The sequence below is a fragment of the Nestor notabilis genome, unplaced genomic scaffold, assembly GCF_000696875.1.
Source record: "Nestor notabilis isolate BGI_N333 unplaced genomic scaffold, ASM69687v1 scaffold20982, whole genome shotgun sequence".
In the NCBI taxonomy this organism is placed as follows: Eukaryota; Metazoa; Chordata; class Aves; order Psittaciformes; family Psittacidae; genus Nestor; species Nestor notabilis.
Window position 1 is genome coordinate 347 of NW_009917303.1, and position 54,460 is coordinate 54,806.

A 54,460-nucleotide genomic window follows, 5' to 3' on the forward strand; every position below is an offset into this window, starting at 1 on the left:
CCTGAGAGACTGTGACAAGAGATGGAGCCTGACATCATGGACTGGATGAATTCAGCAGCTTTATAGGGATTAGTCCATGGATTAAGGAATGATATCTCTCTTTGGGTGTGGGTGTGGGGGCAGATGTATATATATTTATATGCATATATGAGACAAAAGCGATAGTATATTGAAAAATGTGGGATCTGAGCATGACGTGCTGTGGTATGGAATACCTCTTTGGCCAGTTTGGGTCAGGTGTCCTGTCTCTGCTTCCTCCCAGCTTCCCCTCCTCCCTGGCAGAGCATGAGACTGAGAAAGTCCTTGGTCAGAGTAAACATTACTTAGCAACAACTAAAAACATCGGTGTTATCAGCGTTGTTCCCAGGCTGAAAGTCAAAAGCACAGCACTGCACCAGCTACTAAGAAGGAGAAAAAATGACTGCTGTAGCTGAACCCAGGACATCCATCTAGGCCATCAACTTCAAATATTTGAGGTTCATTTGTCAAATCTGTTATATCAAAAACCTTTCATATGGCTGCTCCCGAATGTCATTAAGCTCAACCACTGCTGTGTCATGTGTGTTCTTGAGTGACTCAATAAACAACCTGTGACTCTCCTAAGAATACCCACCATTTCCCTCTCCTGTTTTAAGGCAGAGGTGGACCCAGTCTTATAACAGCTGCCCAAACCCTTTCCTAAGAACAAGCCTCCCTCATACCTCCCCTTTTCCATTCCAGGGCTGCTTAGTGAAAGCCTGGGACTTTTCCAGTCCTGGACCTCTTCTAAGTATAGAGACTATAGATAAAACCCTCTAATGGTGAATGCTTTTTATTACATCTGTTATGCTAGATTTGGACCAGGATAATGGAAAAGTCTTACACTAACTTACTATATTCCATAATCCTTAAGGATCTCTTTTAATAAGAGGATTAACTAAGAGCTGGTAAGTTGATGTGTGGCTCATACCACATTATATTTTTCACTGTAACTAAAAGCTTAAATCTATCAAATGTCTCTGCAATTCTAGTAAAGCAGGAGCTTGCTCTTCCAAAAGGAAAGAAAACCAAAGGAAGATTAAATATCCTTGACCACTGACATTTTGGTTAGTATATACTGGGATTGTTATTATGGTGTTGGAAGATTTTGGTGTGAAAAAGTGAACTGTTATATTCTGAGCATGTGGCCAGAGCAGGTTTACATATGCCTATGTTATATAAATTTTTCAGGTATCTGATTTTCTAATCAAGAAGCTAAAATTTGGAGGGAAGAAAAAAAATAAAAATGAGAAAAAGAGGTCATTCATTATCTTGCCCCTTGAGGACCAACACAAATGAGCTCCTCTGTGTATGTATGTTAATCATTGTCAGTAATTCTGTAACCATCAGAGTTCTGTTCTGTTAATAAGTCTAAAATGCAATGGAGGAGACTTCATCACCCACCTCTGCATTTGGATGTCAGCAAGCACCACAGCCCTCATCAGAAATTTTGGATTAACAGTTAATTAGAAATGTATGTTAAATCAATAACTGATGTTCAGTTTTGCCTAGTAACTTCTTATAACATAAACAGATTATAACACCAATAATTGAAAATACAAATACACTTTTCTTTTATAACCATCATAAAAAAGGGAAAAAAAATCAGTCCAGTTACTTGCCTTTGTAGGTTACCTTTAACATGCTTAAGAAAGCAACCTACCATAGGTCAAGATAACCCCATTGACAAACTGAGTAGACAAGAAAATATTCTTATCTTCAATTACATTTCTCTCTAGCTTCTGGAAGTACTTCTCTCATCCTGAAGAGTCCAGCTGTTTTCTGTTCCATGCTCCCACCAAACCTGTAGAAAAACTCTGCTGATTGCATGCCTTTAGGAAAATTTAAAAATGTTCATGTCAAACATAAACAGCAAGAGAAAGAAAAAAATGAAAAAAGAGAGAGAAATAAAAAATACAGAGACTGCTTTACAAAATAATTATCTAAATATGGCCCATTGTCTACTTTGGGAATTTCTGAAGTCAATTACAGTAAGGTTTTTTTTGTGTGCCCAGATACATTTGTAAAGCTTTTGAAGGAAGAGTGTCATTTAGCATTGCACTTATATCTAAGAATACTCTTCACATAAGATGTTGTTTATCATCAATTTATGATACTTTCATATTAGAGAACAATTCAGGCTTCAGTAGCAGATGCAAAGTGTCTGAATGTCTTGCACAAAGTCAGGCTTGAATCTGGTTTTGTACAGGGTTTTGGAGCTGAACCACAGAACAGTTCATTTTCTGTCACAATACTGTGCTAAAATTACCTCTTGGCTTTTTACTGAGAAGTTTTATCAGCTTTATATACTTTAAAAATTTGTTAAGAGTTATGACAGTTTCTTCTTATACTGTTTAAAGCAGATTCAATATGTGCACATATTTTGTAAGTGATATAATCACAGTTTTATTTGCATTTGGGGGTGCATATTTGTTTTCTTCTGACATTAGCTCTGGATATACATTCGAAGGGGGGGGGGTCTTAGTTTTTGAACAGTGAGAACAAGAAAAGGATAAAACTTGAATTTTAAATTCTAAAGAGCACTTGGTTAATTACAAGTAGAGGTCTAAAGAACAGGTTCAGAAAAACATTTATTTCACAGCTTATTAAAATAAATAGAATATCAATAGGAGAGTGGAAATGCCTGTACATTATGAAACATTATTAAACATGATAGTTTAAAAAGTTAAAATAAGATTATGCTTTTGCATTCTTGTATTGCCAGGGCACATTGACTACTTTAAAAAGGACCTTGAAAAATATAATGCTTTCTAATGTCAAACACAACTATACAGTATGTGTCACTGCAACATAACTCAGAAAGAGAAAATGTGCCATAGGCAAAGAAAGAGTAAACTAAAATATTTGGATAAACTTACATGGAGTAAGAAAAAATAAATACATAATAAAACCACTATCAGTTTGTCTGGGAAAGATTGACACTTTAGTGTGCAGTAGTGCAATTCAGCATCTACAAAATTGTCTATCTCAGTAAGGCTGTATCATAAAGCTGAATACTTAGTCAATGCATTAAACACACTGTGCGTTATGATTTCGTGATCTAGTTCTATGATGTTAATTCAAATCTGGAAATATAAGTGAGGTCCAGTAGAAACAAAAGAAACAGAATATGAAATGTACCTGTTTTACCTTAGTAAGTCTGGTAGCAGCTGAACTAGTTAATTCTGTGACTGAACTGTTGATTTGCTTTGGCTGATATTAAAGCTGCTATAGAAATTGATTCAAAATGATGAAGTGGAAATTGATATAAAGACCATATGATAGTGATGTGAATTGATAGCAAGTTTCTGGAGTGTTTGCTTTGGAAGCTGAGTCAGCTTTTTTTTCCAGTTGTTATAATTGTCCATTAATGTATTAATATAGAAATCAATATTGTAATTTGGATACTCAACACCAGATTTTAGATTGCAGTTTATCCACAGTCTTAATTTTTCAAAGTAGTAAAAAGTTTCACAGTTTTAATTAGATAGCTTGCTTTGGATATATTTTTTTGCCACGTCAGGTACCTGACAGCCTTCAGAGATGACTGAAGACTTATCTGGAATCTGTTCAATCTATTACCTTTTCAATGCTTAGTAAGAAAGTCTGCATACCTACTGGTCCTCTATGGTTTGCGTCTCAACTACCAGCTGAAACCAAAATATTGGGTTAATTCTCCATCTTGCTTAATAAACAGGAGAAAGTTATCAAATGTTTACATCTTAGAAATAGGAATAATAACTATCTGGTAAAACATGATATTGAAGAATGTGAAACTTTATTTTGAACCTTAGTCAAACACTGTGTTGCCATATGGCTGCAAACCAGAATCCCAAAGAACAGCATTTCCTCACAGTTCTGTTGTCAGAGGCAGCCTGAAACCTTGCATAAATAAGATCTAAGACATTACAAACAGGAGCCACTGAAATTCACATTTTTTAATTAAGCTGCAAGCTCAACTCAAAATGATACAAACAAAATTGAAAATACATTCTCTCCCTAAGAGTTTCAAATTGTGTTCTTAGTTCCTCTAACATTAAAGCAGGACAGAGTGCAAAAAAGCTATTTCTTTTGATGAATAACATGATTAGGTTCCAATTTAACTTTTATTATATCCTGTAACATTTAATATGAGTGTCACTAGAAACATTAAAAATCCTATAAATCTTGCATATAAAAGCATGAATTCTCATTGCTGTGTTAAACATTCATGTGGTTTCTGACTATTCAGAAAGTTCTGCTTCATTTCTGTTTGTTAGTTGCATTTGAGAACTGTGCAACTGCTGCCAATTCTGTTTGCCTGAGCACAGAGCCTGATAGGCACTCACATCCTTGATTTAACTGACAGGGGTCTAGAAGTGGTGCTATCTAGCTATGATTTTGGAGCAATGATACGTTTCACTGACTGCATGCAGCAGGCAGTTGTGCTTTTGGACTCAAATTGAATTAAAAGCTTGGAAGTTTACCACAGAGTTCAGAAGGCCTGGGATGGACTGAAGGTTCCTAGCCTTTGTTTTTAAGGAAAACTTTTGTTTCTGACCAGGAAAGAAACATCACTTGTCTGTCTGGATGTGCTGCACACACAGATGCCACAACTGTCTTGAGGTCGAAAATAAAATCATGCTCCCTAGACTCAAGCCCAAACGTTTTATTTTTATTTAGAATGAATTAAACAAAAATCAGAAATTAAATTTAGAATCCAAATGGTATTTGAAGTGTGTACCTCACAATTGGGGTCTGAAAAAATCCTTCAACATTTAACTATTATGAGGTACACCCCCTGACTCCTGCTTGTAATCTAAGTCACATTTGGATCATTAATGGTCTAAATAGGACTTAAGTTAAACAAAGGAGGCTATATGCACTTCTCTGCTACCTTGAAATGTAAGCATACACCTATGCAGCTTGTAACACCTTTTCCTTCCATTTTTTTTAGTATGGGGGTAGAAGCATCAATGCTCTTTTCAAAAGTGGGCTAGCATTTCCCCATATGCATCTTTTGTACAAGAATAGAGATGAAGGCTCCTGAGACAATTTCCAAAATAACATATTTGTTCCTTTATTTGAGATCTTATCACATTAGAAACTGAGCATCTGATATGAAATCAATAAATGTGAGCATTTCAAAGAAGCAAATTGCCCTCTGAGGAGAAATTGATCTCTAAAGATCATATTTTAAAAAATGTTCCATCTTTATGAATAAGAGATGGGGGTCATGTCAGAGTAATAAAGAGACAGACTAGGAAATAGATATTCTATAATGAAATGCGTTCGTATGTGTCCCCCTTTCTATCTTAATTATACCAACAGAGAAACCCACAAGTGATTCACTGTTTACAGCTGAGATTTCCGTATCTCCCTGCATTGTTAAGATGGACAGTCTCATAGTAATTTTGGTGCATTTGTGTTTTTCCATTCTTATTTTACTTAAGCTTGCCTCAAAATCCTGCTATGTTTCCACAAAGTTCTAGATGCAGCAGATTTGTCTGAGACACACGGTGATAACACCCCAGCATCTGAGACAAAATCCTGCAGATTCAGAGCTAGAATTTAGATTTAACAGGAAGAGGAGACACCATTCTATAAATTTGCTGATTTTCAATGCAGCTTTCCTTATGTCACGTTTCTGCAGCAAATTAAATGAAGCAAATAACAATGCACAGTAGAAAAGCTTATAATTTAAGAATTACATGCTGGCACACATGAAAAAAACTATGCCCTCATTTATCATCAACCTTTCTTGTATATTGTCTGCAGTTTGAAATCCATCAAATACTTTTCACAGATAAGCTTCAGTTTTGGGAACAAAATGGGGACTGTATGAGAGACAGATCTCATTTAAAAGAAAGTGAATGTGCTGGGAGAAAGTTCTGGACATTGATCCTTCTGCACTGAAGAAGCTTTCCCCAACACAGGGAATCATCATAGCTATACAGACTAATGTACAACTTTAACTTACTCCTGATGCTAATGTATAAATCAAGGAAAACGTGATTTCGCTTCATGATGATAGGACAACGAAATGCTGCCTGGACCAAAACTGATCATATGCAACTCACATGCTGTACTTACTTTCACATACGTAAGATTTACATGTACCTTACACTACAAAGTTTTTATTTAGGTCTCTCTGACTGGGTGAATTTTTCCTGAAAGCCCACTTTTATAGCCATCATCAACACCTGCGAGCACAGGCAGTGGTAATACTCTTATTAGGAATTATACACCTTGTTTGCTTACTTGGGAACTTGTGTCTTCTTCCTTGGGGCTGCAAACTGAGTAGGGATTAATGAAACAACTCAGCAAAGTCAAGGACATTAGGAGTCCAGTGCTGGTGTGGGATATTCAACCACAACCTGTTCAAGAAATCAAGCCAGGATGACAAAAGCCCTTCTTCATTTATATCTTCCTGGAAAAATACGGATTTCTGGACCCGGAGTAGCAGAGGCAGTATGTACCACACAAGACTAAGAAATGCACAGCTGAAGTGTTGAGAAAGCTTTGGTAATTTGGGATGGTTAGCTACCTACCTTCATTTAGGACCTTCTGGAGACTCCCATTCAGCACTGATTGCCATCTGTTACTCATTCATCATGGAGAACTTAAAAGGTCCTAGGCTTGGGTAAAGAGGATCACTCAAGCCAGGCTGGTGGATTTAGACTGTTGTACTCCAAGGATCAGACGCAAAGCTTGGACAAAGCAGACTCATTTTTTAATTTCTTAGTGTTTTTTTATGCAGTGCAAAACCGCCCTGTCTTTGGGCACGTGTAGGACATACTTTATTCTGTCTTTCTCTCTTTTCAGTATATCCATTTTTATACAGTACTAGACATATGTAAATCCATATATATAAAGTGTCACAAAGTCGTGTCTGATTGTAAAATACAAAATACTGAAAAGAGACTAAAATAAAAAAGTTGAAGAAAATATTTTTATCGAAGAAGCAAAGCCACATATGTTAAAAAAAAATATTTGGAAGTGATCCAATGATACAATTAATTTAAAATGTAATTTTGTTATGGCTTCAGAGTAGTTCTTACTAATCATTACAGGGAAGAGTGTTTTTGTGTTCTTTCAGGCACGGTGGGATGGCCTGACAGGGCGCATAACCTTCAACAAAACGGATGGCTTGCGGAAGGATTTTGATTTGGACATTATTAGCCTCAAGGAGGAAGGAACAGAAAAGGTAACTAGATCTATTGTAAAACAATGACAAAAAGCTAATTTCACAGGGGCATAGGAAAATTCATTCTCCTCAGCTTAAGTCTCCTGTGCTTGGGGTAAACCCCACTTTTCTCAAGATTACTTAATTCAAAGTGAAAACAGAGCTACTAAGATTGTTTTATTATTTTACAATGTGTACCTTGCATTTTGAGATATGGTATAGGAATTTAGGACTGGCAATAATTATATGAATGAAAATAATTATTTTAAGTGCATATTACTTTCAGTCCTCACCACTGTAACTTGGTGTGGTAAACTCATATAGAGAGGTAAACCCTAGTCTTATCTATGATTCTATGATATTACATGTACTGCTTTCAATAAATGTGACATGAGGGAGAGAGGAAAGAAGGTGCTTGAATAATAACCTCAACAAGAGATGAGATGTTAAAAAATTCTTTATATTTTTTGAAATGAGATTAGATTTGTTCTTTTTCCCTTGCCCTGGCTCTCAGCCAGCAAACATGGGCTTCCCTATGGGCACCACTGGGCTATTTCCACTGCCATCTAGAAGGTGGCTGCTATGAGTGTCTAAAAATCCCTAACACAGGTATTGCCACCAGTTCATGTCAGCTGGAGACAGCATCGTCCCTTGCTCTGTGTACACTGTCTTGACTGAATGATTATTGCTGATGGGTTAATTGAGGCTTTAAATGTAATTGCTCCCACACAGCTCTCCAGACTGATTCTCTTTTCATTTGTAATGAAGCACTCTGTTTATTTTTCTCTGTACAAAGGCTGCTGGCGAGGTTTCTAATCATTTATATAAAGTGTGGAAGAAGGTTTGTACACAGACAGGTGATGCAAAAAACCTTTGGGCTGGGTCTTCAGACTCATCCTTTGGGTTTTGAAAGTGACTGATATTGCAGTTTAGAGACAACAGTGTACCCGAGAGTATGAATTTTTCTGGTAGAATAAGTTTCATCCCAACTTGAGACACTGTAATTCCAAATAGTAAAAAGACTTTGGCAGGATTCAGCTTTTTCACCAAAATATTTTTTTAATTATTATTTTATTTCTTGGGAGCTGTGATTTTCCTCTCTTTGACTAAAGGCTCCTAGATACAGCAAAAGCAGCTCTTTTCTCAGCTGTTACCCTTCCAAATTCACCTAAGATTTACCATGAATGGTTAATTTACATGATTTTGAACATGTATTAGCATCAGGAGCAAGGACTGTTTTAACATGCAGGATTGGGAAGTTTTTTGCCTCCCACAGAATATGCACTATGCAGTCAATGTTCAAACACTGTTGACTCAAAATTTTGACAAGTGTGCTATTAGCTCCTTACAGAAAATAATACAGATGATTAGGTGGGTGCTGTCATTCACTAACGTATGGAAATTGGAACTAAGCTTGTTTATAAAAGATCTTAATTACCCCAGGAATCTCATTCCTTTTTTAATGTGAGTTTCCTCTGCCTGGTGGAAAAGGCACCAAAGTGGGAGTCAGAGGCAAGCTCCATGTGCTGCTCCCCACTGGAGGTACAACCCACGGTTGCCGTGCTGTAAGAAGTTAACAACCACATTAACCATGCTTAAAGAGTTCTGCAGTCTCAAGATGAAAACTTCTTACAATGCTTAGAATTATATTTTGTACATATTTCACAGAGATCTCACTATTTCCCACCCCTCCTATATACACAGTTAAAAAAGATTTTGATTTGGTGTTGATTTGGGAGGGATTTTAATGCTACAGAGCAGACCAGAGTAAAACAACCTATTGCACTTTTTGTGTTCTTATAAAGCACATACTTAATAACCTTGTCTTAATCTTCAGTGAATCAGGCTAAGGCCCCTGTTTCCCTCATTACTGGTCAATATATCATCCTACCTGACATGCAGAACACTATTGAACCAATCTCACTTTTGACTCTAGGCGTTTTGGGTTACGCTGAATTGATTGAAACCAAATTACAACTGCTTCAGAGCACAGGCCTGCTGAGAAGGGCATATGACACCTCTCAAACTTGTCACTAAACTGCAATAACTCCCCTGAGTTCACCATAGTGATGTACTACCTTGACCTCATTCTTCCAGTGCCCCTCCAACCTCCTCCATTGCTCTAATCAAGGTTGACCTGCGGTGTTATTCTTTTATCCAGACCTCGAGTGGTATCCTCATGTATTTTGTATGCACTGTGACTGTATCACTCCATCTTCTTCATGGTTGTTCTCCTCTTCCCTACTGCCAGCTGATAAAAGCATATCAAGTCAATAACAATGAGTAGAACGGCTTTTGATTAACTCAGCCACCGTGGTGCAAATTCAAGGACACTGGTTATTTAGTATATTCTTGGCACTAACTATCATAATACCCAACATCCAGTGTACTTTCTAGGTCAGTTTCCCAACCTGATCTAGTTTTGGAAACAAAGGGAGTGACTGATAAATGCTTGAAAAAACAATTTTTAGAAATGGCATGACGAAAAAATTGTGCAAGACGAAAGCAATGGCACCCAGGGACACAAACCCAAGGTTTGTTTGAATTGATACAGTTATTACCCCACATCCACACTCAACATGCATGAACTAATCTGCTGGGTTTGGTAGAAAGGCAGTGCCATCTCTGCCTTAACTAACAACCAAAGAAAAAGAATCCAGCCTGGGCCTGAAATCACTGAGCATCTGACGTCAGATAGAGACCTCCGATACACAGCATAAGTCAATGGGTTTTGTCTCAGACTTACTTGGCAGCTTTGGTGGCAACCCCAGCAGGGAGGATCTGAAAGCAGATCCCTCCTGGGTAGAGCTGAAACATGCTGGCAGAGCTGCATGGTGATATGAAGTGCTTTGTGAATAGCCAGTGTCATCCCCCAAGCCATCCGTCTGGTGCTCTCCACAAATATCCAATACAAGCCAAATTCCCTTAGCCTGCTCCTTGCCTGGAGTTTTCTCACATCAACCCTCAGCCATGCTGTATATGGAAATCCAAATGCAAAAAGACCCTGAATATGCTTTCAGACTGTGCTTATGTTAAGTAAATATTTGCCTGAACAAATGAACATAGTTATAATTTCTGTCCTTACGAGGTGTAAATCCAAATCCGCTGAAATCACGAAGATCTTTCCCTTGAGGTTTTGAATTGCACTTTAAATAATGGAATTCTTCACTACCTCTGAGGCTAGAAAGGAATTTGCCTTTGGCCACTTACATTTACTGAACAAACATTGGTCAGTACGTGCAACAGTGCCACCTTTATAGCTCTGTCATATATAGTAGTCAAGAAATGACAGAATAATCTTTGCTAAACCTGCTGAAGGCACAGCGGAATCAAAAGGCCAGTGCCTTCATCAGTCTGCTATAACATACTTATTCAAGCTTTTAATCTGTTGTGTTGGAAGAGAGAGGTCTTGCCATATGTTTCGACTCTACCATTTACAAAATTTAAACAAAAAAAGTCATAGAAATAGACATTTGACATTTTTAGGAGGAAACAAAGCCAACATGTTCCACTTTTGTAGCAAACTGGCTGATATACCACTGTATTGGCATGCCTTATACTCTTACAGCTCATTCATTCCCACCTGCTTTTGAAAGGGTGGTATGTTCCCTGTGTTTTCTAGATCAGTCATTTGATGTTGCTTCCTTACTCAGACCTATAGCAGTTTCCCTTCTCTAGCATTTCGTGCTGCTGGTGTCTCTTTCTGTAGTGGCTAGAGCCAGTGCGTTCTTCCTAAGTCATGAGCATTTAGGGAAATATTTTGGCTCACTGTGGCTGGGCAGCTGCTTACCTGCTCTCTTGTGTGCAGATTGGGGTTTGGAACTCATACAGTGGCCTTAACATGACAGACAGCAACAAAGACCGATCAACCAACATCACGGATTCCTTGGCTAACCGGACACTTATCGTCACCACCATTTTGGTAAGTCTCAATGGGTAGAGGTGCCACCATCACCTACAGCTGTGCCATAGGATGCAGGTATTGCTGATGATTGCGGGGCTCTCTGCGGCTGCCTTTGCCACCTCCACCATGTACTCCATGGCTGTTTTCCTCCACACTAAACAATGTTTTGTTAAACTATCTATTTCAAGCAATTTTTTTGATTTAGACTCGCAATCGACATACACATTCATCGAACCACAAGATTGATTCAGAAACATCCCACTGCCAATGAAAGACTCGTGGGACTCTCTGCCTCCAAAATTGCTTAGCTTACTTCAATATTTCAGAGATGAACCCTCCATACTTTTCTTCCCAGAAGCATTAACATACAGCTTTGTATTCAGTGCTTATACATCCTTCCTTTTTACTGAAAATGAAATGATGAGGACTTGAAGAAAGTAGCAAACCCTTATGCTACAGACAGGTTATGTACTTACTACGATAAATGGAAAATATGCAATGGGGTATCCATGAGTTGTTCTGCCTCGTGCTTTCTGCCTGGCCAGTAATGTCATTTGTTTAAATTATTCTGCCTAATTCCTCAGGAGGAAGGAAAGAGCACAAAGGCTCCCATTACACTCCTTTTCTATTGCCAGAGGTGTTTTGTTACATTAAACTGCGGAAACCCGATTGCCCAGATCTTTTACCCAAAATGCTTTAAAAAGAAAAGCAACTAGGTACTTTGCAATCTACCTATGCTGTTCTCCATTCTGTCCTGTGAATACATGCTCAACACATTTTTTTCCAATAAAGATCTGTTTCTCACAGAATATAAAATTTTAAGTTCCTCTTATGGTTATTTTTCTGTTACTTAGGCTTCTCTCTCCTTCAATATCCCTTCCTGTCCCTTAGGGTGAGACAATGTACAGTTCTTGGGTCTGATTTTGGAGCTGCTAAGCACTACTTTAATTAAAACTCCTGGGAGCTATGAATGATCTGTTCTGCTGAAAATTAGGGTCCTTATGCTTATCATTAACTGATATAGTCAATTTGTTAACACACCTGAAACAGCTTTTAATGGACACGATAAATTAGTGGTTTACATCTAATTTTAATCCACTTGTAAAATATTACGATAATTTAGAGAAACTGGTATAATCTGAAACAAACCTAATTTCTATTGCTATGTGTCTACTCTCTTTTTCTATAGGAAGATCCCTATGTTATGTACAAGAAGTCTGACAAGCCCTTGTATGGAAATGACAGATTTGAGGGTTATTGCCTGGACTTACTAAAAGAGCTGTCAAATATTTTAGGCTTCATCTATGAGGTCAAACTAGTTTCTGATGGTAAATATGGAGCCCAGAATGACAAAGGAGAGTGGAATGGGATGGTCAAAGAACTCATAGATCATGTAAGATTGAATCCTTCTCTCTTTATTCTTCTTTTAAAATACCTGTTGTATTTTACATGAACCCAGCCCAAACAAAATGTTTTAGTTTTAGAGCCATTACTTTTTCTTTATTGCCACTTGTCAGAGTAGGAAGCCACATTAGTACATCTGAATCAACAGTCTGCAGGTGTGAGGGGGGAAACCTCCATCTCCAGTGGGGCAGTGCACACTAGCATGGGTCCTGCCACCCCTTCACTACGAATTCAAGCTGCAAAAGCTGAGCTTCCAGCTCACCTCTGCCCAGTGGCTGCCTTTGATCTATGGACGTAGTCCCTGCCCAGATGCTCTGGCAGTCCTTGCTCTGCTGCACAGGACCAAGCTCCATGTCCCTGGTCATACCTGTCCTACTCACATGAAAGTCACAAATGTCCCTCTGCCTGCAAAAAGAGGAAACAGAATACCATGTACCCAATAATAGCCTAGCAATGTTAAATTTTGTCATACAGATTTATAGTAAAATTTGGTTTAGTTTTTAATACTTGGGGGAAAAAATGAAGGAATATTATTGCATTTGCTGAATATAAAAAGAATGAGTATTTTCTCATTTGTGATTTCAGAAAGCTGATCTGGCTGTTGCTCCTCTCACTATTACCTATGTAAGAGAGAAAGTAATTGATTTTTCCAAGCCCTTCATGACACTGGGAATCAGTATCTTGTACCGGAAGCCAAATGGGACAAACCCTGGAGTTTTCTCCTTTTTAAACCCTCTTTCTCCTGATATTTGGATGTATGTTCTCCTAGCCTGCCTTGGAGTCAGTTGTGTCCTCTTTGTCATTGCAAGGTAAGTCAAAGACATAGTTTTAGATGTATCCACATTAACTACCTCTCCTTCCATAGGTGATACACAGGCTCTGCAAAGCAGATATAGCATAATAGTATCCTAAGGGGTTTATCCCATCCTAAAACATAACATTCTAGAAAGTCTCTTGGTATTTTCACATCAACACTGCTATCACTTTTATATATTGCAATGTGATGAGATTTTACATTCCTTAAGGGCTGAATGGAGAGAAATACCTGATGAAATGTGTCAGCTTCTCTTTGTCAGTACGCAACACCTCAGCAGACTACATGTCAAAAAGCAGTTTGTGTTACTTACATATAAGCACTTCTCTTTTCCACTAAGAATGCGCACAGTTAAAAGGTAAGAAAGAGGATGTGAACATATTTTTGCTGAAGGATGTCAATTAGCTCAGCTAATTTCCCCTTAAAAATATGAGATAATGTGACTGGGAACCTGAGGGGACAATCTGCAAGGTGAAGTATACCCAAAACTCCCTCCCAGCATTGTCCTGAGGTGCACCCTGTCTGTCAATGGTAGGCTTCCAGTGATGTCCCTAATCAAAACCAGCAGGAAATAAGCATGTACACACCGCTTTTCCAAATGAATTTAAAGCTTATAAGGTCCTCAAAGACAGATATGCCACAAAGTTTCTGAACAAGTGGAACACACTCGCAGCTCCAGAGGGCCAGCAGCGTATTCTATACCCTTATCATTGAGCGTAAAAACTCTAGACAGCTGATATGGTTTCAGAAACTGAATACAAGCTACTTATCATGGCCTTAGAGACCATGAACCACAGAGTCAGTTGCTCTAGGGCTTTGAACAAGAGAAAATCAAGTGTGAAAGAAAATGAACTTAGAAACTTGTCAGAGGAAATTGGTCATTTGAGGCATACATTTTTCTATACTCCTGAATAAACCTGGACTCCAAACTGGCATATTTATTGCCCTTTTCTTCATATAGTGGCATTGGAATTTCATTTCAAACTCTATTTGATCTCATTCTATCCTTCATTTTTTCATTTTTATGATTTAAAACATAAATATTTTTATTAGTGCCTCACAGAGATTCACGTTTTGGTTTGTTTTACTGAGGATCCCTAATTAAACCTTTCCCCACTTCTATTACATGTTGGTTTATATATACAAAAATATATTCTACATTAATAAACTATATGGAAAATAGCCTGAGAAAACATTTATACTATGAAATATAAGAACCAAAGTGATGTGTCATTGGAAGTCCACATATTCACATCACAGTGAAGGCAACAGGAATGCTGCAGTTTTTACTGCAGCTGATGGTATTCATCTTTAAGAAGTCTGCATTAATATATATATTCCAATGTATGTATACATATACCTCATTCAAAGGTTATAAAATAATTCTAACGTGAATCATCAATTCTGATAACATAACATGGTGTTCCTCACTTTCACTTCTGTGTGAGCCAGGTCAAATTAAGCTCTTACTGCTTTCCTCCTGTTCACTTGTTTTATTTTAATCAAAAGACACAGTCCTGCAAACACTTTACTCGCACAGGCAGTTCTGCTGAGAGTGACTGGCCTCAGCCATGCATTTCTCTGTGGTCCACTGAACAACCCTTGTTCCAGGTGGACAATCTGTTTGAATCCTTTGGTTGTTTGCATGTTTCTATACTGGTACCAAAGCACAGAAATTTGTGGAATTTGCTTTTTCCTTTGAATCGATGAAAATGTGAAGAAGTAAGAGGGAATTAGAGGATGTGAGGTCATGGGTTAAGTTATTAGTGTTGGCCCTAATTAAAAGAAAGAGTTTATCCATCCCTGGCAGACTTCCCACAAGCTCTTGCAGTGCCTCACCGTACCATAAATAATAACTCTTACTGTAACCAAATCATGATCTCATTCATGACTAATATTAAATCTGCTCAACTGTGAGAAACTGACTTTTATGCAGTTGTGTGCCAAGACTAAAAACATCCCTCAGTCCTCTCCACCTCAGGGCAGGCAGAAGGGAAAACAAAGCTCGAGTTACCCTCAGTGCTTCAATTTTTTTTAAATAGCAGCAGCAGGTTTGCAAGAATAATAAGCATCAGGGTCCTCTGTCTGCTCCAGAGCTGCTACACATAGACACATGGCCAGGAGGAAACCAAAAGGAAATGCACAGTGCTTCCAAATCATCAGCTGTGAAACCTGTTTGCTTTTCTTTATTGGCTGTTAAAATATTGCCCCAAATCCCAGTGTAGCCTTTGGGTAAATCCATAGGTTCACCCTGTGCAACTGTGTCATGTGTTGTTTCTGAAACCTTTCTAAAAAGCAGTGGTTCCAGGAGCACCATAAGTAATGAAGCCTGATTTCCCCACAGATTTGTGTCTCATGGCGGACTGTGATCGCCAGTTGAAGTTTGTCTGTCTGTTTGCTTTCTGTGCAGCTGAAGGATTTATAGGTGATCTTTCCCATGAGGATTAACTGAAACATAACAAGTTCTGAGCTCATCCTGCGCCTACTCTCCTAGTGGGGCTACTCCTGCAATGTTTCACAACACTTGCAGGAGCATAAGAGCTTCTAATGCCTCTACCTTTTTGTCAAATGTGGCTAAAATTAACTAAAAGACTTACATGTCATTAAAGGTCTAGAACCGCAGGCATTCATAACACACAACACAAAACACAACTTGTAACAACCTCAATATATCAAGTTTGCATATCATTCTCATAATCCACCTTTTTTAGAAAAAGAGGAAAATAACGTACTAGTTCAGCAAAACAGTTAACATAATTTTCTGAATGTTCAATTATTTTGTGACACGTGCTTTTTTTGAACCAATGCCTGAAAGCAGCTCCTAATTAGATTGCAACTACATAAGCTGAAGTAACACAGAATTGTGTTCACATGTCAGCTTAATTTACTTTACACTTTATAAATTTTGATTTATTCCAAGAAGCTAAGCTATTCTTACAGTCCACATCTAGACCTGCTCTAGATATATCAAGATTCCTGTAATATTTGCCAAGTGTTTCAACAAATATTGTTTAGTTTGGCATTAAGAACTTCAAGAAGTGTTCACTTTTTAACACTGCCACAGTAACTTAAAGAGTTAACAGTATTTTGGCATCAGTTCATGGAAGAAAAATACTCAGGAAGACTGGGATAATCCTCCTGTTATTTCTTCAGACTTTTCAGGAACTGAACAATTTCTTATTTGTCTTTGAGCCTTATGTAGCTCTGTCATTGTTATATTAATTTTTAAACTCAAGTACTGAAGTTTTTATCACTGTGAAGGGCTACAGACTGATAAAGCTGTTTACTGAGTACACTGGCAGTGAATGAACAAGGCATTTTCTGCTAAAATTTCCCTTTACTGCTAATGCCATATCAACTATACTGTTGATGTCGATGATGCTAGAGCTAGGTTGCTGAGGTAACCACCAGTGCTGAATAATGTCACACCTATATAAAAAAAAACCTATATAAAAAAAAAACCAACTATATAAAAAGGTGCGTAGGTCTCCTTGAGCATCTCAACTTTATCAGAAACTTCAGCACAGCTGCTGCTGAAGGCCGGAAGAGGGAGAAATGGCCAGGAAAACAGAAGGTATAAGCAGTGAAATAAAGCTGAATTGTAAACCAGCATCTTCTTAGAGCTCAGCAAAGCAACAGAAACACAGGAAGAAAATTGGCTTTTGTCTCAAGGAGAAAAATAAATATATACCTTAGTAGCACATTAAAATACATACCCAGAGCTATAAAAATCTTTCCAGTCTGGCAGAAAGAGTTTTGCTGCCAGAATTTCACTGCCAATTTCTAGCAATGTATGTTTTGCTCTTTGGTAATGGAGACATTTGCAACCAACCTACTGAATGTGGTGGCTGTCTCAAACAATGCCAGATCCCAGCCTTAGACTTCCCAGTTAGGTCAGGCAGAGTTATTTGTACATCTTGCTGTCCTTTGTTAATACTCTGGGATCCTGTGGGTGAATGCTTATCACGGGACCTCTTCACTTTTATGGCAGTTGGCAGCTCAGGCAACATACAGATCTTAATTTTGGGTTTCTTGTTAAGGATGTGTTTCCCTATGGTGCACAAACTGAGTTGGGAACAATTCATTACTACGCAACAGTTGCTTACATTATTCTAGCACAAATTTAAAGCTTATATCTTGGTGATTGTACACAGAACTGTTGTATCTTGCACCTGAAAACTGTGCCTTTTTTTACAGTTTCAATACTGTTGTACTAGTAATGGTAATATTGTGCAGCTAATGACATCCTAAGCTACATACTGTTTCAATTAGTGGGTTCATTATTATCGGAGTTCATTACTTCAGCTAAGCAAGGCACTCTGCTTGCAACCGTGCGTAAATTCAATGCTTAATTATATTGTTGAAGCAGTAATTAAAATATATTGGCCTGGCATTGCCAATTAAAGCTATATTCATAAACTTCATGAGGAAGAATGTGAGCCACACAGCAGTGGGAAACAACAGCAGGCAAGGCACCTCAGGGAGAAATGGTCCTTAATGTAGTTCTGCCAAGTGTTGTGCAGAGCAGAAGGGGCATGGTTTGCAGTTGCAGGATGGTACGTGGGGAATAGAGCAGAGTTCTTCCATTAAGGCAGTCCTCCACATAATTCTCTCTCAGCAACACTGACAACATGGCTCTACGGCTTTCAGGCACTGCAGTTGCTCCCAAACACCTTCAAACAATCAGCAGTCTTTTCTTTTGCTGCCATGGCAGCCTCCTTCAGGGAAAGCACGTTCAGCATCAAGCATCTCAGCTACAGACAGCAAATGATGGTTGCTTTTAGAGGGCTTTTACTCCTTCATTATTTTCTAAATGCTTTTCCAAGGAGCAGCTACATGGTTTCAAGTTTTCCCCTGCTCCTGTGAATGTCTGTCTGTCAGCAGTGTAGGCAGGGAAGCTGTGGGGTGTTGCAGCAGCCTCACCCTTGAGGACTCTTAAGCCAAGAGTGGAAGGAGTAAGAGAGTAACCGTGTGCTAGACCCAGGACTGTGAAAATAGCTCCTGGTATTGCAGCGCTGCTCCACGGCTTGCACAAAGGCAGCTGCAGGACATCCCGCAGACAGCCTTTCAGCTGAGGTTTTCTTTTTCTTGTTTCCTTCATTAACCTCCTCACTTTGTGCGTTATTCAGCAGGTTTGCTGCCACTGTGTGTACTCTATTTGATGTTTACAGATTGTTTCTGTTAACTGCCACAGGTTTACACCATATGAATGGTATAACCCCCACCCGTGCAACCCAGACTCAGATGTGGTGGAAAACAATTTTACTTTACTAAATAGTTTCTGGTTTGGAGTTGGAGCTCTCATGCAGCAAGGTACACCGGTTACACTTCGTTATCGCACACGTCCCACAGTCTGCTCAAGGGCTTCTGTGCTGGTAAACTCCACCCTCTGTAGATACAACATATACTGTAAAACCTGATCTCAGAAACTAAACAATAGAATGAAGAAAGAAAACAATGTGCCACTGCAACCGGGAGCAGGCAGAGGAGGGGAATCTGTGAAACCCAGAATAGGGCTGCAGCAGAAGGAAGGAGGGGAAGCATCTGAGAGAAAGGGAAGCAGACAGGGCTACATGGGAGTTTCTGGAGCCAAAACATAAAATAATCGCAAGAGGGCTACGAAGTGCTTCATGCTGAAGTTGAATTTGTTGCTGTAAGAGGTTTGGAAATAGGAAGATGTTGGGCTCCGTTCCAGTGGGAACAGTAACAGCCTTAGATACCCTAGAAAAACAGTTATAATTCATGAACAACAACAACAACAAAAGATGCTCTTTCTTCAGAAGGGTTGTTAAATTTGTTGGCACTTGTCAAACACTTTGTTTAAAAACAAAACAAAACCTTTTTTTTTATGGCTTTTCTGCAGGTATGGGTCCCATCCTTCTGTAAATGCATCCAACCTTAGAAGCATTAACTTAATCCAGTCACAAGTCCCTGTTGATGATGATTTTGGAAACAGCTGACATTTTACTCAGTTGACTGACAAGGAAGGGCAGTGAAGCTTACTCCATATGGAAAGTCAAAGAGATATGTGTACTAACACATTTGGTTATGGGATGTATGTTCTAAGGTTTCCAATTAAATCACTATTAACCAAAACTGGGATCTACGGAAAAGAATGCAAGTTTTTTCTGTCAAACATTTCAAGTTGAATCAAAGCTGAACAAAAAAATCCCTACCCTGAAACAACCACCAAAAAGGCAATCCAGAGGAAAGCCCAGCAGTACCTTGGTATTAAATTCCTAAACATTTAAGTAAGGAATATAAAATCATCTCTGCATTCATCCAGGTACAGTTTATTCTTCCCTCTAGCAGACATGAGTAGCAGTGAAAAAAGCAAGAGGAGGATTTTTTCCTAAGCATGGTAGAGAATAAAGTTTATAATTTATCTAAGATGCACTTGCTTTTATTGCTGCACTAATGTATTGACCGGATATAGAGCTTGCTTATAGAAATTACTCTGAAGGAGGTTGGATGCTTTTTTCTTCTATTCTCCTTCGAACTTACCAGTAAAACATAGGCTGTGGTTTTACAGTATCAGGCAGGTGTGTGTATATAACTGTGATTGCCCTGTGTGTGAAAGTGCCCCAGGATTTTGTGTTTCGGTGTACTGCCTTTTTTGGAGTTTACCATCATCCACAGCAAACTGTGGGATGCAGTGTCTGCTCGTTACCACTACCTTGGGTACATGACAGTCAGCCCCAACCAGACTCTGCTTGTCTTTGAAGAAGATTAAAAACAAAGCAAAAGAAAGAAAGAAACAAAGAAAGAAAGAAAGAAAAACAAAGAAAGAAAGAAAGAAAAAACATTTGTAAGGCAACACAAATGTTTCCATGTACAAACTTGTGGTGCGTGTGATTGTAAGTGCATCATCGTTAATGTGAAGAGTTTGAACATGATGTGAATGGTTGTGACTGCATCTAGCGTTACGTTCTTTCTTGTTGGCAGCAGCTGCTTGTTGTGCTTGATTGGAAGCCACTTGTTATTAAATTTTAAAATGTGATGATCAGACTTTCTCTTTTCTACAGAGCGTGAGCAAAGTCTGGATCAGGATTGGCTGTCATGTCTGCCATTAAAAGGCACTAGAGAGACTTCAGCAAGTATTGTCTCTGACCCTGAGTCTTGCTAGCAACGTTTTTATTTAGATGTTACTTCCCCTGTTTTTCCCCTTCAAGTCTCAGATGTGTTATGCATACTCTGAAAGCATCCAAACAGGGCACATTTCATCCAATTCATTCAGAGAAACTGTCACTTTCAGAAAGGAACGCTATCTGTCAAAGCCCCAGATCAGCCAGGCAACGGGTCAGACTAGGAGTATCATAGGAGAGTGCATAGGGTGAAGCTGATGAGCATGTAGCATATATTAATGCTTTTTGCTGGAATCAATGCCCTTAAAAATGTGAACACTGAAATAAACTTGGGAGTGATCAAAAGAGACGGTAGGCCCACTTGGTTCAGCTGGGAGCAAAGTGTACTCAGCACCTCACTAAAGCAAAACAGTAGCTCACTGCATAATTAATAGACTGTGGCATTTTGAGCTTAATTGTATTCTGCTAATTTTTCACAAAACAACTTTTTGCTAGAGGAAATCACAGGAGGTTTGGCATCTCACCCAGCAAATTCAGCACACAGGGCTTCTTGCCTGCTCTCTCGTGCTGCCAGAAGGATGCACCGGCAGATTTCATGGTTGCTTGTTAAGGTATCTGCAAGGTATCTGGCTGTTACGCATTACTGGGATCTATATGTCAGAGCTAGCTATTGCATCAGGGTCCAAGTGTAGAAATCATATTTGTATAGCTGTCTAAGCTTGACAGAAATAATACCTTCAGGATGACCTGAATCGGCACTCCTTGAAGCTGGCTTTTGCAGGTCAAACCCAGCTTAGAAATAAACACACTTCTCCTGAGAGCAACAATGCAAAAAGGATTTCATTGTATTTAAAAAAGTATAACCTGAAAAGCAAGAAAGTACAACAGACCGCAAACATAAACCCATATAGAGCTACAGCTCTTGAAACAAGTACATTTGGACTCAAACATTTCAAGTGAGTTTTGTTTTTAGACTGCTGGCTTAACTTGAAATCTGTCCAGCACCAGGGCTGCAGAGGGCTGCACAGGCAAAGCATCTGCTCTTGCAGTTTGGCAGTTCTGTCAACCTACTCAAACCCTTGGGCTATGCTTAGCTTTGACCTTTAAGAGACATATCTGTAAGTATACAAAGCTAAGTTAAATCTGTTTGCTGGTTGTTTGGAAAGTTTTTGCCCTTCTGGTCTTTGCCCCATAAGTCACATTCAGAATTTTCCAAAGTTTGAAAATATTCTCTGTAACATATTTAAATTTCTCACAGAAATAATTAAATAGCTGGGAAGAGATAATATGTCAACATATTTTTCCAGTAATAGAAATATGTTTGTCACATCAAAGGATTTACGTGCTGAGATCTCTATTCACAGGCACTTAAGTACTTTCTTAAGTCCATCCTCAATCAACAAAATAATTATGCAAAGGTTAACCTTTTAAGTCAAAAGCTTTCAAGTGGCTGTGTAAGTGCTTTACTGAACCAGATCCTTGAATCCCAATACAGTAGTGATGCCGGTAAAAAGAAAACAAGCATAAAACTTGCATCAGAACGCTTAGAAATTGAAGTACCTGTGTGGCTTAAATACAGTTTACCTGAGCTGTTTAGAAGCTGATTCAGTGCAATTAACACTCACATGTACTGTTCTATGGGGTTCTATGACAATAGCAGATCACTTTGACTTTTGTTGGTGACATGAAGGCATATCTGCTAAAACCTTTTCAGCAATAATGAGTGTTACATACACTGGATGAAACTTTGCATTGCCCTGTAGATCCAAAGGACACATCCATTCACCCTCTGAATTTTCAGATGTAAACCACACATTTATAACAAGATGTGTTCTGGGATTTTATCTCAGGTTCACATAGGCCAATGAGTTCAGTGGAACTGTATTGATTGCCCTGTTTCTGCTTAGGTATGTCGATAGGGTGCACAGGGCAGGTTTCTCTTGTAAGATATTTCTGCCAGGTAGTTTGTAACTAGAACAAGCATTGAAAAGAACAACATTCTGCTAAAGATCTCTGGTTAAAAAACTGCTTATAATATACTAGCAAAAAGAGATTCAGGAAATGGACAAAAATACTAGTATAGCTTGCTGGGAATTTAAGAGGTTCATATCACAATGAGCATTAGCTCAGAAATGTAATGGGGCTTAGACCCTAGGATAACTCCATTTGTCATAATATCATGGCATATATCCTTTTCACAGTGTGTTACCATTATAAATGTTAGCTGTGCATCTGTGAGATTATTGTTTAAATCATTTTATCATACTACAGCTCATAAAAGCATTCTGTGCCTAAAAACAGTCTGTGGCAATCAGGAAAGGCATCTTTCAGCATCATTTTAATATGATTGTTTTGATGATATTGTAACAGGATCAGAGCTGATGCCCAAAGCTCTTTCTACCAGAATAGTTGGAGGAATATGGTGGTTTTTCACCTTAATCATAATCTCATCCTATACTGCCAACCTGGCTGCCTTCTTGACTGTGGAGAGGATGGAATCCCCCATTGATTCAGCAGATGATTTGGCAAAGCAAACCAAGATAGAGTACGGGGCTGTTAGAGATGGATCCACAATGACCTTCTTCAAGGTAAGATGGCATCAGTCAGCTCTGTACAGTTGGGCTGACTCATGGCCCTCCAGCAATAAAATAGTGAGGTGGAATCACAACATTTGAAAGGATTAGCATCATAGGTAAATAAATCATTTGCCCAAATCCATAGAGGATTCTTCAGCAATATTTAAGCAAAAGATGGGAGATTTTCCCCCAAGACATATGAAGAAACAATCTGATGCTATACTGTCATGAGGCACAAACCTATGACTTTGATGGGAGGATCTGAAGGGAACGGGGGCATAGACCTGGAGACATTCTGCTCCAGGTTGCTTCTCAGGGTGGGATCTCATCTCCTTCCAGCTACTTGGCCAAGATCACTTCTGAAGGTCAGATTTGTACCACAGGCAGTATTATTGCATGGCAATAATACAGTAAAATGCAGTAAAAGCTCCATGGTCAATACCCCACAGATTAATATATGGGCTACATGCACACATGAACACATCTGTAAGTAAAAGATCCGTTTCTGTGGCTAATTGCTTTGTAGATAACTGCATTATTTTTTTTTTTTTGTATTAGTATTAATTACATACAAAATGGATTAATCTCATAAAATGTCAATGTGAAAGCAAACAAGCTATAAATATAGGATACACGTGCAAAAATCCTGTGACAATTAGAATTAATTAGCAGCTTCATCAGTAGTCTCAGCAGGGAAGTTAAACACTGAACAAACTGGTATCAACCTTTTCACCATAACATCTAAGAATAGTGTTTATAGATAGTCAAATATGAGGTGCCTTTGAAGAGGATGGGACACTGGGAGGAAGCAGCATGTGGGGCAAAATAATAGTTGTGCCATGCATGACCCCTCTCCTTTGCTACTCCAGCCCAAGCCCCCTGCCCCGTTTTAACCACAAGCCCTTACGCTTCCGCATGAGGCAAAATGCTTACACACAAAAAGAATCTTGGCTAGAGTATTTGGGTCACCTCTCAAAACCAATAATGCTCATCAAGGACATTCCAATGATGTAATAGACCTGATGGTAGGCTATCCCTGCTGGAGCTGTTGGGCATGAACTGCCCTTATAATGGCTCTCCTTTGGCTGAATAGAAGTGTTTCCATGCTGAAAGAAACACACAAACTACAGTATTTTTCAGAGCCTTGTTATAGTCAGTTCTATAAATGATGAGCTGACATTTCCATTAAGATATGCTTGGAAACCCAACTGAAGATATTCCTGGAAACTGCAGGAGAAAGCAGCTGTGCCACCTTCTGAAGGACTCTGGGAAACATCTTTGGTCTAAAAGCTCGTCACTGCCCAAAGATGGTCATTGTCATTGCTATTCTGAAATAAAATTCAGCATCAGAGAGAAAACGCCAAAGCCTGTTGCTTCCATATATTTTTAGAGGAAATAGCTCCTGAATTTCATGAGAAATTCAGAACAATTTTCTAGAGCTGCTTCCAGCTTTACACTGATTTTTTTGCACCATTAATCCCTGAGGTTAAAATTTGTAGGCTTAAAAGAATGTGAGACTTTATACAAAAAAAAAAAAAAAGGACAAGGTGATTAACTATTTGCATGCTATATACGTTAGCTTACTTGTGCCTGCAATACACGTGTACAGAAACACAAGTGAAAGGAGACTAGGTATTGTACAGAATAGAGGCGGATTCTCTGGAACAGTGAAAGTGAAATAGTGAAAGATGTATGAAAAACACAATTTATCACATTGTAAACCAGTGACACGTACAGAAAAGGTGTTGTTATTTTTATTACAGAAGCCCTTCAAGATTTTCACAAGATTATGATTTCTTTATGCTGTCCAAAACTTAAAAAATAAAATTAATAAAAATAATGAAGTAGATGTCTGTACAATAAGTACCACAGATACTTGTGTATGCAAAAGGAATACTGTGTGCTCTGTGAGGGCATGACTTTGCCTCCCCTGGACTGTGAAATACTACATATACTTCTTGACATAAGTAGGCAGACCCCCACACACATGCCAGTAAGAGACCTGGGAATTAGGAGAAGGCAAAGGTGAGGGTTTCTGGACAGCAGTTACTCCTGTGCCCACACTGCATGTGCATTATGGTATAGTTTAAGAAAAAGCGCCTTTGCCATACCAATTCTAGAGAAAACACCTGAAATAACACTGCCTCTTTTGGGGGAGTTGTGAAGTCCTGACCTGGCCTGGACAGTTTCCCCTGAGCTGTCCCATGCTGTAGCGGGCTCTGGGAGCACCCTAATGCCCAGGAGTACCCTCTGATAGCAACACCCCTGCGATTCAAGGGGTGGAATTGCTGAGCTGGGGTGAAAGTTGCTTTTCACGATGGGCAGCCTGTGCTGCAGAAATGGTCCTGCCACCTGGGAGTGCTGATGTGATGGGAACAGGGAAAGGAGGAATCAGCACAAGCAGGTGCAACAGCAGTAAAAATATCCTGCAGAAGTGTAGCGCAGGGCTGGGTTGCACAAAGGAAGGGTCATTATTTCAGGTGCTTCCTGTGTTGCAAGATTTGGTTTCGCTAAGGGCTATGTCCAGTATTTAAACCAAGAAATGCCAAGAAAAATAGAAGACTCTTTCAGACTAATATTTTTTTAAAGAAAAACCATGACACCCCAGGAATTCCTCACTATGGAGGAGAGAAGAACGAGAAAGTCCCTTCCATGCAGGGCATCAGATGAAAAGACCACATGAGTCTGATTTTCGGGACTATAAGAGAAACACTTGGCAAAAGGCTTTCCAAAGACACGAAATTCAGAAAAAGATTCTGGCATGAAGCACATTCTGAAGGACTTTGGTTTAAGACATTGTGCTTAAAGCAGCAGCAGGAAGCCCCTAAAAGATGATATTACCCAGTGGATGGGATACAGGTTGGGAACCATACGAGAAAAGCAAGGTACTTCCACTGCTTTTCTGAAAATTTGTTCTGCATTTATTCAAGCTTCAATCACTTTTTGTTTAGTCTTGTTTAGAACGCATATACTAACAGTTGTGGTTTTCCACTAATTTTGAATGCCTTACAGTAGTATCCCTGTTGTAATATTGTCCTCAGAAAAACTATTGTTAAAGAGGCAATATTTTTCTAGAAAGCTTCTGCAGTGACTATGCCTTCTACCCAGGTATTGGGGGTAATGAAAACAAAAGCAATTGAAATTATTTGGGGGTAAGAAATGGAGTTCTGACCTTGAAGAAATCTCAGAGTCAGCCTCCTCCCTGTACACAGATCCCAGATCCAGCCATACCAGATGAAAACACCCAGAAAACAGGGCCTGGACAGTTAAGGAGTGCTCCAGCAAGGGGATAGGATTTTAGGCAGGTGAGCCAGCAGGATCCCAGGCAGCATTCACCATCTGCATGAATGTCCAAATTTGGGAGAAGTCCAACAGAAGGCAAGATGTTTCACATCCACAAATCATGACACACACAAACTGCTGTCCTGCTCTGTTTCCAACATGTCTATAAATCTTCCATTGCTTTCTTGCCCCTCTGTAGTAATAGATCTTAATCTCATGTTGCAACTCTTGCCAGTGGCTACCTTCTGATGTGCAGACATGTTTCCACTGAAATCAATGAGAATTTGAAGGCCAGAAATTGGCATATGATCTATCCTGAAAAAAATGGGAGTTGGCAAGCTGAGAAGCTAAGATCTTTCTTGCAAACTCATCTGAATATGGAATACATCCTTTCAGTAAACTCAATATCAGGCTCAATCTACTGCATAAACTTATCAATTTCAAAAAAATATTCCCAACTGAGCAGTAAAAAGTGTTTCTACTAGTAAAGAGCCACTTAACCATCTTCAAGGGTTAGTGGTGTCCTGTGGCTTACCAAACTGAAGTGGAATTTAGGCAACATTCACAGGTGTTGAATTTGCAGGTGAAGCATATTAGCATTTAAAGCTCAAAGAACCAGAAAATCAACTTGTCATGGGAATCCCCCATCCACTCGTGTTTAATAAGCACATATGGTCTCCACACAGTGAGTCCAAAATCAGCTATGATGACTACAAGCCAAAGATAGGGCCCATGAAGGAAGTGAGGATCTACTGCCTCAGAACTGGGGAAATGTGTGTGGAGGACCTTCAACTCACATTAAACACTTGGTTTGTGTGTGTCTGGCTCATGCTAGGCTGCAGCACAGACTAGTTAGGCAATGTCTGGCTTTGCTGTCTTGTGTCAAAATAATTTCTGTTGACAGTTTCTAACAGTCCAAAGAGACAGTATGTGTTCCATGTTGTTTGAGAGCGTACAAAGAGGAGACAGGTTTGATCACGTTAGCACTGTGAGAGCACTTGAAGGGTTTTGGTTTGCAGGTAGCACACCTTGAGGGTTGCAGGCACAGGGCTCCCACCTGTCCCTAAGCAGGTTCAGTGTTTTTTTCATATCCCCCAACAAAGAAGTGCGAACAAGGGGGCACCGGCACTGCCTTGCCCTCTAGGGTGCCTTGTGAGCTCCCACAGCACAGAGAAAGGAGGGGGAAGGAAGGGATATTCAACACTGTACAGAGGCAGCTGGGGCTTCTGGCATCCCACTTCCTTGTGCAGCTGGGCATTGACACAGGACATGTACACACTCATGGCAAATTCCCCCTTCACTTAAGTGGGAGGAGAATGAAGTCCTTAAGTCTGATTGCAGTGGAATGCAAAAAGCAGAAGTTTGCTTAGAAGCCATTTTGGGTTTGTTCCTCAAGCTTTATCATTGAAGCACATGACTTCTAGGCAAGTGGCATCAAAACAAAAGAGCCAGTACTTTATTCACCACCAGGCTTTTGGAGTAGTGCATTTGCCCTGGCAAATGCTGTTGCACTCAGAAGCAGTGGCTTCTGTGTGCTGCTTCTAAGCGCAACAGTATCCAGTTGCACTAATTTAGCTGGGCTGTGTGCTGTAATCCGTGTAACAGCATTAGCCCAAAAAACTTCAAACCACTTTGCAGCCATGCCAGTAATGAAGCTCCTGGCACTGCAAAGGAAGTGAAAAATGAGATTCCTCAGCATAAAGCACAGCAAGAGAGAAAAGCTGCAGGAGGGAAAACCCTGCTACCAATTCTCTTTCACAATGTGCTATTTGCATTGGTCACAACAAAAGGCTGAGGAATATTTTACAAGTGTAACTTGGGTGCCAGTGTGATTCTGTGCCCTCATTTTCCCTCCTTAGAAATCCAAAATATCAACATATGAGAAGATGTGGGCATTCATGAGCAGCAGGCAGCAGACAGCGCTGGTGAAGAACAATGATGAAGGAATCCAGCGTGTGCTCACAACAGACTATGCACTGCTAATGGAGTCGACCAGCATAGAATATGTGACTCAGAGAAACTGCAATCTCACCCAGATTGGAGGGCTCATTGATTCGAAAGGCTACGGCGTGGGAACCCCTATTGGTAAGATGCTTTCCAGCACAGGTGGTGTGGAGCACAACTAGCAATATCCCCTTCAGAAGTTTAGATGGCAATTTGAATCGTGCCCTACTCCTTTAGAAACCTTTCACATCAAAAGAAACCCTAGGAACCTCCCTTTAGGCAAAACATCTACTCTTGCCCTGCTCATCTGCAAGCAGTAACTGCAAGCAAGAGGGAATATAGCAGTCCAGGCTACATCTGCAGAATGAGGTCAAGTGACCTGCTTACCTTCTGGAGCATCCCATTCATAGTAAACTGGGTATACTTTGTGGTGCTCAAGGTGCAAGTCGCTCTACTGAAATTCAGTTTGGTTTGAGAAATCAGGTAGTGTCTCTGGGAAAATGGAAGTGGGCAGGACAAATGTTATGTACCATGTATTCATCCTCAAGAAAGCTGTATGAAAAGAGATGAAATTCTGATCAGTTTGATGACCTCCAAGTAACACATAAAAACAGCAAGAAGCAATTGCAAAGTTCTGCATCTGCATCAGTGATTTCAATAATTTGAGCTAAGTGGCATCTTAAGACTTCCAATCTCTGTGGAATCTTTCCTGTAGACATTTTTTGGCATATCTGGTGTCCTTTTCAAGATCTTCTAACTGTAGAGAATCAGAAAGTGTGTCAAGTATTTTATGCTGCATTCTTGTGAATAATTGGCACTGGGAAGCCAGATATTTTTCCTGTATAATATACTTCTCCATACTGCTCATATATTCATTTACCATGCCACAGTCACTTAATTAGCTATGCAATTTTATTGTCTTCAAAGCACTATCAGTTTACACAGATATAGCAGGTGAAGTATTTTGTCCATCAGTTTCTTAGCAGAACTGATATGAATAAGGGAGAAACACCACTTCACTTTGAACTGTGATTCTTTATATTATTGTGTACCTCAGATCATCATGCAGATAAAATTTTAAGTCTACTTTCCACTGGCTATGTTAGAACAGCCTTCTCACCCTGAGGAAAATGATACCAAAGCTAAAATCCCAAATAAAGACAAATGTATGGCAAAAGTTTCATTGCAGTTATAAAGCTGCCACAGTTTAAACCAAGAACAATGAAGGAATAATTGGAACAGATGGTAATCCTCAGAGAGAGCACATCCATTGGAAATACAGCTGTGAAATGTATTTATAAGACGTTTCTTGTATGGTAAATGTGCTTTAATTATTTTTCTTAAGGAAAACCAGCAAAATTCAGGCAAACAGATATCTCCAAGCCTTGTGGGATATTTCAGTGCCATTAGGCATCTTAAATTCTTAAATGATTGATTTCATAAACAAGATAAGCTGTGGAGATCCTTCTACAATTCAGATGGGCCCCAGAGGCTCTGCTGTTTTTCTCACAGCATTCAAGACTATTGATTTCAGAAGCTGTATAGAAAAAAACCAAACCAAACCAAATCAAAATAAAAATAAACCCCAAAATAAAACAAAAAAACCTACAAAAAAACAGAAACTTGTCCATGACCTATAACACCAAAGTTTCAGCAGGTCTTAGCTGGTGTCTGCTTTTGTTCCTTCAGCAGAATGCACAAACACATGGCTATGGTTTTCAGCAGCAAACATATGCCTCACACTCCCAAATTTCCAGTGAATGAGCTGAATATCAACCCTGTTTGACTCCTAAAGAAACAAGGAGGATAATTTTTGAAAGCTCTACAGATCCAGGAAATGCACTATTTTATCAGAGCATCTTCTGCAAGTAAAAGACCTGCAAATATAGGCTGTCTTCCTACTTCTTTGTGCTAAGTTGGAATAAAGGGGATTTAGGTATATCAACAAACATCTCTGTTTATGTTCATTATGGAGCCAATGGGTAGAAAGAGAGAGGAGGGCTTTCATCATTCTTGGCAAAGACCATTACTAATGAAAAATCTGCAGCAATGCTTGATGGTGAACTTAACGCACTCTGGAAGTACTGCTGTAGCAAAGGCACCTCTAAGCAAAACCTATGCAAAATGTCACCCTGGGAGGAATCCAGTTGAAGACAGCAACATTATTATAGATGTCAGGACAAGTACTAATTCCAGTATCCCTGCCAGTGCTGACGCTAGTAATTCTAACATTAAAGCTATTACCAGTTGCTTGGGAGACTTCTAAGAAAGTAGATGTATTTCTTGGCCTGAGAGGTAATTTATTGATAGCTCAGAGGCCATAAATGGTATGCTGAATATTCAAAGAGGTGTTGAGATGGATTTGTGTGCAGTTTTAGTGCTCACTAATAAAACATCACCAATCCAGCACTCCAAGCACACTTGACAAACCTCAAAAGCACACGTAGAAATATAGATATACCTGTTACCCTCAAGATGAATTGTGATAATTCTGCTGGCAACATAAACATCACAAGAAAGAATGAATATCTCCACAAATCCTGCACTGTGACCAAGGCTGCTTCACTTTACCTAACAGCTATGCCCTTTCAGACAAGGGAAAATAGATGAGTACTACAATCTAATGGTCTAAAACCTCTCCTAAGGTAGAAACTATTCTGTTCTTTCTTCTGAGAGGCATTGGTGTTTCCAGTGGCAATAATTCACTTCTCTGTTTTTGCAGGTGTTTCTGTTATATTTTCTGTTGGGCTTATTTTTGGTTCTTTAATAGCATGCATAGAAATCATCTATACTTACAGCAGGTGTATTTTCCTTTCAAAGCTGGCTACCTCAAGCAGTGGCTGCTGATTGCTGGCTTCCCAGATGGACTTTGTATAATCTGACACGTCTCCTGGCATCTGTGGTCACAGCATGTCCTAGTGCTGGCAGTAAGAGACACTGAAAAATAGCTGAGTGTTGGCGCAACAAAACAAAGAACTGCAATGTTTTTCACACTGATCCTCCTCAGACAATTCTGTGGTTTAAAGGAAATGAAAAGCAGAGAGAGAGACTTGTATTCATTGTACAATTATTTTTAATAATGTCCTGCATGGCAATATGAGAAAGAAAACTGAAGCTGTGAGGCCAGGTTTCCAAGGTTATTTAGCATAAAGACACAAAAGTGGTGCCTAGTGAGATTTTTCTTAAGTCTATGTGTACCTTGCTATCAGTCAAATTCTGGCACATGTTCGGCCTTAAAAGTTTATTTACCTTGATCAGATTGAGAATTGCAACTGCTTTAATTTGCAGAAAAATGTGACTTTTGGTAAAATTACTGTTTAAGAAAACAGTCTTATTAATATGCCAAAGGAGAGGAAAGGATGGATGGTAGTTAGCTACATGGACAAATGGCTGGTGACACTATTTCAGCCCAGACACTAAATGCTTCCAACTGTAGGAAGTCCAGCATGTTAGGATCTGGGGGTATACACATGCCTGTAGTGTCAAACAGCCTTTCTTGTAACCCTCTCCTGCTTGCTATCATAAAATGCTTGCCACATAAAGAAAAGTCTCTCTCACAGTGCCAAAACCAACTTCCACTTGTGTGTTTTAATTACTACCAGGATTGCTGCTGTTATTGTTGATAACTTCAATTTCTGGCAGCATAGCATAATCAGTAGCAATTTCCTTTAACTAAGTGCTGCTCCAAAAGCCGGGTGAGGAGCAAGCCTCTCCTTTATCCCTTTCTGGGCCGACAGACTTGTGCTTCTGCAGCAGCAGAAGTTGGCTGAAGGGACTTCCAGATGGCAGAGATTTTGGAAGATGGAGAGCCAGAGCAGAGTGTGAGAGAGGCAAACCTGAACAGATTGAACCACCCAACGTGACCCAGCTATTTGCCAGATACAGTACAGGCCCATCAATGCTGCTGAGCCTGAAGACACATCATTTAGCAAGCTGTTGGCCTGCAAAAAAAAAGCGTATAATAGTTTCTATTTTCAGCTTGCAGTGCCGACATTGTTGCAAGTCATGGAAAAGGAGACTTGGACACCCATTTTTCTTATAAGCTGTTAGGTAGCTGGAGTTGTGGGCTAATGCAGGTATAAATGAGAAGAGAATGTATCTGACTGTGGGCTTTTCTTAGACAGCTGCTCATTTTACATGCAGTAGGAAAAATAAACAGATGTTGAAGTAAATAGAAGAGATGCAAAGTGGAAAGTCTCAAAGGATGCTCAAAGCAATATTCAAACATGATATGGAGGAATTACTTAGCAAGAAAACCCACAGCCAAGGCTTAAATAAACCTCAGTAGGAGAGCCTAGAAATTATAATAAATTCTCAAATAACTGCACCAAAGGAGCCTTCTGCTTTCCAGTCCCCAGGGCAGACACCAACAGATAATCCTCTTCCCCCTTCCAGCTGAAAAAAACCCAAGACTTCTAGCTGGAATAATCAATCTTGTGATAAGGGAGCACTTTTGCTTCATATAGCAGCAGCTTGCTCCCTCCCTCACTTCACTTTGCTGCAGCCAGCACTGACAGGTCTTGCTCTCACCTTGCAGGGTCTCCTTACAGAGACAAGATCACCATCGCCATCCTCCAGCTCCAGGAGGAGGGAAAGCTGCACATGATGAAGGAAAAGTGGTGGCGAGGCAACGGCTGCCCTGAGGAAGACAGCAAAGAAGCCAGTGCTCTCGGGGTGGAGAATATTGGGGGCATCTTCATAGTGCTCGCTGCAGGGCTTGTTCTTTCGGTGTTTGTAGCCATTGGTGAATTTATATATAAATCAAGGAAAAACAGTGATATTGAGCAGGTGAGTCATCCATTCCCAGCTTGCTTATGTTTCTGGGAGGCTGAGCTTTGTGGATGTGGACGTGACTGCATTATATATCTCTGCTGGAGTGTAGATTTTGTATTACTGAACTCTCACCATGCCTTTCTCACACTAAGGATAAATAATTTATGAATAAGAACAGGGACATACCTCACCCACAGTCCAATTAGTGCTGCTTAGTATGGCAGTACAGAACAAGAGCAATTAATTTCTCAAACAGTTTCTGCTTGATCTTTAAGACTTAAAGTATAAATTACATTGGAAGGAAAAAAAACCAACAACTGGGGTGGGGTTTTTTTCATATAGCATTAGCACCAGCCCTTTGAGTAACAACAAGAGTGTACTTCCAAACCCCCAAGTGTAATTTTTCTCTTGCTCTAGAAAGCATTTTTTTCATAGCCAGGGATTTACACACTATGCTGAATCATGCATTTCAAGGCAGGGAGACGTACTGAAAGTTGATGGATACCACAGGAAAGTAAGATCATGGAGTCAAAGAAGTTCTGCTTATAGGTTCAATGACATATAAGGAGCAATTTAAAAGGACAGAGGGAAAACAGAGGAAATGCTGCATATAAATCATGCCTTGAGTGTTACAGCTGTTTGTGAGATAGAATCAATCATGAAAATAGATTGTAAATACCCGTTTACTGAACCACCAGCCACTGTAAAAGAAACAAGGCACAACTTTGCTCTTGAAGTTGTCTGCCAGCCCTCTTACTCTGGCTGCCTTTCCTGGTGCTGGTTTGGTTCTGGCCATGTCCTGGACCCTGATGTGGCCCTGTTTGGCCCAACTGCTATTGTTGCCCTGATCCTTTTCACTTCAACAGAACTTATCGTAGGGACAATTGCACTGCAAGTGGCCTCTGATGCAGTCACCAAGAGGCAGGTTCATATAACCTAACTTAAGGCTTCTAGACACAAGGCATCTACTTCAAAGTGACTTGTTTAAACTCACTTTGCAGTTTTTGATCGTAAAGACAGGAGGTTTTCCTTGGGGAATTCATGCTCTTCATCCAAGGTATAATCCTGTGAGGCTGCTGACATAAATGCCAGAAATGACTGTTGAAGAAAATAACCTTAACAAAGGCAGCAGGGATAAGTGAGAGGAAAAGGGGAACATTCTGGACTTGGTCTCAGGGGTGCAGTTTACACTGCATATAGCAATGGTGCTGAGATGTAAGAGGGATTGACACTTCAGCAAAAACAAGCAGCCAGGGCTGAGGGCCTCAAGAGGGTAACATCTGATTTTGGATAGGATAAATCACCTGTATCTCCTTGCTTCCAGTAAAGGATCACCATAAGCTAAGGCTACATGCCTGCTGTTCAGACAGCTGAAAGGAAGTGAGATGAATGCTACCATGCACCTTTTTCCAAACATCTCTTGCTGTTATTTTGGGTCTATGATGCCTAATGCCAATGTTAGAGGACTTGGTCCTCATAGTATCCTGCAGGAGAGGGCAGCTCCTGACCGTGAAGACATCTCCCAAGTGTGCATGAGCAAGCCCTTGTTAAGGGCAATGGCACTGTCTACGAACAACAGAAGCAGCTCATGTGGAGCAATTTTGCAGGCCATATTAATCAAAGTGTCCCTGTTTTGGAATAAGTCAAAGATAAAGGATGACTGTATTTTACACATTTTGAAACTTTCTGATTAGTATTTTAACCCTATAGGACAGTTTTAGCACAAAATGCATAAAGAATGTATCTGTGTTTCATTCATGTCTCAGGAGATCTTCCATTCAAACATGTTTTAAAGAACAATTGCAGTGAATTAAAATGTTTAGTATAAATGCTAATAGGTGCTAATATCCTGGAAACTCTTCAGGAGCCTGGGAAAGTCCTGAAGTTATAGTTACAGTAAACCTAAAGCTTTATGAGAAAGCATTAATTTACTTAGCAATATGTTGGGTGAATAACATAGTATTCAGGGATACATACATACATACATACTCCATTTCTGAAACTAGTATTGTTTCACAGCAATGTATTGCTTATTATATATAGGCAGCCTCTTAATAATTAAAATCTTTAAGTGAGCTAATGTGGCAACATCGTACTTCTTTTCTAAAAGTAATTTTACAGAAAGTAGAAAACCAGACATTCCAGCGTTACTTTCTCATTTCTCTTGGTCCATTTTATTTTTATTTTGGTGAAATAAGAAGCTTAGATGGAAAATGCTATATAGTGTATATTATCACTAAGCTGATCCAAAGCATGAGTCAAGTGCAATCTATGACTTTTCTGTTTCCACAAATAGAATCTCTTTTGATTTAAATAGACTTTGAATCTCATTCTCATGTTTGTTTTTAATTTTACTTCTTTCATTTATTTATTTTCTCCATTTTTCTTTTCTTGCATGCAAGGCCTTTTGTTTCTTTTATGGACTACAGTGTAAGCAAACCCATCCGTCCAACTCCACCTCTGGCACCACCTTATCTACGGAGTTAGACTGTGGCAAGTTAATCCGAGAGGAGCGAGGGATTCGAACACAGCCCTCAATTCACACTGTATAGTCAGGAAAGAAAAAAGGTGTGTCTGATGGAAAACATTAAACTTAAACAGTACACATAATGCCAAAGGTTGTACTCACCAACACATAGTTAATTACTTCAAAGTGCCTCTTGCTTCAGCAAGAGATAAGTTTATCTAACACAAATTAACAAAGTCCTGGAAATTTGGGCAGTTTAAATGCATATCACAGAAAATAATTACACCTACAGCAAAAAGTGAGCACAATAGAGTGTGTAGATTTTAAGAATTATCACAGTCTCTATGCACAATTATCATCGTGTCATTTCATGGAGTAATTCACCTTTTTCAGGTAAGAAAAATTATTTACCTCCCTTCCATCTCCTACCAAACCTAAGTAAACCAATGGCAGTCACATTACTGAAAGCATGGAGAAATATTTTGCTTGCTCTCTGCTAAAGCATTCAGCAAGTGGGCCAGGCAGTTCTTTATAAACCTCAGAAAACAATCTGCAGGGCTCCATTAACTTTCTGAACCCCTATTATAAGCAGCCAGAGATTCTTAGCTGGCATATCTTATTCCCAGTGTCAATATTTAATGAAGTTTAATTTATCCATTTAAAATTCATTAGCCAAAGCCTCCAAGTAACTATCATAGCATAAAATCCTATCCATCAGTTAAATTTTATGCCATGTAACCATTAACATTTAAGAACATATTCAACAAAAGCACCCTCAGGCACCTGCAGTATATACCTTTTACAGGATGATATTCACTATTGTAAGGATTTGTAACTTAGAAATCTCCTTCATGGCAAAATCAGGATATCAATTTATATCAAATAGGAAAGCCTTGGCATTGCTTGGCATATTGAAACGCACAAGAAAACTTTCATGTAGGAAGTTGGTACTGGATGCTTTTTATACCCTCGAAAGATAATGGTTTGATTTCCTCAGCTAACATAGGGACTGCCAAGGCAGGAGACAATATGTTGTTGCCACCAAAAACCACATGACAATTTGAGATACACAAAATTTATATAAATGCCAGCTCATAGGGTGTCATGAACCGTGGCGAACAACCATGTTTTCAAAACCTTACTGCCTTTTATCTGCATCACTTATTATATCCCAGCTTACCGCCAGTTTCACTGATTCGTTTCCCACTCCTCACACCTACTTTATGTTTTTTTGCCCAATGCAGTTCCTCCTCATCAAACAAGTTAATGATCTGTTTTATTGAGGGGCTATTTCTGCACTCTACTGCAATTAGAAAACTTGTTCAAGTCGATGCCTTCACACTCAATTGCCAAAGTGCTGTGATGACGCTCTGCTCTCCTCTTGAATTGTCTCTTTCATACCTGGCTCCTGAAAAAAGCCAGAGCATACAGTGGCATGTGTTTTCCTTCTATCCATGTCATGGTTTTGGTCAGCACTGTTTATGCTGGCAGCAGGCTTAAGAATTTTTTGTGTCAAAGAGGTATTGCTCAGAACTAGGCTATACCACTTCTTTTCTGCCAATGCTCATTTGTGTACATGAGTGTTTATGCTCCACTCCAGACACTGCAGGAAATTGCCTTACTCAAAATGGCATTTTAACTTGTTTGAATAGGGCCTTGAAAGCTTTGGTTCTTCATAAAATGAGCCTTCTTACCAGCAAAGAGCTGAATTACATCTTCTTGTATATCTGAATTAAGAAAGCACTTTTGTTTGCAGTTTCCCAGTAGAAGACTTTAAACTAATTAAATTCAGCTTCTCTCAACTCCCAGAGGAGAAAGAAAATTCCTAATGTGTTTACCTCCATCATTGCTCTACGCAAGAAATCCTCGGGGTTGTAGCTTCAACAAGTTTTTTAACTGCTTTTTAGATTAATGCAGAATCCAGAATTTTTCTGTCACTTTTTGGGTAAACATCTTCGTATCTGTCAAGGAAACAGTCACATTGTTAGTAACAGTCATTGCTTCCCCATGTCTAGCTTTCCCCACAGACAACCTCATAGATTTTGTCTTGCCTGTGGGAATTACAAAGCAGCTCCTCTTTTCCCTATCAGAGCTTCATATCTACCTACAAAAAGAGTTAGTAAAAAGTCTTACTTGCTCCATAGCAACTATGCCAGTAGCTGAGCAGGATGACACCAGAGTGCTAGCAAATCTATGCTTGTAAAGACATTTCTTGCAAGATTTGCTGTGTTTCCAGGAAAAGACAGGTGCCTTCAGGTTAACAGCAATGCTTGAGGAAAGCACAGCCCATAGCATCTCCCATGAAGTGCATGGCACCTGGGAGGACTTCTGTGTAGACATAACAAGCTTCAGGAAGAAGTGTTAAAGCATTCAAAGATTTTCCGCTTGTCTCTAAGCTTCTATGACCACTGTATTTTGAAATTTGGCCACAAAAAAACTGTTCACAAGTACAGATGATCACCATTGCACCTTCCCAACTTGCAGCCTTGTGACTGCATCCAGGACACAGTAATAAATCCAGATCCTTTCTCAGGTGTGTGCCAACGTGGGGACCTTGCTGTGCAACCAGCACAGAGCCAACAGCTCTGTCTGTGATGGATGAGCTGCAACAGAATCCATTAGCCCTAGTGCTGCGGTGTCAGTAAAGCATAGCCAGAGCTATTTGGGGAGAAATGTGGCTATAAGCATACCCTTATGTCATTTTATGTTATTTTTTTTGTTTTTCTGGTCCTGCATTTTACTCAGAACTCCCAAAATAATCAAATTAATAAGTGTTTGTGAAAAATGGCATATGATGTGACACACAGAAGCCATCTACCTTTGAAAGCAAAGGGGCTGTGAATAAACTAGTCCCAAGCCATTGCCAGGTTTCTTTGACTGGGGTCAGTGTGCCTACCTTTATTTAGGGCAGTTCTTGCCCTCATTAAACAGTCTGCAAACCAATTAGGCAAGGGTGCCAGGGGATGAGGGAGAAAGGATGAAACAAGAGAAGAATGAGAGGAGCAAAGGCACTACAATCACCATTTTAGAGACTGAGGAGCAGGGTGGATTAACAATACACCTGCACCACAGAACTAGACCAAGCACAGCAATAACGCCTCCCACAGCTAGATGGATATTTCCTCAAAGTACTGCCACAGTAACATGTGCTTGTGCCCTCTCTCTCGGATCAAAGCCTTGAAGCTTCGTATCTTTAGCTCTTTGGACACAAACGAGAAGGAAAAGGGGGAGAAGGAAGAAATCCCCAGTCTCGCTGAGGTTCTTGCAAACCAGAATTTCTTGTGAAGTTGTCAGGTCTGCAAATTCCTCCTGTTGGATGAGTATCAGCTGGAGCCCCTGAGCCCCTTCACTTTCAGGCCATAATCCCACCTCCAAACACGACTGTGGCCATCTGTGCCTTTACTTAACTTTCCCATTTGGTTTTTAGATGGTTTGGGAGATGAGCAAGTAGCTTTACTGTTGGTTTGGTTTTTGTTTTGTTTTGTTGTTGTTTTTTTTTCTGGTAAACAGGAAACTGAGGAACAGTTTATATAACTGAGGAAGAGTTAAAATAATCCATGGATTATTGCCATACTGTTTTGACAATCACTGTTCAATAGACTCTGACAGTTTAAAAGATTTAATTTAGTGATCTCATGCAATTAGCCACCAGTGATGGAGTACTCCAACAGATTCTTAATGTGCTGCAACAGCACTTTGCTCACTAGGAGAAACTATTTTGGAGATTTTTCCTTCAGTGCACTAGGCACAAACAAATCACATTTCTTTCAGCAGAAGACATATGTCAGTGTCCCTCCCAGCTATGGGTCCTTCTGAGGGCACTGCCAAAGAGAAATCCTGAGTTCTGTACCTCCTCCTCTGTGCCTCGGCCAGTCACATGTTCCTTGAGAATAAAATCTGGCCCATGTCCTTTGATTTACATAGTTGTCAGTTGCCCAACACAGAGCACTGGGTTTGTTTTTGTTTTGGTGAGTTGCTTCTTTGTTTCGGTGTTGTGGGGTGCTGTGGTTTGGTTTTTGGTGGGTTTTTTTTTTTGGTGGTGGGTTTTTTTTGTTTGTCTGGGTTTTATTGGGATTTTGTGTTTGTTTTTTGGTTTGGGTTTGTTTTGGTTTGTTTTTGGGATTTTTTTGTTAATAAAATGCCATTGAAAATTCTTGATTGCAGCAGTAGCCCAACAACAAAAGCATCAGATCGATAAAGCCTGACTACAGATTCTTTTCTCAGACTTGTTTCTATCTTATCTTATGTTATTTTTTTAAATTTTGAATTTATAATTATCATAATGTTTAACACAGTCTTCTGTATGGGAATGTAAGGAAGGATTTGGGAGCTTCATGGCCAAGCTTTTGTAGCCTGCTGAAGAGACCATAAGGGCAAAGATAAAGAGTCTTACATCACAAGGAGAGCTAAATCTCTTCTGTTTTTAAGGATGACATTTCCTTTTAGCCTCACATGCCGTGTCCTGCAGCATCTTGACACTGCTAGAATAAGAAAGTTAAGCTGACTAAAAGCAAAATGTTAAACTTATTACTCTGTTAAATGTATTGCTCTCTGCCTTCTCTGTTCTCATTCTGTGTGAGACCTCAAAAGTGGGCTTAACAGCTAGTAAAAAAAAATAGCTCTTTAAAGAAACCCTTTCAATCTGGCTATCTGAATATGAGACTAAAAGGACAATATATTACCCTTCTAAACAGAATTTTAATGTCAACATTCCCTTTTTAAAGGGTACTGTAATTATGCTGCAGACACGGAGCTGTTCAGAGTGTCTTGGGAGTCCCCACTGAATGTCTTACTTGTCTGTGATTTTCCTGTAAATCCTACAGTATTCTGGCTGAGTTTATATTCACTCTCTACCGCAGTTTTCTACTGCTTGAAAAGTTCAGGGCAATTCCAGTTTTTAAACATCTGTTCAGTTCCCTAATCGTGCACACAAACTTGGAGTTAAATAGGATTTTGAGCTGTGCTTCTGGGGCTCAAAAGAAAGTTCACCTCTAACTGTCTTTCTGAACAATTAACCAAACCTCTGAAAGTTTGAAGTATCATCTCAAATTGCTCTTTTTGACCTTTTGAAGCTCTGTGTGAAGGCAGAGGGGCAGAGAAAGCCCTGTGCCTTCCAGGTTTTTAAATGTTTTTTACCACCTCCAACTGTTTTTCCCAAAGGTGGTAGGATCTCAGACACAGGAACACAAGCAAAATTGATCAGAGTCATAGTTATGGTCACAACCACTAGAAGATCTTTGAAGGGTCAGTTCAGGGTCTTAAATCTACATTTAATTCATTGCCTTGGGTTGACAATACTCATGCCAAAGGTGCTTTAAGTACCTTGAAACTAAGCATAACGTAATTTGAAAAATGCTTTTGTGCTTTTACAAAGCCTGAAGCAGGAGCTCTAAGGTGTAAGACCCAAGCAGCTATCACTGTAGACCCTCCTAATGTCCCTCTCCCAACCCACTGTCTTTGTAGGATGTCAGAGTCCATTCCCACATATGCTGAGTGTGTGTGTCTCAACCTCTTTCGTGGCTGGTCAACCTACTGGGGCATTGACGGGTGTGGTGGGATAGAAGAGAGTCTCAATAAGGCAGAGCCTTTTCAGATTTTGAATGTCCTACTTCCATGCTTTGTTGGGTGGACAAACATGATCAGTTTACAGAAAAGTTCATCCAGAACCGTAACGTTTTTATATTCAGTTTTAGATGTAACTGCTATTGATGAACAATTAGGCAAAAGTTTAATTCTTAGGCAAAACCTAGACATCAAAGCCATTCTTAAGAATAGCTTGAAGTCTTACTGATGATATTTATTTTAAAGTTCAAAACAGAGTTGGAAGTGGAACCAATGGGCACTTCACAAATCATGTAGTCAGATATTAAAAACCTCACATTCTTAATGTCAGCAATGTGTTTTAAATATCTACCTGTAGGTGTAAAATTATCTTCATGGGACTATTTTGTTTATATGAAATTGAAAGGCATTGTGATAATTGCATAGTCTGAATAATATGAATCAGTTTGGAAAATTAAAATACCAGCCTATTACAAGGCAGTAAAATGTACTATTTCATCTGCTAAAATCATCCCTGTATGCACATTGCAGAGACTGATGGCTATTATTAAATATACAACCTGTAGGTTGGTAAGAACAACAGGGAAAGAAAATAAAAATAAACTGATCAATCCTATGAATGGTTTCCCTTATTTGCCAAGTAATTCTGGAATCACTTTTTAATCTAGATTTTGAAAGCTCAATTAAAGCTAAGATAGTAGAGAGAAATTATCCATACCAAGTCAGCCACTTAGAGCATACAGTTTTATTAGTTTGTGAATACGTGGTGCTACTCTCTAAAAAAGCCTGAACCTCTATGGAAATAGTGCCTGTCTTAGGGTGATACCTGCTTCACCTGCTGCTTTCAGGGGGCATGGGCCTACAGCAGATACCTTTAACACCAGTAGAGCTGGAATTCCTTTATTACATTTTCAAAAGGGATATTTAAATGATACATGCACCAGCAAATTCCTGGCTATTACTAGACAGTAATTGGAATTTAAAAAAAAAAAAAAAAAACAAATCCCAACCAGAAAAAAATAAAACAAAACAAGAAAAAAGTAGACACACATCCCCCCCCCCCCAAAAAAAAACCAACCCAAAACCCAAAAAAACTCCCAACAGTACATTGCTCTGGCCTATGTCTATTACATTTTAGGGATATCATGATTTAGTGCTTGTTTAATTATGCATACTTAAGAATTTTAGATGAACAAAAATCGAGCATCTCAGAGGAACAGTATATTAAACTACAGATTTAACATACTATGGGGTCCTAGTCTGTGTGCAGCCACTCCCACAAACAGACATGATGACTTATGCAAGATCATACACATTTAAAATATACACACACACTGATGCAGCGATGCCCTGAGCTCATTTGCAGAACGAGGGTTACACGTTATAGGGAGCATTTATACTGGAGAAGAAGCAGCACAGTGTGTGGACTTCACTTCTCTGGGATTCCTTTGCTACCTTAAACAAATGATTGATCCAGGTTACCCGCATACTCTTTTGCATTTAGAATATTCCTCTAGAATAACTGACTACTAGAAAAGCTTGGGTTTTTTCCTTGAATCATATATCTGATTTTACTTTTTTTTAGCCCTGTATAACTGAGGTCATTATTGGATTGTTACTGGTTGAGAACTGAGCATTACTTACCTTGCATTGGTATCACTCTAGAAGGAAATTAGTTTTTGATACAGAGAACCATGCCTTTGTGCTGTTGCTGTCATTTTACAAGAACACTAGTTTTAACCAATTGTTTTAAAGCTGATCAGTTCTGCAGTTGTAGGAATGGTTTGGTAGGAAGGATTTATTCAACTTGATGAAGGTAAGAAGGTTAAAGCTTTGTTTCACACTGGTACCATTACTTCATTTTATATGTAAATAATTTATTTATATATATTGCATGGAACACATTTTGCATTGCTAGATACTTCCACTTAAAACCTCTTTGTCAGGGTTTGGTTGTTTTGTTTTTTTTTGTGTTACATGTAATTATTCCAGCTGTAGATTTTAGAGGATGTCTTTGTTAATGTTGTGATGGCGGGAAACAAAAAGATTTCTGCTTTCTTTCTAAATTATTCAGCTACCTTATTCTTGTGGTCATTTTCTCCTTCCTTTAACACACAATATTTTAAAAAGATTCTTTCCAAAGAATAGGATTGTTATCTTTTAGAATGTCTGATAATTTCATGAGGGGAAAATAACTAAACCACAAAAAAATCTTCAAATTTTGTGTTGTTTTCTCTAGTATACCCATTTTTCTGTGACTAAGGTACATGTAATTTAAAAAAGAATTTTTCTTTTAAGGTCAGGAGGAAATTTACCTTCTGAAAAATGGTAAGTTTGATGATATGAAATCACCAAAACATTGCAAGTGCATTTGTATAGAATTTCAGAAACATTCACAATCGGCTTTAGTTAAGCCAAAGTTAAATTAAATTCAGTGGAAGTCAAGTTAGGCAAAAAACATGACTTTGATACAGGCTCACCTATTGTACCTTATGGGCTTATTCAAAGCTGGCAGAACTCAGCTAAGCAGCTTTCTGAGTCTGCCAGTAAGAGCTCAGGCCCTTGCTTATAAAAGCCATCATTTGTGCAAAGGGTATGGTCAAACTCTGCCTTCAATGAGAAGTGCTTAATGCCATTTATGTCTTCCACCAGTGTCTGTCTTTCAATGCGATAATGGAAGAGCTTGGAATTTCACTCAAGCATCAAAAGAAGTTAAAGAAAAGGTCGAGAACTAAGGGGAAATCTTCATTCACAAGTATCCTTACTTGTCACCAGAGGCGGACGCTGAGGAAAGAAACCATAGCGTGAGCAAGAGAGACCCCTTTGAGGAAATATCAGGAATAAAAATCAAAACAAAAATGTTGCTGCCTACAAGTTGATTGTGGTGGGATTTCTGAAATATAGACAGAAATTCTATTCTTGTTCTTCAGAAATTCTCTGTGGTTTCTTTTTTTAATCTGGAGGTACAACAGTTTAAATGCTCACATAGACTGATGTACTACTAATCATCTGGGAAGTGTCTCACTATTTCTTTTGAGATGGATTTGTATGCTCACCTATTTTGCATCTCTCTTCCTCTCCCTATGCATTGCTGTATGTGCTTTCTAAATAAATAAATAAACAAGAGACAGGGTTCTTTTTTCCAATAATCTGGGAGTGGATTTTTTTTCCTTTTGAAGAAGATTGCCGTTCTGCTGAGCACAGTTGATTAGAAACCAGGACCTAGACAACCAAAGTAAAAATTCATATGATTAAATCATATTGACTACAAAAATGTACTAAATGCAAAGGTACCCAACAATAAGTTACTCTTATTTTCTCTGGTACTGTAAGGAATACTCTTCGGGTTCTTTTCCGTGAGAAACTTGGCTTTCCTTATCTTTTCTCTTTTTAATTTCTTTAAAAATATTATTATTAGATAATGCTGTGGCTCCAGGTTCTAGATGTTCAAAGAGAAAAACCACACAAAGAACAATCAGTGAACAGGGGAAGCCAACACTGACACCATCATATGCTGTATCCTCCAGCTCCTGGTACCAGTAAAACAATTCTTGACTTCAAAATGAAAATCCCTTAGAATTTAGAGCCAACATATTAAATTTATAACAAATCTTGACCAGAAAGATAACAACTGACAGAAATGCAGAAAATGCTTGGGAATTGAAACCTTTTCTTGCAACTGCTGGGGACACCAACAAAATGTTTTAACAGTAAAGGAGAAATTAAGTCCTTTTTGTGAAGAAACCTGTCTGCAGAACAGTAATGCATTACAACAGCAGATTCCATCCCTCCTCTGAAAAACTGCACCTTTATATTTCAGCAAGGTGAAACACATTTATATTTATTGCAATGTTGTCTCTGTGATTAATACTGTTGTTCCTGGGGCTTATATTTGTGCCAGCTGTTTAGCTCTGAGGATGCCTGTGAAAGAAATCAGGTGAAATGCAGGCACATCCATACTTCAAGGGACAAGGGTGAGTGTAGGAGACGGGTGCCCCTTTAGCCTAGTGGTGGTGAGATGTACCCCTGCCTTCCTACATGCCAGGTTATATATTAATATATAGGCCTGGTCTGTCCAGAGCTATCCCACCACTATGACCACCTCTAATCCTAAGGCAAGTCTGGAAAAAGGGAACCAGAGGTCTGGAGCCACTGATGCTTTTCTGTACAGCATATGGAGCTGGGAGAGTCTGGGTTATATCAACAGCATTTGCTTCGCTTTGTGGCAATGTTCATTACGCAGGGGCTTCAATGAGGTGCTAAGTTTTACTGTCCTTCTTATATTCCCCCAGGGAACTTAGTGTTTACCATTGATTACTTTTCCCTTGTATCCAGTGGCCATTTCCTCTGCAAAAAGAGAAAGTAATGTGAAAGCCTTTGGGTGGAGAAATCTCTTTCCACCCTCACCTTAGCTATAGCTCCCTGCAGCCCCCTCTGAGCTTTCATGCTACGCTGAATGGCAAGGTCAATCTGCAGTGAATGGTACTGCTTCCAAAGTGATACATTTCAGTATTACTCTAGATTAGAAGACACCTCTCTTCATTTAGCTTTTCCATGGGGGTCAAGTTTTCTAAACCTCTTGCCATTACCACTGCTTTCCCCACGGCTCTCTGTGATAATTCTATATCCTTCTCAAAGCACAATGTGCAAAACTAGATCTGCTTTTCCACCCATGGTAAGTTGAGCAGAAAATCACCTTCTTGTGTCTCAAAGGCCATACTGCTGCTCACATACTTTGTGAGATCTGCTTGTCTGAATTGGGTAAGGTGGGTTGCCTCCTTGTACAGGCAATGATAATCTTAGTCTGAGTTGAGGGTCATCACCTTGTGGAATTGCACATTTTTGTGGGTGTTTTTTCTTTTTTTTTACCAAACTTTTTCTCCAGTTTGGCAAGATCAGGTTGTTGCAGGCCACGCTGGCTGCCTGAACAAGCTTGGTAGTACCTGCAAATTTAGCATACTTACTCACTAAAAACCATCCATAAAGGAGACCCAGGTGGTGGACAGACCCCTGCAGATCCCCCAGTTTTGACAGTGAAGCTCTGGGAGTTAATAGGACAGCTAGAACAACTTTTGGCTACCATACAGTATATGTCATCTGGCCTATTGCCCTACTTGTTTACGAAAACATGATAAAGATGGGATCAAAGGCTTATTAAGGACCCCTTCCCTCACCCACAGAGCCCATTAAGCTGCTAAAGAAGGAAATTAATCAGATTAACAAGACCTGGTTTTGACAGATTCATATTAACTCTTGCTAATTTCCTACCAATTACTTACAAAATAGTTATTTCATGCAAGTGTTTGCCAGGCAAATGAAGTGAAACCGGCCAGACCAAAACTCCCTGGATTCTTCTTTTCCTTCCTTTGAAGACAGGAATTATTATTGCTGTTTTCCAGCATTTCTTCTGGACTGTGTATATCCGCCAGTAGTTTCTCTCAGGAGGTTTGAAGCAGTCCACCTCTGGGGAATGAAGCGTCTCTTTCAAAATGACTACAGTAGGAACCTCTAACATCAATGCTTGCTTTTGATCTGCTTATATGCTGCAGTGACACATTGGGCTGATAAACAATTAAGAAAATCACCCCTTGGCCATGAGAGCTCATAGAGGTGCTTTCATACTTCCAGAGGTAGTTTTATTTATCATCAGGTTACAAACAGGGCATTTAGACCCCCAGCACCATTCTAATACCATGCTTGGGAAGGAGGTTATTATTTTTCAGTCTGTGTAACTCTATTGCTCTGCCATCCACAGCCTTCAGCTAAGATAGTTTTAAATTAGTAAGTTCAAAGTGATAAAAGATTTATGATCAAGCCTTTTTTTTTTTTTTTCCTCAAGAAATACTCTTCTGTGGTTTAGACCTTGAGAATAAAGAATTCCAAGCTCAATTTTTTAAAAATCTACCGGTGTTTTCCTGAACCTAAGAAAGTAAGATACTTACTTTGTCTGGTAACTTTTTACATTTCAACTTTCCCATCACTATTAGTGGTCTACCACTTATAAAGGTCCTGGGGAAAAAGATGAAGCACTCTCTGCTATCTATCTGGGAAGAAATATGTGACATTGGGAAAACAATAAATAAAGCATATTTGGTTCTTCTTTGATTTCCTTTTTTTCCTTTTTAGGAGCTTGAGTGAGTCATGGCATATCACGAAGTTTCTGTGTTAAACTCAGGTTATAGCTTAATGAACTATACCTCCTGCAAAGGAGCTAACTAACTCTCTGATTTCATCTAGCAACACATCGGCTCATCGTGATGTGTGGCTTTGCCATCACTCCCAGCTCTAATAATTCGGCTTGGTAAATAGTTGTAAAATCTGGGTGGATTTGAGGAGTGAACTACCCCATGAAATATGGGTTCCCTAAAACTTCCAAGCAGCCACAGACCCCTAACCTAACAAATTGCTCTGCTTTTTCCCTTTACATTTTTAGTAATCCTGAGATCCTGTCAGTTTGACCTGTCCCCGCTAGGCAAGGTTTTCTTTGTCAGTGACGATGTGTGTATATATATGTATAATATCAGCAGTCCAGCACCACTTTGGTAGCCTGCGGCTCTCATGCTAATTGGGCTTCCTTTAAGAAACTATAGAAAGTATTAAGGTGGGACTATGAAGGAGTTCAAATGGCCTTTGCTCCCCATGCTTGCTCCTGCCTCAGGACAGTGGTGACCCGCTGCCCCATGGGCACCATTTCCCAGGCTCCTCAGGTGTCCCCATGCCCCCCTGACCTTGGCTATAAGCACAGCTCAGAGCACCTAGAGACCTGCAGGGAGCCTAAGGCCACTGTGTCTCTTACCTTGATTCAACAGAATATTATATTTTTCAGCTAGCTAAAATTGTAGCTAAGGAAAACACTTAGGAATGCATCTAAATCCCACTCATGTTTAAGGATTCAGCCAAGTGCTGTCTTGATTCAGAGCAGTGACTTTTTCTACCCTTCTCCAAATGTGTTTAGCTCACCAGCTAGGCTGCTCATATGCCACTTGACCAGGTCCCAGCTCCACACATCTTTGCACATACAGTCCACTGTGTCTGCTGTATTCACAGCCATGCTACTCTTCATATTTTCTGTATGTAGATGTGTTTAAAGCAAAACCAAATCCTTTTCTAAAGCACCCTCCCTCATGAAAAGCAAGCTGTGTCACTAGAAACATTTTCCTCCACTTCAAACGCTACTTGTAAATTCACTTGGTGAGTGAGAAAGTTACTTTGTCTTGAGGGAGGAGGGACAAGCACAGGGCAATCTTACATACTGATGGAGTAGCAGATATGATTACTGTGACCTTCTCACTGTATCCCAATAAATATTATTTTCCTGCCTTTTTTCCCATGTAGCAGCATGCAGTAACAGAGAAGCCTGATTAGGGATTACCCATCAGGAAAACCAACGTCCTCATTAGACCTCTATCTTGGTAGCAGCAGGCATGCATCCTCATTGTTTATAAAAGAGAAATACAATATTGATGGATGCTGTTGAATGGCTTTAATGTGTTTCATTCCAGAAATGGTTTCTTTTAGTGTCAGGTGATCTTTCACATACAGCAGGCCACCACCAGTCTGTGGGCTTAGTAAGGATTACTTAACATCCCTTAGCTTTCCTGAGAAAGTGGGCAGATGGGGTCAATGGAAAACAAGGAATATATATAAGCAACTATTTAAGCTATATGCTCAGGGTCCCGCCCAACAGCATGATTAATAAGCTACTGCAGAACAAATGAGGATCATCTTGCTACTTTTCGGGACATTTCTCAGAGGACTGTATCTCATGGGTCTGCTGTGAACTGTAATCCCATGGGGCATTTATTGACTACTGATCTTGTCCCTTAATTACTCTGTCAAGCTTGCAGGAGCCAGGATTTCTCAGTGATCAGAAGAACCATTATTCAGATACATCACATACAGCTGTCAAATGACCACAATTTTATTTTAGCCCCATTGATTGATAAAGATACATATGGTTTTTGCCTGCTGATGAATTCTGACTCAAGCCACTCTCCTGTTTGCCTCTCATCATCTCCCTCAAATCCAAACTCTGTTATCGTTAGTGTAAATGTTACATAGCAATAGCCAGTGTTCAGATGTGAAGCTCTCCCTTTTTAAAAGCAGTCACACAGCTCTGGAGATGAGACCCACGCTCCGGAAACCCACTTATGGTTTGTATGCATGGTCCAGACTCATGTGCAGGTTAAAAGCTGAAGGCACAGAGCAGCCTCCCACTAGTTGACATCTGGGTGGAGGCCAGATTTCCAGCCTGACTGAATAAGATGAAAATCAGATATCCTCAGTAAAGACTAAATATCCTCAGTCCTCCCCTTGCCTCTCGGTGGAGGAGAACTATTTCCCTGGATAAGACAGGGTCTGTCAGCACAGCCTGTGGTTGTGTGGGTCCATGTGGCAGCCACGTACTGCCAGAAGCATGTGAACAATCCTGCTCAGGGATGATGAATAAAACTCATCACACTGACCATGCTCCTGAGTCATTTAAAGGCTGCTTGCAACAGCACTTTCAGTGCTGCAGAGGCCAACAAATACATCGTAAAGAGACTACAAAAGGAGGAAAAAATCTTGAACCAGCCAGTACAGCCATATGTTTCCTATCAGCACTGAGAGCACTGACACCAGCTCAGCAGGAGCACACAGGTGTTAGCCACCCAATGAGGTGGTTATCCTAATGAATCACAATTACAGAAACACCTGAACGAGATAACTCTGTGCTCATCTGCTCTGAAATGCATAAAAGTGTGCAGCAGCCAGTAACACTTTTCAACTCCCCACTGTTTTCAGATATGGTTCTGTCCGGAAGCTGCTAGGTAGAAATTGGAATTTTGTTAATAATAGCCCCAGAACGCTTACAGCAGGGAGCAATCTTCACCTTGAAAACTGCAAGGAGAATCACAGGGATGGGTAAAGTGCTAATAGCTGTGATGTTACTGAGTTTTGCAGAGGGACAGGTTAAGGAACACTTGCAAGGTTACTGGGTCTGCACTATCCCCAGATTCCAAATGAGCTCCAGCCCAATAAGTCATCATTCAGAGTAGTAATTGGCTCAAATAATCAAGTTACTTGTCAGTTGACCCATTTTATCTCCTTTGGATTCTGCCCACAACTGACATCAGACTCCACTAGTTATAAAATATAAAGGAGACATTTTAAGAGGCCTAGGGTGGGTTTTTTTTTCCTCTCCCACCTCTGGGTTTTCTACAAAGCAATTGCTTGCGAAGCTGCTACATATAGGTTTTCTGCTGGTTTTGGTGCTTAGTTTTCTGCTGAAAAGTACATTCCAGCAGCAAAAGTATTCCATGGTTTCTGAAAATTGTGAGGTAAAAACAACCCTGCTGTTTCCCAGTTTCAGCTGGAATAGTTAGTTTTCTTCCTAGTAGCTGACACAGTGACGTAGTTTTGGATTTAGTATGAGAATAATGCTGGTAATACACCAATGTTTTAGTTGTTGTTCAGTAGCACTTACCCTGATCAAGGACTTTTCAGTCTCTCATGCTCTGCCAGTGAAGAGGGGCACAAGAAGCTGAGAGGGAACACAGATGGGACACCTGACCCAAACTAACCAAAGGGGTATTCCATACCGTAGCGCATCATGCTCGGTATAGAAACTGGGGGGAGTTGGCTAGGGGATGCCAATTGCTGCTCAGGGATGGGCTGAGCATCAGTCAGTGAATGGTGAGCAATTGTACTGTGCATCACATGTATTTCTTGAGATTTATTCCTCTCTCTTTTTGTTGTCTGCCTTCTCATTACTATTATATTATTTTATTTCCATTATTACACTTATTATTAATACCCTCATTAATTATTTAAATTACTTATTTCTAGTATTTCAACCTTCTGATTTAAATTTTTTTCCTTATTCTCCTCCCCATCCCGTCTGTGTGTGCGTGTTTGAGGGGGGTGAATGAGCAGCTGCATGGTACTGAGTTGCCAGCTGGGGTTAAACCATGACAACTGCAGAAGTGTTAAGATGTTTTCAAGTGATTTCTAACGATACCCTAAGAACAAATACAGATTTCCATCCTAGAATTGCCTACCATCTCTTCCTGGTAACGACAACACTAGGGAAATATTCTGTTCTCAAAATACAGTGAGGCAGGGCCGTATGAGAACACTGAGGATGATGTTTTAACCATGTAAAGGTATGTATAAAACTAGCACAGCTACAGGGAAAAAATCTATGTATGGTGAGACTTGTTCCTATTTGTTACAGGATAGCAGTGAAGATGATAAAGACTTGTAAAGGTTTGCTCTGGCAAGCTGGTTGTGAGCTCCTTAGTTCCCAGGCAGCAACAGTGGAACATTTTTAGTGAATTATCTACAGGTGAAACTGAAACTTCTCCCCACAGACTTTTATTCATGCACACAGCAACATGCTACTGAAAATACTGACTGGAGAAACCGCTTTGAGTCGTGTCCAGAGTGCTTTAGTCACACCACATGAACCCTTAACTTTTCCTGTCTGTGGAGAGGAAAACATGTCTTGGTTTCAGTGGGAATGAGCCATGGAAGCCTAAGTCTCTTTTAAATCAAGTATGAGCTGTGTTGTTTAAAGAATTTAGAAGCCCAAAGATATAGTTAGGTCCTAGTAGAATATTCAAAAGCAGTTGCTTAAACAGGCTGTGGGTTTTGCCCCCAAATCATACCTCTGAGTGTGACTTGGCTTAATTCCGATTACTCACCTATCATGTCTCCGGAAAGGGAGAAACATGAGAGATCATATTTAATATTGCTTGTTAAATGTATCCCTAATACATCCTCTATAAAGGTCTTTTTCCTGTTCTACATTCCCTGTTTTTGTTTTTTAATCATCTGTATTCTGTAGAAAAAGGAAACAATATAAACATGGGTATCCCCAAAAGTTTTCAGTTCAGGTTTCTACAAAATATTAATATTTCCATTTCATTCATCAGTTACCACATTTTCAGGTTTAATGCACATGTGCTTAGAGCAGTAGCATGCTGAACTCTCACTTGGCACTTAGAAAGAGATGCAGAAGTGTTTGCAAAAATAGTATGTTTATAGTGTCTTTTTTAAAGCTCCTGCTTGCCATCTTGAAGCAAAACCCATATATCATGTCTACACTGAATTAAACTAGTCAACTAATTTAACGGTGCCTATTACAGCATGTATCATATTTTAACAATTATTTTTTAAATTATTGCTTTTGCAAGTGCTACTAGAGGAGACTACTGTAACCTTTAACATCCAGGGGTAGATTTCCAGCAGGCGGCTCAGAAAATTATGGGGAACTCTGATCTTTACAGCCACATCCTTCTTTAAAAGCTCTTGTCCCATACCTAACGAAATTATAAAGCAAAAGAGAGGGACTTTTGCTCCTTGTTGTAGCCAGCACCAAATCCCCTTTTCTTCAAAGAAAACAGCATCTTTTGAGAAGATAAAGCCTTAAATGTCCAGAGAAAGAAAAATTAGTTGCCTAACAAGCAAAGAAGCAAGATCTTTATAAGATCTTCATGGAGACCTTATAGCAGCCTTCCGATACCTAAAGGGGGCCTACAAAAAAGCTGGAGAGGGATTTTTTGCAATGGACTGTAGTGACAGCACAAGGGAGAATGGCTTTAAACTGGAAGAGGGGAGATTCAGATTAGATATTAGGAAAAAAATCTTCACTATGAGGGTGGTGAGACAGGTGGGCACAGGGTGCCCAGAGAAGCTGTGGCTGCTCCATCCCTGGCAGTGTTCAAGGCCAGGTTAGATGGGACTTGGAAAAACCTGGTCTAGTGGAAGATGTCCCTGCCCATGGCAGAGGGGTTGGAACTAGATGATCCTTAAGGTCCCTTCCAACCCAAACCACTCTATGCTAAGAAATACTGCTACCAAAGTTATCTTAAGCTTCAATCACCCTTCTGCAGGTCAGCACATTTATGGTTTCCTAATTGCTAGTGCAGTAGTTTTTCACCGACTGCCAGCTCTAAATGAAACTGGAGGTTTTACATGTGAAAGAATGATGTCTTTAGCAGTTAAGCTCTCTAATCACAAGGTTTTCTAACTGCTAATCTAGCATTTTGTTATCCAACAGGGATTTACCCTTTTTCATTCAATCAGATTGCATGTCAGATTAATGGCCTGATCAGAAGGCAGAGACTGGTTTTCAGATCCCCACAGGTCAGGGCAGAGGGATGGGGAGAACATCCATATCCTGCAATCCTTCCAGAGGATTTCACACTCTGAGGTGTTGAGTAGGCTGACATATATTTTTAACAAACATTGTGCACACCCATGAATCTGCATCTCCTCCAGAACAGCAAAATTAAGTGGTTCTACTTCTTTTCAGAGGAAGGAGAATGCACAAGGATCAAGTTTCACATGCATTTGACAGATGCTTCTCTTGTCAAAAAGATGTCACCACATTAAGCCCCCAGAAATGACAGCTTTCTTTACAGACACACTTGTTTTCTGACTTCCCTGCTTCCCTTTCAAAATACGCAGAAAATTACTCATCTTAAAAAAAATTAAAGTCCAGGTTCATGATAGATTAAATAATCTTCCTGTGATGATTAAATCAGCCTGAGTATCCCCAGGGGATGCTCTGAGGTTCCAGAAAAGCTTTCCCAGCATGTTGTCACTGTCCCTGCTTTTGCCAAATTATCATCTACATTTTTTCATACAGAAATGTTACCCAGTCACAGACAACCCTGCGAGGTAATCTTTGCTATCCGCTAGATGTCTAAGTTATCTACTCATTTCAGTGTATATCTAGAGCTGCATATCATTTCAAAGGCCCTCAGTGAAGTGATACAAAGTCAGAGACAAATCTTTATCTGACTGTTTAATTAAAGACAACAAACTTGCCCAACTAATGATGGCTAAATTATCTTTCCCAGCTTCTGTTCTTAACATGCAAAGCACCCACATCTCCATGAACCTGCACAGAGCTTGGCTGTACAGCCCAGAGCTCACACACTGGTATTTTAAGGGTTGAGACTTGCTGACCTATAAAGGAAAGTGAACTGGAAGACAATCTCTGGCAGCAGCACTTAGTGACAGCTGGCTTTACCAAAATAAAATTGTGTTAAATCAATTCTTACCTAGCATGACCTATTTGACACTTAATTATCTAAGGGATAAATTTAGTAAATCTAAAATGTCCTTTTTTTTCTATATTGATTTTAATAAGACCTAATGCCAAGTAAGAGACATTCAACAGGAGGAATATATTAATTATTTATACTGCTTTAAGCTTTATCTCTGCAGGTAGTTACCAGTGTATCACCAATATATCTACCTCATATACACAACGTCTGAAAAAAATTAAAAGCTGGAAAAACATGCCCACAGTGGTCTAACTCTGTAGCAAATGCCATAGTGTAAGGAAATATTCATCACAGCAGTTTAGTGTACTTCCCTACCACCAGGTTGTAGGCAGTGAGGCTGGAGGGGCTTTTGCTCTTGGGCTTTCCTGTGGAGGTATGGACCCACTAAGGCAAGCTTACAGTGTTCAG

The 54,460-nt window shown here is 39.6% G+C and overlaps 1 protein-coding gene across 1 annotated transcript; it reads left to right on the forward strand.

The window, feature by feature from the left end:
- Nucleotides 1–5,256: 5,256 nt before the first annotated feature.
- Nucleotides 5,257–44,143, forward strand: LOC104401557 (glutamate receptor ionotropic, kainate 1; the record flags this gene model as incomplete). Its single annotated transcript, XM_010009165.1, has 11 exons — nt 5,257–5,287; nt 7,097–7,204; nt 7,980–8,024; nt 10,992–11,105; nt 12,277–12,480; nt 13,077–13,300; nt 18,500–18,618; nt 22,761–22,978; nt 28,108–28,333; nt 32,730–32,980; nt 43,647–44,143. Coding segments are annotated over 11 exons (1,696 nt in total), but the record flags the coding sequence as incomplete, so codon positions are not given.
- Nucleotides 44,144–54,460: the final 10,317 nt, after the last annotated feature.